This window comes from Silene latifolia, chromosome 8 (assembly GCF_048544455.1).
Source record: "Silene latifolia isolate original U9 population chromosome 8, ASM4854445v1, whole genome shotgun sequence".
NCBI lineage: Eukaryota > Viridiplantae > Streptophyta > Magnoliopsida > Caryophyllales > Caryophyllaceae > Silene > Silene latifolia.
The window spans coordinates 108,924,825-108,996,913 of record NC_133533.1 but is presented as its reverse complement, the minus strand read 5'-3'; the positions used below and the strand labels follow the sequence as shown (position 1 = coordinate 108,996,913).

The 72,089-nt window shown below is 33.8% G+C and overlaps 4 protein-coding genes across 4 annotated transcripts; all 4 read left to right on the top strand.

Annotated features, from left to right (window-relative positions):
* Positions 1-8,551: 8,551 nt before the first annotated feature.
* Positions 8,552-10,727, top strand: LOC141595848 (protein DETOXIFICATION 51-like). The gene has a single exon (XM_074415801.1). It carries the CDS (start codon positions 8,930-8,932, stop codon positions 10,643-10,645), a length of 1,716 nt encoding a protein of 571 aa, XP_074271902.1. The 5' UTR covers positions 8,552-8,929; the 3' UTR covers positions 10,646-10,727.
* Positions 10,728-49,650: 38,923 nt separating this feature from the next.
* LOC141595711 (uncharacterized) lies at positions 49,651-51,066 on the top strand. The gene has a single exon (XM_074415677.1). It carries the CDS (start codon positions 49,651-49,653, stop codon positions 51,064-51,066), a length of 1,416 nt encoding a protein of 471 aa, XP_074271778.1.
* Positions 51,067-60,563: 9,497 nt separating this feature from the next.
* LOC141595710 (uncharacterized) lies at positions 60,564-63,312 on the top strand. The gene is made up of 3 exons (XM_074415676.1): positions 60,564-60,759; positions 60,954-63,020; positions 63,112-63,312. Exons 1-3 carry the CDS (start codon positions 60,751-60,753, stop codon positions 63,310-63,312), a joined length of 2,277 nt encoding a protein of 758 aa, XP_074271777.1. The 5' UTR covers positions 60,564-60,750.
* On the top strand, positions 63,112-64,825 carry LOC141595845 (uncharacterized). The gene is made up of 3 exons (XM_074415800.1): positions 63,112-64,258; positions 64,349-64,402; positions 64,503-64,825. The coding sequence occupies exons 1-3, from the start codon at positions 63,767-63,769 to the stop codon at positions 64,572-64,574; spliced, it is 618 nt and encodes a 205-aa protein (XP_074271901.1). The 5' UTR covers positions 63,112-63,766; the 3' UTR covers positions 64,575-64,825.
* The last annotated feature ends 7,264 nt before the right edge of the window (positions 64,826-72,089 follow it).

Sequence of the window (72,089 nt, the reverse complement as noted above, 5' to 3'; positions counted from 1 at the left end):
ATTTGACGATATCAAATTTTATCAAAGAAGACCCGACCCATACAATTTGCATGATGTTAACACTGGTATTGTATAATTAAACCGAGAAAATACATAGAACATATTAATAAATCAAATGAAACTATTGTACATTATATCTATTCTTGATTTTTTAAGAGAAATTTCAACATTTTCGTATAAAAATTTCTTTTTATCTATGATGGTGATCTATCAATGATGTTTACTTATCAATAAAAAAGTTTGAAGTAAAACAATATGAAAATTTTAAATTAAAGGGATTTAATTGGCACTTACAGTCATATACCTAACCAGTTCCATACGTAGTTAATAAATTTATTAAAGAGTTCCCATTATATAATTTATCCATAAATGAGTGTGTCATATTGTAAAATGACGAGAAGTTCACTACTTTATAAACCAATAAACAACTCTTCTATCACCAAATGCTTTTACTCTATAATTTTTTCTTGGACGTAATTATCAAGTAAACACTCATTCCTTTATGGGTGTAACTTAATCTATTTCAACATTATTTTATAGTTTGTGTTGTTTTCAAATTAGTTGCTAATTTTTTTTCAAATAAGACATCCTCATATAATGTATATAACGACTTTATAATACGAGTGCTAGTAATACATTATACACCATACAATAATGTTGACCTCTATGCTCAAACAAAGAGTTATTTGGCCTTTGATTATATTATACTACTAATTAAGTATATTAACATTAATTAAGTACTCGTACCTCCCATAACCAATAAACTAAAAAATAAAGTCACTTTTTAAATTACTTCCAAGAACAATTAGTGTATTCCACCTCATCACTAATCACCTAGTTAATACGGAGTATGTGTGTATGAAATTCCTAAAGGTACTTCTTGTAACATTAACACCTGTCCTACTTCTCCACCAATCAGATTTATTGTTCTTGATGACTAGATCCTCGACATATGTCGTACGTATGAATCAGATGAATCTGTCATATTCTCTTGTACTTTCATAGAAATCTCTCTTTTAGTTTTTTTTTTATTTAATTTTTGAGAATTTAAATACATGTAATAATTGTAAAAAAAAAGGGATTATGAGAAAAGCAAATTTAACAAACATAACCCAACCTTTATTATGTCTTCCAGAAATAACTCAATCTTTTAACTTAAACAATAATAATCCAACCTTTGTATTTTTGTCACAAAAATATCTCAAAATCTCACCTAAACTAATTTCTACCTAATATTGAGAAATGATATTTTGTAAAAAAAATTCATAAATCTTTATATAAAGTTTACTTTGCGATATCATACTTAAAAAAAATCATAACCAAAAAAATTTGAAAAATTATAATTTCCTTAGTTATAAATGGAAAATTAATTAATAAAACAAATATATAAGTTTTTGAAAAAAAAAAGTTTGGAAAAGTTTGCAAGTTTCAAACTTTTTTAATGTTAGCGAAAATATGTAAAGTTGACAGCCATGTTTGTGATTTCTCAATGAATAAAAAGTTTGGTGAAGATGAAAGTTTGGATCTTTTTAACTTTCTACTTGATTATTTGATTTTATGTAGTGTTAATAAACTTTATATAAAGATTTATGAAACTATTTTACAAAATATCATTTCTCAATATTAAGTAGAAATTAGTTTAGGTGAGATTTTGGGATATTTTTGTGACAAAAATACAATGGTTGAATTATTATTATTTAAGTCAAAAGGTTGGTTATTTCTGGAAGACATATCAAAGGTTGAGTTGTTTTTGTTAAATTGTATGTAGGCAGGAACTCATCCTCCATATAAAAGGAAACCTTAAATTTCTCAAGAATGAGTTCTTTAAATAAATTAATCACATAATCTCATTTATCGTCAACTTTAGCAATTTCTTCACTCCATAAAACATCAAAAGAATCATGTATAATCATGTATACGTACTTGTACTTTGTATATAAGTTGAGTCTTCATAAATTTGTTGATTTATACGAGGGTCACACACTCACACTTGTTGAAGTGTGATCAATTTGCAAATGTTGCCGCCTACTTACCTAAAGACCGAATTCCATTTATAATACATTAATATGCAAATGATTATGACAAAAAAATTATGAGTATTTCACTTTTCACATCCTAATTCTTTTAATCTTTTCAGTTTAATTTCAGCTCATTTTACTTCACCTTAACTCCATCATGTTCAACTCAGTTCAGCTAAGCTCTGCTCAAATTAACACTTTGTTGAATTGCATTTGGTTCACCACAGCTCCATTCAATTAAGTTAGTTAAATTCAGCTCACTTCAATTTAACTCAACTTTTTTTTAGCAGAAAAGAACATAGTCTTATCATTAAATGCAGGGAAATACTATCATAACCTTCTCTAATACACGATTACAATAACATTTATTTTACTTGCTTATTTGACATACGCATAAAAAAGACAAGTATTATTATAAGTTGAGATGACAAGATCGGAAAAAGTTAAAAGGACGGTAACATTCTTCTTAAAAAAATTACTCTCCCAAACGGTTCTCCTTTTTTTTTTTGTGTGTGTTCATTGAACAGTTCATATTTTAAATTAAATATTTACAAGTGCATAATTAATCATTTAATTTGTGGTTAAAATGAGGTTTTGATAAAGTTTAATCCACCATGTGAAGAAGTCAGAGATGGATCTTCCTGATATTGTTCGAGCCAAAGCAAATCACAATGGCTGGAATTGAACTATTGAAGTACATCAACGGTATATGCCTCCTTTAACAAAATGTTACTTGTACATTTTTGTTGTACAATTTTTCGTACGAGATCAATTTACTATGTAAAACCAAACATAATTTTTCTAACTTACGACTAACCATAGAGAAAGTGTTGATTGTAATTTTGAGTGATTATTTATAACTTTATTTGGTTCAAGTGATATGAAAAGGTCCAAATCGATTTTTCTAACATATGTTTATATATAAATAATGTGAAATAGCCAATTCAGAGATCTTTGCTTGACATCATTTAATTTGCACTGGTTTGGTTTAAACTGCTCGTAATTTGTTTAGTTGACACTTGAAACATCTATACTCCTATATACAGAGTAATTGTAAATGGAGTAAATTATTACAAAAACAACTCTTTATAAATCACAATATTGAGAGACTAGTTTTGGAACCCGTGCACTGTACGGGTGGTAACGTAAAGTATTATTAAAAATAGAAACTTACGTATATATTGGAATGAGTAAATTACTAAATTTTAGAAAGTGTTACTTTGTCTACCCTATTAAACTTTTGAAATACTCGACTTTTTCTCTCGATAACTTGTGAGACGTGAAATCTGAAAAATGGAAATATAATTATTGTAGATTTTATAACTTAAGTATTCTACTCATTGTTGTAACCTTGCTTTTTATTTATCATATTACCCTTATTGTTTCTTCTCTACTCAATTCTCTAAATTCTCTCTCATTTTCCCTCTCCTCCACCATCGTCTGGAAGCAGTGTTCGCCAACTGATCGACTACCTCAAGACCCACAAACAGACCCCCCACCGCAGTGTAATCGCGCCTAACACCTCGTGCCACGACATCCCTCTCAAGTCTTAATCCCCCCCAACCCGGCCCCCACCTAACCAACCCGCAACAATTCATATCCTACCCCCTCCTGCCTCCACCATCCCCTACATCCTCCACCATGCCTCCAGCAGAACCAACTTCCCGACCCAAACCCATCCATGATCCTTAACTCTTTTAGTAACCTTATGCGACTTCTCACTCCATCATTACCCACCCATCACGACCTCTCCCCTATCATGACCTCTTACCAGCAGTCCACCCATTCATTCGCTTTTTAAGTTGTCATTGAGTCATGTTACGACTTACCTCTCAACATTGTAAATCATTATATCATGCAACACAGTTAATTTGAGATGATTTAAAATGGGAGATTTGAGATAATTTTTTTTGCTAACACCTTAGCTTATTTACTCATTACCTTTCAATGTCATAATGTTTTGCATTAGTTGTTAGATAATTTTTATAAAGTCGCTCGAACTTATAAAAATTGAAAATAATACTAAGTATCTAAATTGAATTTTTAATAATTTTATATTATCTATAAATCATGATCTGAGATATATAATGTAATAATTACTTGAGAAATTTTAGCAAATTATATTTATTTCTATTTTTTTTTTTTTTTTTTTTGTAAAACCCAATATCAGAATAAAGTAAGATTATTTCAAGGTAATGAAATATTGTCTTTCGCTTCTTTCGTTAAACGACGCACTTTGATTTAGTGAAAGAATTAAAATTTATGATTAGTAGCAAACTTACTCGTTATAGTTGTTTATGAGATACGGTTTTGACAATGACTTATTGGCTTGAAAGATTGGTTTAAAAAAAAACAGAGAGAGAATCTTGATTTAAAGCTTAATTGTGTTAATATTGTAATTTATAATATGAATTGACCTGATTAAATATAATACGATCCTATTGTTTATTGTTGCACACGGTCTATTATCACGAAATAACTTGAAAGTAGGTTATCCGAAGATGACCCGGACTCGACTATAATTCTTGCAAACCTAAGATGACTTAACTCGAACTAATCCGATCAGAATCCGACAGGGTGACCCATTTGCTAAGTCTAAACCCAGTGACCTATTTGTATAACAGATGTAAAGACATTGTAAGTTGATAGTTGGGTTTCATTTCATCTATTTCACATATTTTATAGTGGTGATATACTGAAGGTCATTTTCTATTTGTGAGAGGTAACCCACGTGCGAATGGATCTCAGGTTTTCATCAAATACAATGACAAAATTAAGATGAACAACATCTCGCAGTAGTAAGTACATAAACATAGTGCTGACCTCATTAAGTATATGATCAATGTTCCAATAGTTAACCTGGACAATTGGCATAACCTATACATGAGGCAAAGGCGAAAACATGATGGTGCGGCGAGATAATGGTGGTCGAAGGTGGGTGGCGTTTGAAAGTAACCATATGATCGTAGTGGACAATTTCACACACATATTATATGTGTTCAAAGTAACAGAAGATTAGAAAAGGTAACAATTACTTGATACACTGCGGGGATACCAAGTCCTAATAGTCTAATACCAAGTCCTAATAATCTAAATATCTAATACTCTTGATGATATTAATTATTAAAGCTAAAAAAATGGATATTAGTGGCTAAAAATGGCAGAAGACAACATGCATTTTTTTTTCTTCCGAAAATAGCTGTTAATTCACTTATACTTCGTATTTGCTAAGCTCCTTCTCTACAAAAATCATACAGCAGTAAATTTGGGAATGATTGTATGCTAGTATCTTTTTAAAATCAAGAATCAAGGCTTAAATTTTGGTTTGTTCAATTTTATGCACTTTCTAACATCTTACTTTAGGATTTTAACTATCATTTTTTAAAATTTGAAAATTTAGTGGCCAAATAAGATGACAAATTGACAATTATTAGTTATTAGTTACTAATTTTGAATTATGATGATTAAAATAATTATGATTAAATTAAATGATTTTGAATTTATTAAAAGTTTAGGATAATATGATTTAAAGTGAGATTTTTTTTTTTGAAACTCACTAGAGGATTCTTAAAAGTATTCAAAAATATCAGCATAAGTATATTATAACTTTAATTAGTTAGATTTAAAACTTAATTAGTCAAATTTAAGTTATTAATCAGCATGTTATATATTCTTTAAAAGATACTCAAAAATTACCCTAAAATCGTAATTGAACAAATTCCTAAGATGTAGGTTGAATAAACTAGGGAAATAAGTTGTAAACGAAATTTTAAGATGGTATAAGCGGTAAACGAAATTTTAGGATGATTTTTAATCGAGTTAGGAAACATCATATATTATTGTCGTTATTAAACTTTGAGATTTCGTATTATATGGCTAATTGACGACTTGAGTAATTAGTTTGTATAAATGGATAGCAATTATATATTTGTATAAATGGTAATCAATATTAAATATATCATACCTAGTTGATTGAGTATATCCCGAATATCTAGGCTTCAGTTTAGGAAGCCGTATCATATTTGTTAGAAATCCAGCAAATGACACATGGCGTATGAAAAGTTGTTGACATGTGGCGATTAAATAGGCTGCTGGTTGTTGCTTTAGTATAATATATGATATGATATGATATGATATGATATGATATCAACTACTCCATAGATTAGTTGATAAAGTCATAAAAAATGGTGTTTATGACCTGAGTTTAAACGCCGTTTGACATCAAAACCGCTCATATATTACTCTAAATACTCTATTAAAAAAAACAAAAAATCAAATCAGAAGACTAAAACTTAGAAATTTCCGTCTAAATTATATTGTAAGAGGTAATTTGCACGAATGAGATCACCGCAAGATTTTGGCAGACGGATTTATTTATGTAAAAAACTTATTAGTGAACCATATGCTCTCTAGGAAATTGTTCCGCAAATTAATATTTTGTTCCCCTTTTACAAATATACGTAATAAAAAAGTTCAAATGGTTTTATTATTCTTTTGTGTTATGAGGTAGCACGTGGTAACACTACAATCTTATTGTGAAAAAATTGAGAAATTCCTCATCTACTCCCAAGTCCCAAATGCCTCTTCAATCTTCTTCCAAGTGACCCTAACCAAATTATTTACGTGGTAATATATAATGGGTAAAAGTTAGGATATTGTAATTTCCCATAAAACATCAGCTAATTCCTTTTTTTTTGGATTTTTTATCCTATGTCAAGTGGGCATAGCCGTATAGGTGATGTTATGCATAATGAATTAATCACTGAAATCAAAGAATATTTAAATATAATGAAATTCTAACGTTGACTAGCTTATTATATAAAAACATCACTATAATTACGGAGTAAATATTTACATTAGGCTAATAATTCTCTAACATTCTCTTTATTAGACAACCCAAAAAATACATGTGCTTGACTCGTCTACAAATTTTTTTAAAAAAATCATAATTTTTTAGATGAAATAGATAGTCTAATGAAAGAAAATGAATGCTCCGTCATGTATTTATGATTAGAGATTCTTTTGAATCGATCTTTATACTTTCCCTAGCATTTTAGCTTCCTACTCGAATTTGGACCTATCATTGAAGTGCGTGGTTCCGTAAATAATTTTGTTAGAGTTGGCGGGCGGGCTGTTGTATGAGTAAGTTTAGCCTAACTCTGCCCGCCTCTTGATTGAGCTGATTAGGGTTAGGACTTCAAAGCCTAACCCGATCCATGACCCACCCCACCCTGGGTGACCCGAAGTCTTGCTCGACCGCGGTCCAACTTGTCTTTGCCCCCAAGGACTTTTTATTTTTTGTCCTTTTTAATTTTCCCCCCCTTGTCTTTTCTTCTATAAATACCTACCATTATCAACAATGATCCTCACACAATATCTCTCTACTCTCTAATCTCTACTACGTTTTCAAATCTTGATTCTAATTACATACTAATAATTACACTATTATTTATTTAAGTTTTAGTTTACATTTCATATTAATATATTAATACAATAATTCTCTATAAAAAAATGATGAACATGTGTACCCTACAAGAAATGAAAGCAATGTTCAATAGTGCCAACGGTAAATTGCTAATTTATTTTTAACGAAAAATTCACATGGTATTTTCTGAGGTTTGACATTTTACACGAAATATTCAATTTTTTGATCAAGAAAACTTTAAGAGGCCGTATCTCATGTTTACGAGTTCAAAAAGTGACAATTTTTTTTTCAAATCGATCATCTCTCCGAGAATTACGATTTACCAAAAAATTGTCGTATTTGGATCCCGTGGATAGGAGTTTTTGTTTGTCAAAGTTTTTTTGATCGAACAAACTTTGAGTGACCATATCTCTTAGTCACGAGTTCCAAACTCGACAACTTTTTTTTCTTCAAGCCGCGGTAATAAAAAAGATGATCAATTTGAAAAAAAAAGTCCCTTTTTGAAATCGTAAAGGCGAGTTATGACCTCTTAAAGTTTTCCTGATAAAAAAACTGGGTATCTTATGCACAATATCAAACCTCAAGGGTAACGCGTAAACTTTTCTTTTTTAAATTGCATTTTTTTTACTAAGCCATCTTCCTTATATAAGTGAAGGTATTATATTTTCTGTGGTCCAAAATTATCATATTTTTATCCCCTCACAAAAAATACCAAATATACACAAATGAAAAAGATGGGGATTATAAAACTCTTATGTAGGAAACAGCTAGTCTCACTTGTAACAGACACTATCCGTCATAAGTGAGTGACGAGTCACTTTCCTCTTACACGAATGCAAGTGGGAGGCAAGTGGGGCGCTCCATTTTCACCCCACTTACCCTCCCACTTGCATTTGTGTAAGAGGGAAGTGCCCCGTCACTCACTTGTGACGAATAGTGTCCGTTTTTGTGTATAGGAAAACATTAACACAACGCAAAGCATTAATAGTCCACCCATGTCAAATTTATAAGACTAGTTTTGAAGTATAGTTCAAAAAGAGAGAATTAAAAAGTACCCACAAACATTTCTTTGATTATTATATAACTTGGTTCAACCTTTGCTATCCCTATTAATACCCCCATCAACGTCCATTATGTCACCCTCATCACATCAACTCTTAGTTGACACACACAACAAAGATAGGAAACAGAATCAATTTGAGTGCTCTCTAAGAGAGTATCTCCCTCCCCACTCTCTCCAAACCCATCTCAAAAAAATAAAAAAAAAAAAAATAAATAAAATAAAAAAAATCCATCTTCCTCTTCTACATACTTATCTTTTTTCATCAAAACAAAATACACTTAAATTATCACGGAGCGATCCGAGTAAGGACGAGTAGCAACAACTAGAAATCGAAAAGAGTATAAAACGATAGAAAAATTTCGTATTTACTCAGTTAGATTTTTAAAATTGTCGTTTCTGTATCTGATATTACTTCTGAAAAAAATGTGTAATCCAAGCTTAAGTGATAATTCCCTTACTATTAGCACCACAAAACCCATAACCTCAATTCCTATACCAGCCAAACCACCCCATAATAATATTTACTTAGACCTTTTATCATTAAAAAATAATATTCCGGAAAATGAAATCATGCAAAAAAACAATGAAGGGTATGAACCCATTTCCAATAATAATAATAACAACCCATTATCAATATTATCAAACCCATCAATTTCCGACGTAGTAAGAGAAACCGGTTCACTCTTTTCCTTAGCAATTCCCATACTATTAACAAATTTAATATTGTACTCCCGGTCCATGTTATCCATGGTTTTCCTAGGCCGGATCGGTGACGTCGAATTAGCGGCCGGATCGCTTGCTATCGCCTTTGCCAACATTACCGGTTACTCGGTTTTTTCCGGTCTAGCTTTGGGTATGGAGCCTTTATGTGCTCAAGCATTTGGTGCACAAAGATATAAACTCTTGTCATTAACTCTACAAAGATGTGTCATATTTTTGTTACTTTGTTCTTTACCAATTTCCTTCCTTTGGTTTCATATGTCCTCTATATTGGGGTACCTTCACCAAGACCCCAAAATTGCCAAGTTAGCACATACTTTTATCCTTTTCTCTTTTCCTGATCTTTTAACCAACTCCTTTTACCATCCTATCAAAGTTTACCTTCGTGCTCAAGGTATTACTCGCCCTGTCACGGTGGCATCCCTAGCTGGAGCGGTCCTCCACGTGCCAATCATGGTATTTCTAGTTGGACCGCTCCAGCTAGGGATCGTTGGGGTAGCTGTTGCTACCTCAGCGTCCAACCTTGTGTCACTAGCAGTACTAGTGACACAAGTTTGGCTCGGTGGACTTCACGTCAAAACGTGGAACCCACCGAACAGGGAATGCCTGACTGGCTGGGAGCCGCTAGTCAGACTTGCGGCTCCAAGTTGCGTCTCGGTGTGCCTTGAGTGGTGGTGGTACGAGATCATGATCGTACTATGTGGACTCCTTGTGGACCCTAGAGCCACGGTGGCTTCAATGGGTGTACTAATCCAAACAACTGGATTAATATACAACTTCCCAGCATCACTAAGCAACGCTGTTTCAACCCGCGTCGGAAACGAACTCGGTGCGGGCCGGGCCCAACGGGCCAAACTCTCAGGCATAGTTGGTATAATGTGGGCCTCAATTATGGGCCTGGTTGCAATGTTCTTTGCTTTCGGAGCCCGACATGTATGGGCACGGATGTTCACCCATGATTCGGAGATTCTAGCCTTAACCGCAGCTGCCCTCCCAATATTAGGTCTCTGCGAGCTCGGAAACTGCCCGCAAACCGTTGCATGCGGGGTGGTCCGCGGGACAGCCCGGCCGGCAACCGCAGCAAACGTGAACTTGGGTGCATTTTATGGAGTGGGTATGCCAGTGGCAGTTGGGCTGGCATTTTACCTTGGAATCGGGTTTTGTGGGCTTTGGATTGGGCTTCTATCAGCCCAAATATGCTGTGCTGGATTGTTGTTATATGTGGTAGGGACTACAGATTGGGCCCATCAAGCAAAAAGGGCCCAGTTGTTGGCCCACAGTGGTGGGCCCAATTATTTATCAACAGAAACAAGTAGTGTTGACACAAGCTTGCTATTGCATGATGAAAAAGATGATAAAATTAGTCAGAATGATGATGAAAAGGAGACATTGATCTGCATCTTGGTTTCTTCATCTTAGAATGTATTATATTTTAATCGGTTATTATAATTATGTAACTCTAATTTTTTTAATTAAAAGCATGTAACTCTAATTTTTTTTTTTTTTAAAATTTTGTGTTAGTAGATATTCTAATCACAACTTCATGGACCTAGTGTTTTTTTTTTGGTTGATTAAGTGTGAGTGTGAATGATAACAATGGAGTATTTAATTTTGAAATAGGGTTTTAACAACGCGTTTATAGCTTACAATATTTATGCATAATTTGATGCCTACATATAAAGTGATACAGTGTTATTGGATGATACTATTTCAGTATCACCTTTTACATACATGTCAGGAAAATGACAGCATTCCATTTTCCACTACACTTACAGTAATAAGTCAGTAATACTAGTCATCTACTAATAATGTCGTTTTTGTTGTTGTTGTTGTTGTTGTTATTCATACAACGTTATACATCAATTAATAGGTGTATGTGGGTCGGATATAAACCAAATACATGATAGTGCTTATCAACTCAATACTCTTGTATTGATATACTCTTGTATTGATATTTCATATTACTTATTACGTAGTACATACATAACAACAAGTATTGTACGAAACAATTTCAAATACTCGAATATATCATTCAAAGAGTTTATGTATGTTGGGTTCCTTATGTTGATGATAACATGCCCATTTGATTTGTGTTATCTTAGTTTACCTTTTCAGGATTAATGATGTAATCAAGCTTGGATTAAGAAGTGTTGAAGTTGTTATTAATCCCATTGTAATTAGTCGTGTGTCATCTAATGTACAAGTGAGAAAGTTAAGTATATTAGAGTAATAGAAACAGTCCAGACGACTGTTGCTTTTACACGCAAACAGCTGTTTGGATTATGCCACAACTCAAGAAACTTGAAGTCCCTTTTATCTCTCAAAAGCTTTCTCGTGATTATCATTTTACAAAGATAAAAATCAGATTTTTATTAAGGAGGTAGTATCCAATAAAGAGTGGTTTGAATTATTCAAAATGTTTCCTCTTTATGCAAATTCAATCCTTTGGTTTTTAAGAAAACAAAAGTTGCTTTTTGCCATATTTGTGTTAACTTGTCATCATGTGACTTGTCTCACATCCTTTGTTTTCTGATTTTGCATGAGCATTTAAGGTTATCTTTCAAACCTTCTTTCTCTATTCTTACCTTTGCAAAAGACTCCTTTTTGGTGCAAGTGTTGGGTGGTTGCAAATGGTCTTCACATGTGAGGTCTTTGACCCTTCAAAACCCTAGCAACCCCTTCACTCACCTCCTCTATAAATACCGAGTCCCTCCTTCATTAAATCCTCAAGACTTTTTCGAATTAATTCTTCCAACTTTGCAAATTATTTTTAAAGCTTAAAAATCGTGTTTGTTTGCAAAATCCTTTAAAAGTCTTCAAGTGTCTTTCGGTTTCTACGATCGTAGCTCTATTGTTGCTTTTCTATACTAAACTCTCTTGCTTAAAAGTGTTGATCTTGTAAAAGTTGTCCACCTCTATTCTTTGTTAAGAATGTGTTAGTGGAAACTTGATCCTTTACATTTTAAGTGTGTTAGTAGAGTTTAGGACGGAGTAGTCTTTAACTCTTGACAATAGGAGTAGGTTGTGAGTTGGCAATCGGAGTAGATTGCGAGTTAGCTTGTCATAGAACGGAGTAGTTCTTGTACTAGCTTTGCAACCGGAGTAGGTTGGCGTCTTTTATTACAAGGGTCTTTTAGTTGTCGGAGTAGATCACTAAAGGAAAGTAATAAAAAGGTAGATTGGACGTAGGCACTTGAGTATTTGCCGAACCAATTCAAAAATCTCGTGTTCATTGTTCTTATTTTATTTCCATTTGCTTTTTACTTTGTTTGTTTGTTTTGTTTCGCTTAAACTTAGAAAGTAACAGATTCATCATCTTGTCGTATTTGGTTTGTGTAATACTCCACAAACCGAGACAAATAGATACGATCGAGAACGATTGTTGCTTTCATACTTCAAACAAACATTCATCGTGATACTTGTTCAATCTTTCAATATTATTCAAAGTATCCTCTAATCTCTTTTGTTCACTTAACTTACTTTAATCCAATAAAGTTGAAGTTAAAATTTTAAAAAGAGTACCTAATTCACCCCCTCCCCCTCTTAGGTACTTGAATCCATAAACTCAACAATTGGTATCAGAGCCTCGTGCTCTTGATCGAGGCTAACCGCCTTAGAGTTTGATTCGTGGGTAATGGATTCCGAGAAACACTCCAAGATTCCGGTCTTTACCGGTTCGAATTTTGGATGGTGGAAACTCAAAATGGAACATTACATCAAAAGTATCGATTATCAATGTTGGAACATCATCCAAAATGGACCTCTTGCCATTGAGGAAACCGATATTCTTAACGGTTTCACCAAGACAAAAGAGGAAAGAAATTACAATGAGAACGACTTCAAGCTTGCCGAAAAGAATTCCAAAGCAATGTCGATTCTTCAACGTTGTGTTGGTGAGGGGGAAGTTAGTCGAATCTCCGGGTGTCCTACGGCAAAATCTATTTGGGATTCCCTTGTACTTGCATATGAAGGGACGTCCCAAGTAAGAAAACACCGTATTGACCTTCTCATGCAACAATATGAGATGTTTAGAATGTCAAAGGACGAGTCTTTAAATAGTTTTTCTTCTCGCTTTTCTTGTATTATTAATGAGCTTCAAAGTCTAGGAAGGAATTTCGAGTCCGAGGACATCATTCGAAAAATCCTTCGTAGTCTAACCCCTAAATGGCAACCTAAAGTCACCGCCATAGAGGAAGCTAAAGACTTGTCAACCCTATCTCTTCATGAACTAATGGGATCACTAATGGCTCACGAGTTTAATCTCGATAAGCATTCTAGTGAGTCATCAAAGGGAAAGAGTCTCGCCCTCACATCTTCTCCAAGTGATGAAGAAGATGAGGAGGAAGACGAGTTTGCTATGTTCACAAGGAACTTAGCCGGGTTGGTCAATGGACAAGGTAACAAAAAGTTCACTAATAATTACTCGAAAAAACGCTTTCCTAAGAGACGACCTACTTCCACCATGGGATGCTTTAAATGTGGTGATAAAACTCATCAAATTAAAGAATGTCCCAAGTGGGAAGAAATCAAATCTAAGGAAAGAAGAGAAAAGGTTAAAAAGGACTACAAACATAGAGTCATGAGTGCTATATGGGGAATGTCCGACTCCGAGGAAGATGAGGAACTCATCGAGGAGGAACTTGAGGCTAAAATGTGTCTTGCAAATCATGGTAAAGAAAAAGTCTCAAAAACCTCAAAACTTGAACACTTAAGATGCCTCATGGCTAACCCCGACGATTCCGACTCCGATTCCGACAACGAGGTAAATCATCTAAAGGCCAAGGCTAGAACTTACTCCAAAGAGAAAGTATGTAAGCTTCTTGACCAACTTCTTGATAAGTGTCGGTCTCAAACTAATAAGCTTGATATAATGCAAAATGAGTTTGAGGAAATTGCTCAAGAGAACTTTAATCTGAAAAACGAACTAAAAGCAACAGACTGCGTTACTGTCACTTCTGAGGCATATAATGAAGTCAAAAGAGTCAACAAGTTAAACAAACATTTGACTAAAGAACTAGAGCATCTTAGGTTGACCCCCACGGACGTCTCTGACCTTGAAAATGTCAACACAACTTTGATGATGCAAGTTTCCCAACTAACCAAGGAACGTGATGACATTTTGAAGGACAAAGATGCTCTTGAAAATGAGATCTATGACCTTGTAGTTGAAGTTGTAGACTTAAGAGAAACAGTCTCTAAGACTGTTGCTTCTGAACCCGACTTAGACAAGTTTAAAAGAAAAAGTGAATGGTTGGAAAATGAAAATGAGTGTCTTAAAAGTGAGGTTGCTTGTCTCAAAAATGAAATAGAAGATCTCCATGATAGGCTTACTTTTTTTCAAAAAGGTATGCCCGAATGTAGCACTTCTAGGTCCTCTCCTCACCATAGATCCGATGAAGTCGTTGATCTAAGCAAGAGACTTGACGAGATGACATCTAAATATGAAGAGTCCAAAGAAAGAATCATTTATCTCGTGTCTAAACTCAACAATCACACCCATGACTTCATTGTTGAGAAAAGATTGTCCATAGAAAGTACTAATAATGATGAACTTAAAAGAGAAAAGGAAAAGAATTTGCATCTTCTCTCTCGTGTCAATGACTTGACCAATGAGCTTGTCAATGCTAAGAACATCACTGAAAAATGGGAAGGAAGTCAAACCGTGTTAAACTTCCTCACGAATCAAACCGAGATATGTGAGAAATCTGCTGGTTTAGGGTTCAAATGGAACAGTCAGACTGACTGTTGCATCCAGAAGCCTAAAAACGATTTTAGAGGAAGGAAGTATGTAGGTCTTCCCGAATACATCATTTGCAATTATTGTGGTGACAATGGTCATGTTTTTAATGGTTGTACAAAACGTTTTAATGACATTGATAAGAACACCAAAGCATTAAAAGAAATGGACATTAAGAAAGACACCACAAGTTATGTTGATCACAAAAAGGGACCCAAATTCATTTGGGTTCCTAAACTCAAAAACTAATCTTGTGTAGGGCTTGGTGAGAGGCGGCCGCAATTGGTACTTGGATAGTGGATGCTCTCGTCACATGACGGGTGATAGAAGCCAATTCCTCTCACTTAAAGCGTATGATGGTGGCACGGTAAGGTTTGGTGACAACAAGAAAGGTGAAGTAATTGGTATTGGAAAAGTTGGTAAGTCATCCTTACTTTGTGTCGACAATGTGCGGCTTGTCAAAGGTTTGAAACATAATCTCCTTAGTATTTCTCAACTTTGTGATAAGGGTAATGTTGTTGAATTTCGTGCCAATATGTGTCGAATTTTTGATGCCACTACTAATGAACTAATTCTCGAAGGAAGACGTGTCAAAGATGTTTACTTAACTAATTTGAACTCTCTATCCGGTCACACCATGTCTTGCATGAGTGTAATGAACAATGATCCTTGGTTATGGCATAAAAGGTTTGGTCATGTTAGTACAAAAACTCTTAATACCCTTAAAAGACTTGATTTAGTTGAAGGCATTCCTAATATAAAATTTGACATTGATAAAGTATGTGATGAATGTGCTAGAGGTAAACATGTTAAAAGTTCCTTCAAATCCAAAAGAATTATGAGTACATCTCAACCTTTGCAACTTTTACATATCGACTTGTGTGGACCAATGAGAACTAGAAGTAGAGGTGGTAGTCGTTATGTGTGTGTTATTGTTGATGATTACTCTAGGTTTGTTTGGGCACTCTTCTTGAGCTCTAAGGATGGGACATTTGATGAGTTTCTAATTTGGTTAAAAAAAATTCAAAATAAACTTGGTTTAAAACTTGTTTCAATGAGAACCGATCATGGAACCGAATTCGAAAACTCATCATTTGGTGCTTATTGTGATGACAATGGTGTAGACCATAACTTCTCGGCTCCTAGAACCCCACAACAAAATGGTGTGGTTGAAAGGATGAATAGAACCCTTGAAGGAATGGCTAGAACAATGTTATTAACTAGTAAGTTGCCTAAGAACTTTTGGGCCGAAGCGGTAAATACCGCTTGCTACATTTATAATCGTGTCATGATAAGGAGTATTTTAAATAAAACTCCCTATGAATCATTGCGTGGAAGAAAACCCAACATTTCATATTTTAGATGTTTTGGAAGCAAATGTTTTGTTCACAACAATGGTAAAAACAACTTGGGTAAGTTCGATCCACGTAGTGATGAAGGAGTATTTATTGGATACTCCGATCATAGCAAGGCCTATAAAGTTTACAATAAACGAACCTTGTTAATTGAAGAAAGCATCCATGTCATTTTTGATGAATCTAGTGTGTTTGGTCAGGTACAAAACATGGATGATGATGATGAGGAAGAAGATGATGAGTTTGAGATTGGTCTTGTTCGAAAAGACTTCGTGTTCACGGATGAAGAAGCTCCCAGCACTGAATTACAACAGACACAGAGACTGTCACCTTCAAAGGAGATCAACAATTCAGGGGGAACACGTAGCACCTCTGATTCTTCTCTGGAAGCAACAGACCCAACGACTGTTGCTTCTACTTCCAGAACTGAAGAAAACCAAAACAGTGAGGATGAAGAACCTTCCAGGCCAATAGAAAAACATCGTGGATCGATCTTTGTTGAGGGGGAACAAGAAACCATTGTTCCAAAGAAGTGGAAACATCAAAGCTCTCATCCACTCTCTAATCTCACAAGTGATCTTAACTCGGGAATTCGAACAAGATCATCCGTCAACCATCTCGCTCACCTCAATGAGTATTGTGCCCATAATGCTTTCCTATCTCAAATTGAGCCTTCAAATGTAACAGTCGCCTTGACTGATGCAGATTGGGTACTTACCATGCAAGATGAGCTCAATCAATTCAAAAGAAATGAGGTATGGCACTTAGTCCCTAGACCGCCTAATCGTACCGTCATCGGTACTAGGTGGGTCTTTCGCAACAAGCTTGATGACTCGGGAGAAATCGTAAGGAACAAGGCTAGACTAGTGGTGCAAGGTTATAACCAACAAGAGGGTATTGATTACGATGAAACCTATGCACCGGTAGCTAGACTTGAGGCCATACGATTGCTCATAGCTTTTGCGGCTCACAAAGGCATTAAACTCTTCCAAATGGATGTCAAAACCGCTTTCTTAAATGGATATTTGGAAGAAGATGTCTTTGTAGAGCAACCACCGGGTTTTGAGAACAATGATTTGCCTAACCATGTTTTCAAATTAGACAAAGCTCTTTATGGTTTAAAACAAGCACCAAGATGTTGGTATGATAGATTGTCAAAATTTCTTATTGAAAATGGTTTTAAAAGAGGCTCCGTTGACAAAACATTGTTCTTGAAGCAACAGTCCAGTGAACTGTTGGTTGTACAAGTATATGTTGATGACATTATATTTGGTGCAACAAATGAACTCCTTTACTTATATTTTTCGGAACTAATGAAATCGGAGTTTGAAATGAGCATGATGGGTGAGCTAGGATTCTTCCTTGGGCTCCAAATTAAGCAATCAAAGGATGGAATCATGATCCATCAACAAAAGTATATCAAAGAAATGCTTAAGAAATTTGGGATGACTAATGGTAAGCCTCATGATACACCTATGGTAGCCGGGTCCAAATTGGACAAGGATGAACTCGGTAAGAATGTTAGTGATAAGGTGTATAGAGGTATGATAGGCTCACTTCTTTACTTGACCGCAAGTCGTCCCGACATTCTCTTTAGCGTATGTTTATGTGCTAGGTTCCAAGCAAATCCGAAAGAATCACATTTCAAAGCCGTTAAACGAATTCTTCGGTATTTGATTGGAACACAAAATCTCTACCTATGGTACCCATTACATTGTCCTTTTGATCTTATAGGCTTTTCGGACGCGGATTATGCGGGGTGCACGGTAGATAGAAAGAGTACCTCCGGAATTGCAACGTTCTTGGGTCCTTGTTTGACTTCTTGGGCCTCAAAGAAACAAAACACGGTAGCTCTTTCTACGGCCGAAAGTGAGTACGTTAGTGCGGCACATTGTTGTTCTCAACTCCTTTGGGTAAAACAACAACTCTTGGATTTTGGTATTATTTTTGACTCCATTCCTTTAATGTGTGATAATACGAGTGCAATTAATATTTCCAAAAATCCTATTCAACACTCTAAAACCAAACATATTGATATTCGTCACCATTTTATTCGTGATCATGTGGAAAAAGGACATATTAAACTTATCTTTTGCAAGACCGAAAATCAAATTGCCGATATTTTTACTAAGCCACTTGCAAGAGAACATTTTGAGAAATTTAGACTAGAAATTGGGTTAATTAATAGCTCGTGATTTTTAGTGTGAGTTTTACAAAATTCCTTAATTGATTAAATTAAAATTGGATATATGTTATTAAGTGTTCTAAGTGCATTGACATCATGTTTAGACCAAAAATTGACACCGTATTTGTGAGTCGGTAATCACTCAACCTCATATCTAAATTTACGTTTATTATATGCTACCTTGCGTTTTTATGTCGAGTGATTGAATTTGTCTAGATGGGCCAACTACCTCACTTACCTCATTAAATGGGCCATTAACTACCCCAACATACGCTCCACTCCTACCCGTCCAAACTCCTACCCAAAATCCACTAACCCTTCATCTCCCAAATCCACAACTCCCTCATATCACCTACCCTAACCCACCATGGTAAAAACATCATTTAACACACCCATACCCACCAAACCCACAAAAATTACCTCCCCTGTCACATCAAAACCGCCTACATCACCAACTCCAACCATGCCTCCAGTCAAAACATCTTACGCCTTTCCTCCACAAACCTCAAACACGACATCAACAAACCCAGATCCACCTAGCCCTCAACCATCACCAAAACCCACTGACCCTCCATCATCCGACGACATACCCATCTCCACAATGGTAGGACGACGCACTCGTGGTGGTCGGAAGAAAAGCTCCACTGTTCCGAGCTCCTCCTCTGAACCGGTTACTGTTTTGGTTGAAGATGTTGAAGATGAAACCGAATTTGACTTGAATGAAAATCCGTCGAAATCCGGGGCGAGTCGACTCGACTCGTGAAAAAGAACAACAAAAGAAAAGAAAAAGCCTCCTCCTCTCAATTACCCCCAATATCAGAAACTCTCGAGCAAAGTAATGTTGATAACCCGATTATTGATACCCCAATTGAAAATCCCAGTGAACCTCCTCACAAAAAATCGAAACCATTGAAGAAAAAGCTTGTATATCTTGCTCCCTCCGACCCGGTATCCCTAACCTCGAAGTGGGATCTAGCCATTGTTTGGGCTCACCTTGAGAGTATCGACCTCCCTACTTCCATTTACAAAAATTGTGAAAGGTTGATGAACATCAAAGCTATTCACTCTCCTCGGGTGTATACTCAAACATGGTTCGAGCGCTTTGCTTTTCACTCTGTCCGTGATATGGTTTTAGCTCAAGGTTGGGAGAAGCTGTTGGAAATGCGTGAGCCGGTATTTGTGAGCGAAGAAATATCTGATTCTTTGCAAAATGTTAGGGTTGATAAATCTGGTGAATTTGTTACTGACTAAGGTGAACGGTAAGCCTCTAAACTCGACTCAATCGATTTCGCTCGCTCTTAATATTCTGTCGGAGGATACGACAAACTTCCCTCCGAAACTTGGGTAGCTTTACCTTATGCCTCACCCCTAAATATCGCCCAAACCGTTTGTCCCAAAACCGTTTCTCCTGGACCCGTGAGCAACACCCAAATCCCACCTCCTCTTCGAATTATTTTCAATATGCTTTGTAGGTCAATTTACCCTTCGGGTGATAGAGGAAAACTCACCATTGCCTTGCAATATTTAATCTATCACATTGCTACCCATAAGAAGGTGAACCTAGTTGGGCTAATGTTTAAACGTTTTCATCTTATCTCGACCAAGCTTCGTCGACCTTCTTCTAGCTTGATTCATTTACCCTATGGAATGTGGTTATCGGTCGTGCTCAAGGCACACGGGGTTTTAGTGAATACTAGCTTGGGTTCATTGGATATGTGTGATGTTATGAGTGATGGGCAAATGGGGAAGATGCTTATCAAGGTTGAGAATGATGAGTTAATTTCTGTGAAAATTAAGACGGACCCGGAAGTTGGGTCATCTAGTCAAGGGAATACGGGTAGTATGCGGGAAGTGCTTAATGCCGTGGCTGAGTTGGGTGCGTGGATTAGGGAAGATGCTCGTCAAAAAGACTTGGCAATCTCGTCCCTTGCTTCTACTTTGGACCTCATCCGTGGTGAGGTGGATATTATTTCCACCCTTGTGTCAACAAAAGAGGTTGGTGAAGATGCTAATGTGGATGATGATCCGTTGGGTAGTGGCTCGGATGTTGAACAAGCCTCCTCTCCTTAGCCTTTCCATCTCCTCTCGGCCTATTTACCCTTACCCGTACCCCCTTATTTTGTTCCACCTTGGTTGTGCCCTCTAAGACTTATTTTCTTTGCTCGTTATTTTGAACATTTGGTGGTGTACTTTAAACTTTGTTTAGCTATGTTGAACTTTGGTTAGCTTATGCTTAATCCTTGTTTATGTTGACCTTGTTACCTTGTCACACTTCCATGTGTCTTTTTGTGTTTTCCTATGAAATATCTGCACTCTAATGCTTGTGACATCCCTATCCTTTTGATGATGTCAAGAGGGGGAAAAGGTAAACTCATGCTTTAAATCTCTTTGATTATTGATTAAACTAATGGCTTGCCTAACCTTCTTAGCTTGATTCTTGTTTGGGGCAATGTAAAATTGTCATGATAGTTTGATTCTAGCTTTTGCCCTTGGTAAGGTAATATTGTCCCTTCTCCATCATTTGATCTTGCTTGCTTCAAATCTTGAATTAAGGTGTCTACATTGCTTATACATTCGTTTGGGGCTTGTCATCATCAAAGGGGGAATTTGTTGGGTTCCTTATGTTGATGATAACATGCCCATTTGATTTGTGTTATCTTAGTTTACCTTTTCAGGATTAATGATGTAATCAAGCTTGGATTAAGAAGTGTTGAAGTTGTTATTAATCCCATTGTAATTAGTCGTGTGTCATCTAATGTACAAGTGAGAAAGTTAAGTATATTAGAGTAATAGAAACAGTCCAGACGACTGTTGCTTTTACACGCAAACAGCTGTTTGGATTATGCCACAACTCAAGAAACTTGAAGTCCCTTTTATCTCTCAAAAGCTTTCTCGTGATTATCATTTTACAAAGATAAAAATCAGATTTTTATTAAGGAGGTAGTATCCAATAAAGAGTGGTTTGAATTATTCAAAATGTTTCCTCTTTATGCAAATTCAATCCTTTGGTTTTTAAGAAAACAAAAGTTGCTTTTTGCCATATTTGTGTTAACTTGTCATCATGTGACTTGTCTCACATCCTTTGTTTTCTGATTTTGCATGAGCATTTAAGGTTATCTTTCAAACCTTCTTTCTCTATTCTTACCTTTGCAAAAGACTCCTTTTTGGTGCAAGTGTTGGGTGGTTGCAAATGGTCTTCACATGTGAGGTCTTTGACCCTTCAAAACCCTAGCAACCCCTTCACTCACCTCCTCTATAAATACCGAGTCCCTCCTTCATTAAATCCTCAAGACTTTTCTGAATTAATTCTTCCAACTTTGCAAATTATTTTTAAAGCTTAAAAATCGTGTTTGTTTGCAAAATCCTTTAAAAGTCTTCAAGTGTCTTTCAGTTTCTACAGTCGTGGCTACTGTTGCTTTTCTATACTAAACTCTCTTGCTTAAAAGTGTTGATCTTGTAAAAGTTGTCCACCTCTATTCTTTGTTAAGAATGTGTTAGTGGAAACTTGATCCTTTACATTTTAAGTGTGTTAGTAGAGTTTAGGACGGAGTAGTCTTTAACTCTTGACAACCGGAGTAGGTTGTGAGTTGGCAATCGGAGTAGATTGCGAGTTAGCTTGTCATAGAACGGAGTAGTTCTTGTACTAGCTTTGCAACCGGAGTAGGTTGGCGTCTTTTATTACAAGGGTCTTTTAGTTGTCGGAGTAGATCACTAAAGGAAAGTAATAAAAAGGTAGATTGGACGTAGGCACTTGAGTATTTGCCGAACCAATTCAAAAATCTCGTGTTCATTGTTCTTATTTTATTTCCGCTGCTTTTTACTTTGTTTGTTTGTTTTGTTTCGCTTAAACTTAGAAAATGTGATTCATCATATTGTCGTATTTGGTTTGCGATAATACTCCACAAACCGAGACAAATAGATAGATCGAAACGATTGTTGCTTTCATACTTCAGCAAACATTCATCGTGATACTTGTTCAATCTTTCAATATTATTCAAAGTATCCTCTAATCTCTTTTGTTCACTTAACTTACTTTAATCCAATAAAGTTGAAGTTAAAATTTTAAAAAGAGTACCTAATTCACCCCCTCCCCCTCTTAGGTACTTGAATCCATAAACTCAACAATGTATAATGTATATGTATTAATAATTCAATTATATTAGTCTTATACGAGTATACTCCGTATCTATTAGACAGTATTTAGATTGGATTAAAAGATCGAAATAAGAAGATTTTACATAAGAATTTAGACTTCAGAACTATTTTATCTAGCAACTAGTCTTGCTATAGACGGATATATCCGTCTATAGCTAAAGACGGGTCAAATAGCTTGAAAGTGGTCATATTTTTTGCCCCCACAACCCTACTTGTTGCTTGTTCTATTAAGAATATGATATTGTATTTGACCCGTCTTTAATTATAGACTCCGTCTATAATGAGATTTTGTGTTTATCTAGTAGGGCATATGAATGATTGAATAATGTCAACATGTGGAGTACGTTTGGGTAGATAACACAAGTAAAAGTGAAAGCAACGTAAGAGTACAGCTAGTAGTTTTCTGTAAGATAGCAAGTGGTAATTAATGAGTATGAATTTGATACCACACAAAGAGTGTGTGACTGACTGTGTGAGTGTTTGTGTGCATGGAATGTCTCAGATATTCTGACATGTTTCAATTGAAATAGGCTAAACAAACAAATCACATTTGTCATCCATGTCTCGAGTAATATAGTGCATGTTTTATTTCACCATGAATGAACCTATGTTACTACAATAATTCACTTAGTTGCTGTATTTTCTATTCGATACGTATTTTATCGATTATAATACGATATTTTGATATTTTATTTTAGACTAAAATATTGAAAATTTCGCACAAAATAACCGAATCCGATACTCGTATACGTATTTTGTCAGATACGAATAGACGAGTCTAAGTACCATACGTATGTACTAGTAAATATATCAATAACAAGTTTTTTTATGAAATTATCCGTTTTAAACTTAAATGAGTCAAATAATATTATATTATGCTAATAAGAACAAAACATTTATTATTTTCTAGGCAACTGATCAGGTAATTTACAAGTATATGTACCAAAGTTGGCCCGTGTGAGTGGTAAGGACTCTCATCTCTTAAACAAGTGGTTAGGGATTCGATTCCCGACTCTTACAAATGAAAAGGCCAAACTTGGTAGGTCAACCAATTAAATTGCCTTCAGTATCCCAAAGAAGATTGTCCCAGCTACCGATAAGGGATACTATGATCAACTAAAAAAATCATGTATTTAACCCGTTTAAGTGTGAAAAGAATAGTGATTGTCAATTTAGGATATTTCAATTCATGTATACGACGTAAGTATTGTTATCCTTATCCAGACTAACAGATTGATTTATGTGGTAGTGCATTTCCCTATCCATAGCCAAATAATTTGAATATTTGATGTCTTATACTTCTACGTGGCTCTAAGAATCATCATTCATACCTTTTTCCTTTTCTCAAATCAGTAAATTTACAATCGTTATATTTGGTGCGTAATTGGTAAAACCTCGAACATATATAACAGTATAATGAAAGCTCTATATAAGCGATATATACACTATTTAGATGGCTTTTTAGAGGTCTAAAGTCGATAAATCTACATTCGTTATACTTGTTTCGTATTAGGTAAAACCTCAAATATACATAACGGTATAATGAAAACTCTACAAGCAATATATACTGATATACACTATTATTAGGCGGTTTTTTAGAGCTTGTAGAGTTTTCATTATATCTATAATAGAAGATTATGTTGATATATAAGACCATCTCAACCAAAATCTTAAAGTGATGGTTGAGGTACAATCAATATTTAATATCCTAATATAACCCTCATTTGAATGCTTGTTGGACTTGAAAAGTTGTTACTTCTGAGTTATCGAGGACTCCCAGGATTTGAACTTGTGCCAATTAATCAAAACCCTAAGATGATGGTAGAGATCCAATCAATATATAAGACCATCTCAACCAAAATCTTAAAGTGATCTCTGTTAGTTATTTATATTGAATTATCTTCTTGCGAGTAGGTTATTATCTACGAGTATGCAATTTGATTCAAATAACCCGTTTGTTAGGTCGATGTACGTAAGAAGCCAGCTCATGAGTCATGAAAATAGTGAATTGTCGGACCACTTGGGATTTATAGTACGTTTGTAGAGTAGCCAAGTAACATGCAGAAATCTGTGGCTGCATTCATGCTTCTTTTTGCAATGTTGAGTTGTATGTTTAATTTATAGAACAAAAGTACGAGCAGAGTGCAGTTTATACATGCAACCTGGTCCAGGTGAACAAACAAGTTTCCGGTTTTTAGGAAACCGGACCACCTTTTTTCTTATTTCCTCTTTTGGTTCGGCATTTTGCTTTGTGTGCCATTTGTACCATGCATGTACTTACATTTGTGTCATTCATCAAATGCATGTAACTTCTATTTGTATTCAATGTTGGTTCGTGCATTTTTTACCTTGTTACTAACTTTATACTTCCTCATTCATCAATTATTTACATTTTTCTTTTTCGATATATTCAAGAGATTCATTACGTTTCTTTTTTGGGTCTATAATATATATGTAATATAATGTATGGTTAACATAACATAAGTATTCTTAAAAGTCACATGCATGTGAGATCCTAAGAATCTGCACCAAAAGTAAAGGTAAAGAATCTGATTAATGAGAAGAAGTATAACCTATTTTGATACATTTCTAAGAATACGTTGAATTTTGAATACTATAGTGAAATAACTTGAATAGAAGAAATACTTTCTATTTTCTAATAAAACAAATATACTGAGTATGAATTTAGTATCTCGTTTATAAAGTAAAAAGTATTTCCAAAATTTGAGTTGAGTAAAATTACAACAAATTTATTAATTACTTTTACATCTCAATCATTGTTTTACTTTTGATTAAAAAAGGTAAATATATACTCTCCTTATTCTAAATAACTCACCCTATTTCTTTTTTCGTCTATTCACAATACTCTCCCTATTTCCTTATTTGTCAAACTTTTATACTTATTTTAATCACCCCACCCCATAACAATACCCCACAATACTATTACTTTATCTTATTTTAATCACTTTACCCCACAACAATCCTTATTTTAATCACCTTACCCCACAACAATACTTATTTTAATCACACAATACCTTCCCTCTCTCCAATCTCCTACCCCACTCCAATACTTTATCATATAATACTCCTCTCCCTTAATTCTCGTGCCCTCCATAAAAGGGGAGGGTTATGTAGAATAGAAGGGAGTATATAATTAGGAGGAAGAGAGTGGTGAATAAAGTCCTTGCTATTCCGATTTGTCTATCTAAAAAACGTGACGTTATCTACTGGAAACATACCAGTAGTGACATTTTTTCGATGAAAAGTTAGTATGGGATTGCTTTTACTAAGTTTATGGAGCATAATGGGAGTGAAAAGGATCGGAGATGAATTAGTAACAAGGGATTCTACCTTGGATCGATGGGGAGGGTAGGATCGAATATGTAGAATCGGATCATAGAATCGCAAGATTCTACAAACTCACTAAATATATTTTTTTTATTTGATAAAAACATATAATTGAAACTTAAAATACTTATTTATTAATATTTATTCATAAAATATTGGTAAGTAATGATTTTAGTGTCATCGTATGAACATGTTTCTACAACTTACACGAAATTAGAGTTTACGGTGTCATTATATAAAAATATATATTAATTTTTTTATTATGGAATCGGATCGTAGGATCGTAAAATCGTAGGATCGTATTATGATACCATTTCTAGAAATTTTCAAATTAACGGGATGGTAAGATTCTACAACTATGATGGAATCGTAGGATCCAGAATCGGTCAAGCATTTTTGAATCGTAAAATCGTAGAATCGTTGGATCGAATCGCGATTCTGACAACAATGGTTCTAATTATTGAAATCGTCAATATACATTTTTGTGGTTCACTTTACACCAGCTAACTCAGACTGATGAATTAAGTCAAATATCCGATAACCCTATAAACCGACCGGTCCGGTTTAACACTATCTCCAGCAAATTTGTTTGTCAAGAACAATAATGATCCGGCATCAAGTTGTGGAGTGGAAAAATGAAATAGACAAGAAGCATAAGTAATACACAACCTGGCTATAAAACTATCTAGTAGATACATACAAGTGTATTAATAATTGCTAGTCATGAAGGATGTTAACCAAACTAGAGACATCTCATGTACGTACTAACAGCTAGCTATTCTAAGTAAATTACATCTCTTTATGAATTATGCCTACAATTATTGTCACATTCCTATGGTATGGACTTGTTAATATGCTACTATATATTTTGTGTATCCGGAAATTGTGCTTTTTAAATGATGAGAAATGCAGTCTGGCAGACGGTATATATATGAGCATAATCACCACGACGTAAATCAGCCCTGAATCTTTATGGCCGAGAAGAGCTTAGCTGAACTAAACTGGATGAAACTAAAGTAAGAGTTAATTTGAAGAGTGAGCTGAAGAACTGAATGTAGCTGAGCTGAACAAATTACACAAAAAAGAACAGGGTCAATGATTTTGTTAGCGATGGTTTATGAAATATAACACATTGTGTATAATATTAATGTGATATAATATACTCCATGAAACAATAATGATAGTTTGTTTCCTAATAGTTTTTCTAAGATTTATATAGACTCGAACTATTATACATGTGCAAAAAACAAAAGCGATTGTTAAAAAAAAAAAAAAAAGCAAATAATTGTTATCTCAAAGGTTCGCAGGTTCAAATTCCTCAAAAAACAATTTTGTGAGAGTTTTTTATGAGTTAACTAGTTTAGCTCCCGTGCAATGTACGCACGGTATATATAGAGTTTTACTTCATTGTAGACATTTGCTAATCTGTGGTTCATATCATTTAGGTTTACGAATCAAGCTAATTAGAGATAGTTTGAATTTGAGGTTAAATTCAAAACTTTTTTTCATACGAACTCCAACTAGTGAATCAAAATATTCGGGTCTGGTCTCTGAACCGAACCAAACTTTTCTTTTTCGATCTCATTCAAACCCTCTTAGATGATATTACAAGATTGCCAGGACCACAACAACCTACCAAAGTGCCTAATGAAATAAAACACCCTCATATCTTGCATAGGTGTGCCCCCAAATAATTAGAGCACCTTAGCTTAGCTACTATAAAATGAAAACAACCGTGTGGCCAACTTTTTTGAGGAAATCACTCTCCAATCATAAACTTTTTAGGTATAGAATCCCTTAGAGAAAGCCCTTCATTGTCCCCCCTACTTGAATCAAAAGGGATTTTCATACATTCTCGATTGATTTGATTAATACTCTTGATGATGTGTGGTTTCAAGTGCAATTATCACAATCAATTAAACTAACCAAAGATGTAAGAAAGTACAATTAAAAGATTCATACAAGTACATTGAAAAGATGTGAAGATGTCATGAAACTCATGATTTCAACCATGCAAAGTTTAACCTTGACAAGTTCATCGAGCCAATCATCATCTAAGAGATCACTAACCCTACTCGATTTTCGCGCTAAACATCTTATAATATAGACAGTTAGTCCCCTTTTAGACAGATGTATCAAACGGGTCAAATAACATCTCACTAATTAAGCACATAAGACAAATTTGTTGCATTGTCCTATGCATTCTCATTTTGTCTTATTCATTCATACTACTTGACCTGTCTTAATCTAAAACAAGAGTATATCTGTCTTAATTAAGAAGTTGTATAAAAGGGGAGACATTAATAACATTTGCACGACGATTATGCTTAATTAATCTTGTACTATGTACTAATATTGCACTAAACAATGTATTAAGGTATCAATAATAGTAGCCATGCATGCCCTAAGCTATAAGAGTAGCCATTAATTATGACTTATGAGGCTTTGGAAACGGCAAAACAAGCTAATTACTTATGATAATTGTACTTAAGGAGTTTGTTAAGGACCATACTAATACCTATAGGAAGACATTAGGGGTCACTATTAACCTAGTCTTTAATTTGTCATTCTATTAAGTTTGGAATTAACAAGCAAAAAGAACATCCACCACATAAAGATTGTATACACCTTGTTCAACACCATCATTCTTCTCACATGGTTTAATTACATATGGCTAGTTACACTATGCTTTTGAGCTTACTAACTAAGTACTTTGGTTGATAATAAGTTTATGTCGACATAAGATTATTTTGTCTACCATAGTACAACTTCAACCTAAGCACAATTGTACTATGTACTTCGATATCTTAAAGAGCTATTGCAAATGACAAGGTAAGAGCGATTTTAGAATATGCTTTGAATCGGTTAAGTTCCCTTTCAAATGATCTAAAAAGGGGTTTGTTTGGGTTTGTTTTCTGAGCCTAATTCCATATATGTTTTAAAGAGTACTATATAAATTTTTTAGGTCATAACCTAGCTGTATTCTGTAATCTGTACTCCTGAACATCGGTAAAAAAATTTGTCTCCTCTGTAGGTGGACATAGCTAATACATAATTAATGAACTGCCTTAAATCTGGTATTATTCAATTGCGTTTTTTATTATCTTTCTTACGCCCGGGGTTTGATTTAAGCAACTTAGTGAGTTAATTTACTATATTTCATATTATTCAAAATTAAAGAACAATAAACCTCTTGTAGTCTTGTTCCGGAATTTTGGCTCCCTTTGATAAATAACTTATTGTCAAAGTTTCTGCATATTCAAGACTTTTAACATATTTGACTCACCAATCTACTAATTTAAGTGTTGATCAATGACATATTGAAATAATAGATTGAGCGTTATTCTACTATTTTACAATATGTTGTTTCCCCGACATATTCAATTTAATAGATTGTAAAAAAATGAATTTGTCACTCATTCACACATAGATTGAACAATCTATTCACCTAAATTGCACTAATTACCAAACACTTCTACTAAATCTCTAATTGAAGTCTTAGTCAAGTCTGTCATTTTAATCTATTATTATAATCTGTTTGATCAATCTATTTTTATTAATAATAATCTGCTGAGTAACAAACGAATCTTTTATCAACCATAAAAGATAGTGAGTACAAGTGATGATATGGTTCGAATTTTCAACCTTTTAGTCATGAGATAAGCACACACATTCACCCATTCACCTAGGCCATAGCCTCACCTTTGTTTTGTCGACTACAAGTTTCCAAATTATTTTGTCTCCTTATCTAATGCTTGAACATCATGATCATCCAAGCCACAAACATATAAGCTAGCTAGCAACAATGCAACATCATGGCAGTCAGTGCAGCAAGAGGGGATATTTTCACAACCTATAAATAAATTAAAAGCATTTTTGGCTTTTTTATATATAGAGAATTTTTCAGGATATGCTATAGAAGTCATAGGCCAATAGCTCTTGTCCTCCTTATAAGAAGCATGATGCTTATCCTATATAGTTTCTAAACATGTGTTAAAGCATGGGATATATTAACAAATGTAGGAGGAATAATAAATGATTTATATTATGATGGGTTGTTTTATCAACTGGTTTCTCTTAAGACTCTATAATCGTTTTAATTCCAAAATGGCTTAAACATGACCTCATATAACTGGATGGGACAAGACTTTGTCATTCCCTAAATACATTCTGTTTATATCTTATCTATCTCGTTTTATCATCTAAGATGGACATCTGTCTTAAATAAGAATTTGTGTAATTTTATAATTTTATAATTTGATGAAATTATTGTTTTATAGTAGTAATTAAGTAAGTTTATTTCTCCATGGGCATGACATGTCTCCTCAAGAAGGGACTAGCAAGTTAGGCTTGCATTTTGTACCCCATCAATTACTACTTCCTCTTAGGAGGACACGTGGTCCCATGCATAGTGGAGGTAGTGAAAGTGTATGTCTCCTATTACCACACTATCCTTGGTGATTGAAGCCTATAGATGGATTGATAAACAACATACTCCCTCCAATTTTAGATAACCATTTCAATTTAAGGGTGACACGAAAATTAAGAAAACCTAAATTAAATAAACTAAAGTATTGTGGTTGGGTGAGTTGATTAAAATAAATATTGTTGTGGGGTGAGGTGATTAAAATAAGTATTGTTGTGGGGTGAGGCGAGGTATTGTTGTGGGTTGAGGTGATTAAAATAAGTATAAAAGTTTACCAAATAAGGAAATTGGGACATTATTGTGAATAAATGAATAAGAAATGGGGGACGCTTATTTAAAATAGAAGGGAGTATTTTCTAACACTGTTCAAAAGGTTTTCAATAATTTTTATTAAGTTATTAATTGAATTTTAACTATCATTTTAAGTTTTCGATTAAGATGATTTTTCAATTCGTTCATTTTTGAAATTAAAGTTTATGGTTTATACTCGAGATTTGATAAATTTTAATGCAGCTGGATAACAAAAATTAAGCCTTTATGTAAGGGTTATTAATTGTCACTTAAATTTGATTTCAAGTGTCTCATTCAATAGTGAATGTGAGATGAAGAAAACTAAAATAAGTTTTTATTTATTTATTTATTTATTTATTTTATCAGAAGTATCAACTACCAAGTTAATGAATAGACCCCTTCTAAGTTTATTTTTTTTTATTCGCAAGAGTTAGTAATCGAACCTTTGATCATTTATTTGAAAGATGAAAGCTTTTATCACTTACACAAACCAACTTTGGTGGAGTCTAGGCCAACAAGTGAATATACATCCCCCTCCTCCTATATATTAAGAGAATAAAATTATCCAAAGTTTTTCCTCCAAAAGGTATCAAGCTAAATAAGGAAATAAAAATACTTCTTTCTTTAAATTATTATCATTTCATCAAAATATAACCTTTTAATCAAATAATAGTATTTTCTTTAAAATCTAAATTATAATATTTTAATTAAAATAAAATAAATTCACTATAATTTTATAAACAGTAAATTTCTAAGTTTTTGTTATGTATTATTATATATGAGAGAATGACTTGACTTATTTTGTATAAAACAAAACATTAAACTGATATACTTAGCTTTATCACAAAAAAAATCATTAACATAATTTGAGAAAAATTATTATTTGTAATTATTAGTTTTATGTTAAAGAAAAAAATCATTAAACATATTTTATAACTTTACTAAATTCTCTTGATTAGTTCATAGTTCATTTTTTTCTCAAATCAAAATACGATGAGGTGTATGACAAATATGACAAATTAATAATGCATCAATTTAAAATATTTAGAAAATAACTAAAAACAAAACTTATATATATATATATATATATATATATATATATATATATATATATATATATATATATATATATATATATATATATATATATATATATATATATATATATATATACGCAAATGTGCTTGGATTTACACTATTAAATATCAATAGTATAATTGCTAAATTCTCTAATATCCCTTTCTAAAAACCGCGCATTTGTGCGGGGTCTATACTAGTATATCTATTATCAGATTAGATGTATATGAGTTCTAGCTTTTAGAAGTGTAAGTTTACTTTTATGGAGTGAGATAATGGATACATTTTATATTCATTGTCTCCTTTTAATTAGGGGTCAAATGATACTAAAATAGCTTTTCTAAATATTATAGTTTCTACATATATATAGAGTTTGTTTGGAGAATGGAGATGTACACTTTTAGGAGGGAAATGAATTGGCGCAAAACTGATAATCGAACCCCTTTATTTTGTTTAATTGGGAAATTCACCCTCTTAAGTTTAAAATGTAATGAATAGGCCCTTTAAATTATGAAAAGGTGAAATTAAGCTCTTTCACAAAATCTCACGAGAAATTCATTATCTCGTAAGTAGAATATTTTGTAAAGAAAAAGAAATTAACAATTTTGTAAGTAGAATATTTTGAAATGCTAAAAAAAATAAATAGTTTTGACTATTTTTGAACTACTTATTATGTTTTTCATATCTTTTTTTATTTTTTAATTTTTTTTGTCATGAAAGTCTATTAATAAGAATTTTCATTTTATCTCAACTATCTAATAAAAATATTTTACAATTGTCAGAATTTTAAAAAAAAAATTGTTAAAAAGATGAAAATATTTTTCTTAATAAAAAAGAAAAATATTTTGATTTTCATATAATATTTTGATTTTTTTTTAATTTATGTTAACTTTTTTAAAATTTGATTAATTTTTTAAAACTTTTATTTTGTATTTTCTTCCTAAAATCATAGCCAAATTTATTTTGGTAATATGATAAATTGAATTTCTCGTGAGTTTTGGTAATGAAGTTTAATTTTACTTATTGTGTAACTTATGGGTAGGGGTGTTCAAAAACTGGTCCGGACCGGCAAATTAGACCGACCCGGTTTTCGGGTCCCAATAAATACGATACTGGTCTCCGCCGGTCCATACTAAAAAAAAAGATTCAATTTACCCCTTAAAGTAGAACCGGTCCGCTTCAAACCCGGGAAAACTGGACCTACAGGGTTCCGGTCCGATTTGGGTCCCCTCCTAACCGGTCCGATGTCCGGTCTTGGGATAAATGGCCATTCGGTCCGCGGGTTCATTTGATTCGCTCCGGTTTAGGACAGGTGAACACCCTTATTTATGGGGCCTAAATCCTAATCACTCCATTTTAAACTTAATGGATTGAAATATTTCTTAATGAACACCCCTTTGACCTTAATCTCACAATTGAAGTAACAGAGTTCTTATCAATGAGCTATTTCTTAGTGGAGGGGCTGTTGAACAAGGCGAGAAAGTGTTCTCTCTAAACCCGGCCCAACACTCACTTATGGGGACACCACACCACAATTATAACTCGTACAGTGGCAATTGAGATTCAGTTGTGAGCAGTCAGTCCATATCACTTTTGGGCTTCCGGTTTAGCTTTAACGTTAGTTCGTGAATTTAGATTATCCACAATAATTAAAGGGCGCCACTCGTAAATATTGTCGACACATTATTTTGAATCGTCGACAAATTTAATGAACTCTCCAAATTACCCCTCCCTTCCCAAACATTTTAATTTAACTATCGACAAATCGAAACTAACAACTAATATTGAATAACAAACAATTAAAGAAACTTTGATTAGATCCACGAATAAAAAAACGTTAAACTAATCGGTTTTTCTAAAATCAAAACAACTAATTACATAGTGAAAAAACGTTTAACTAATCGACGTAAAACGAATCGATTTTTTAAAAATCAATACGACGAATTACTAATCGTGACAATGTAACTAATCGACGTAAACCAAAACGATTAAAAAAAAACCAAAAAAAAAAAAAAAACTCGGATGTGTAGTTCTTACGTCAAACCTAGGTTTAGACATGAAATTCCTATGTCTCAACCTAGGTAGAAAAATGAGACTCACATGTCTCAACTTAGTTGTAGTCATGAGACTCCCATGTCTCAAGTCAACCTAGGTTCAGACATGGGAGTTCAACGTCTCAACCTAGGTTGGGATATGGGAGTTCAATGTCCAAACTTAGGTTTAGATGTGTGAACTTCACATCCAAGCTTTTTTTTTTTTTTAAATCACAATCGATTCATTTTATAAATATTAGTTACATAGTCAAGATTAGTAACTCGTCGTTTTGATTTCTAAAAAATCGGTTTGTTTTACGTCGATCAGTTTAGAGTTGTTTCATTTAGTAATTCGTTGTTTTGACTTTAGAAAAATCGATTCTCTTTACATCGATGAGTTTAAAATTTTTCGATTCGTGAATCAAATCAAAGGTTTTTCAATAGTTTGTTATTCGATATTAGTTATTAGTTTTGATTTGTCGGTTAAATTGTTTATCGATAGTTGAATTGAAATGTATGGGATGGGAGGAGTGATTTGGGAAGATCATTAAATATTATCGACCATTTAAAGTAATATGTCGACGACGAATTGCGATCGAGTCAAAGGACTCTTTTTCTTAAGAATGTAAGATGTTAGCTCAAATTTACAAGAGAAGCCCAATGCATCGGAGAAGTACTACTACTAACTGGGCTCGAAGGTTGGGCCACACACAGGTCCCAGTCTTGGATCATTTCTTTCAAATTAACCATCTCTTTTACCACTTCACATCTTGAGCTCAATAAAAATGTTATAGTAACTAGTTTTAAACTCGTGCAAAATTGCACGGGTATGTATTAGATCGATATGAATATTTTTTTTGATGAATATTTAAATTTGCATTTCTATTATAATAATTGGGCAATAGGTGACATTCCGTGATGTACATGATTAATGTGTAAAAGATAATGTTAACATTAACAATCTGAATTAACAAATATTAACATGAACAATTAGCAATTAACAATTCAATCTCGTAGTTAAATGTAATTCCTTCTCGTAATTATGTAATTTTATTATTTTTTTTATTTTTTAAAATTATGTAATTCATTTATTTGTAATTAGTTTCATTTATTCCGATTTGTAATTCATTCTGCTTATATACCATTAATTTCATTTATTCGGAATGTATAAAATTATTTCATAGTATTATTCATAGTATTTGTTCTAAGACGGAATTTATCGCATGTTTGTATAACCGGAATTCTGAAAAAATAAATACATTGCACACTAACGTGTCCTACCATAACATGAATTTCCAAAAAAAAAAAAAACTGAATTAATGACGTGGCACGCCCTGGATTGAGTATTGTCTTCTGAATTAATAAAGATAAGATTGACTATCCTCTTCGTTCGTGTTGTTTATTTATCTTTGATTAATATATGATCAAATAGTATACAAAAATTAGTAAATAACTAGTTTAGATTCCGCACAATGAATGCAGTATTTATAATATTTTTATTTTTGTATTACTTAATCATGCTACATTAACATCTCATTAATTTTTTATATTTTACGTTATTATATTTTGATATGAGCAAAAATAATTAAACTGTAAAATTATTCAATAAAATTGAGTAAATTGAACTATAAAATAGTAGTGATATCTTATTAATTGTTCATTTTTCTCGTTATTGTATTTTGTTTCGAGAAAAAAAAATTAAAACTGAAAATTAATCTAAGAGAATTGAGTAATGAGATGAAATATTTTTTTTTAAAAAAATATTTTTATACCACAAAGCTAATAGTTTATAGTTTTATATATTTATACTTTAATTAAAATATTATTTCAGTTTAGTGTTTAGTGAAAATTATATAATTTGATGAAAAGATTAATTTTAATGAAAAAAATTATATAATGAAATACATTATAATTATTAATTTCCTTATTTAGTTAATACAATTAAATTATTAATAACTTTCTTATTTAAAAAGATGATTTTTGGAGGAAAAATTTGTTAGTTCACTTATTCTTTTAGTAGATAGGGGATTAGAATTGATTTATTTTTTCCCAAAAAATGGTATAAATTTCTTCTACAAAAATATTGTGGCTATATGATGAGATTAGGGATCATTAGGTGCATATATCGTATTAGATTTCTCATCTCATATCTCGTACACTTCTTACTTTGGCACATCAAGGTACAAAATAAAGAACTATACTATTAGAATATGTCAATATTCTTGTAAATATTATTGTGATATTATGTCGATATTCTCTCCTAGTTTATAGCATGTAGTTATGGTAACAATAGTCTCTAGAATATTGTATGCATTGTATATATGTACCCTTTGACTGATGAATAATACACAGGCATTCAATCTCTTATATATACAAAGACTTATTACAATTCGAGAACTTATCTTATTGCGTTTCTCCTAAATTTGAGTATAAGACTGTCCTTTTTTTTTTTTTTTTTTTTTTTTTTTTTTTTTTTTTTTTTTTTTTTGGTGAAAAGACTGTCCTTTTGTTGCTAGTTCGAAAAAAAATAAATAAATAAACTACTACGAAAATGGATTCATTATGTTACGAAGCAAAACTCGTCATTTATGTGTAAAAATAAAGCGTTATTCGTCTCTGGTCCCTCTATGTTTCTCCGTTACAAAGACTTCATCATTTTCTTCAATTTCAACCTATTGACTTATATTTTCTTTTTGACAATTCATGTCCGAAATTACCGGGTTTTGGGTTTTTGGAAAAGGTGGGGCCAACCCTTTGTGAAGTAAAACTTGTCCTACCCGCAAAATAGAGGAGAAACTAGAAAGTAATAAGAAATTAATAAATCGAATCAACTCAAATTTATAAATCTATTAAAAATTACTTTATATAATATACGGAGTATTATTTATCATAACTCCCTTTTACTATGCTTGTTAGTATCTTACCATCATATTTATCCAATTCATGGAATTCATTGATTTAATTTATAGTTACATTTGATAGATTACAAAATAGAAATCATTTTTTAACTTGTTAGAAAAATACAAAGAGAATTATTATAGGAGTACATACTAATTTGAAGGGCTTTTGGTGGGCCGAGTATATGGATAAAAATCATAGACAAACCCATCATAGTTTAGTGGCCCTTATCTAGCCAGATAACGATTTTAACCGATTCTATTCAATAATGTGCTCATTTGTCGGGAATTTATTGGCCCTTCTTGTTCTTATGTTTTCGCTACTAATGCATTGTTCTTTTCAACTTAATTTGAGCTCATTTTAATTGAGTTTAGCTTCATCCAGTTCAGCTCATCTCTTTATAAATTAACTTTTATTTTAGCTCCATTCAGTTCAGTTCAATTCAGTTCCATTCAATTTAGTTTAGCTCAAATTAATCCAGTTTAGTTCATTTCAGCCGAAAAAACAGGGCCAAAAATGCACAGCCAATTAAGTTTTGTCCAATAAATTCACTCCCAAAGTCTTGTCTAACATATTGATAATCTTCTAAGGAAGCACAAATGATCACAAATTTGGACTCATTCAAATATGTGAATATTAGACATGGTGTGGCCAAGTTAATATATTCAAGAGCACAAAATCTCCCTTATGACGGAAGGTATCCGTCGCAAACTTGCGACGGATAGGTATCGTCTCACAAAAAATCCATAAGGGTGAGAGACAAAGCACATGGGGTGGGTGCCCACCTTGTCCCCTCTATCCATTTCCACTCACATAATACCCGTCGCAATATCCGACCCGTCGCAAGGGAGACCTACTGATTCAAGAGATGTTGGCCATTTTAACAAGTACTTTAGTATTTTGGCTGGAAAAGTTGTCAATTAGAATTGTGTGCTACAAAAGAAACAAAGCAATAGTAAATTTGGCTCAAAAATTCTCAATTACTAATTGTCAATTAGTAAAGTAACAATTGTAGCACGATATTTTTTAGATTTAATTTATAAAGAGGCGATCTCAATAAAATTATTTGCATAAATTAATTGTATTTTTAATTTAATATTATAATATACTAATATAATATTAGTAAGAGGTAGAAAAGAATTATTACCATCAAAAGACACTTTAAGTTAAGTTATTTTTGCCTTAAACTACTAATGTTATTATACTTTACTATTAAGAATAATTTATGACATTAATAATACATTTAAGTTAGATGTAAAAAACCAAGTGGTGTTAGTCCAGTGGTAGCTGGGTTAAACCTTGAAGCTTGCAGAAATGCAGGAGTTGAGAGGTCCCAGGTTCGACTACCAGCTGGGGTGATGATCACTTGGCCACTGCAGCCCCCGAAGGGGGTGGCTTACATGGTCCATGTGGTGGTGCGGGAATGCATGGGCCCGGGGGGACTCAACCCCCTCGTCATCAAAAAAAAAAAAAAAAAAAAAATCTAATTAAAACGCGTATTAGCCTTGTAAAGAAAACCGGTAAAAACAATATCTGTATATATGTATTTATGGTAGAGATTGAGAAGGTAAGGAGTTTCGAATCTATCTATAAAATATAATTAAAAGGCTACTCTAAAATGACAAATAAATGCCACCTAGACAAAGCCATGTAGGATCCAAAAAGCCACCTAGATTAAAATTTAATGTGACGTAGCATATTTAAATGTAATGTTGCATATTTTTAATGTGACATGACGAATTAATGTGACATGGATTATCAATTTATTATTACATGACATTAATTTAAATCATTTATCTATAAATTAATTTAATTCACTTATATCTATAATATTAAAGGATATTATTATTCTTAAATTAATTTAGTATATTAAATATATTGTCTTCCAAAATTTATATACACCTTACAAATTTACATCAAATTTCTTAATTTATAATTAATATTGACATTTTAATTGAAATTTTTGTAATAAAATATGTTAATAAATTTCATAATTTATAATTAAAATTAAATTTTTAATTGAAATTTTTGTAATAAAACATGTTAAGGAATTAATTAAACCTCTTCATATTACTAAACACTCACCATTATTAACATTTTCCTATTGAATTCATTATTTTTAAAATTTTTGTAATAAAACATGTTAATAAGTTAATTAAACCTCTTCATATTACTAAACACCCACAATTATTAACATTTTCCTATTTATTTTTTTAATTAAACATGGTAATAAATTGATTAAAACTCTTCATAATACTTAACACAAACCAAATTAATTAAAAGTTTTTCCTATTTAATTAATATTTGTAATATAATATGTTAATAATTTTATTAAAACTCCTTATCCATACTCCTTAAAAAATCAGAAGTTGGGTTACTGTTCTCGGAACAGTGTTTTAAGCGTTTTTTCCCTTCTTTGCCCTCTTGTCCTTCTTTATTTACTTTTTTTATCTATTATTCCTGTCCTTCTTTATTTAATTTTTTTATCTATTATTTTCAACTCATTGACAAGTGGCTGCGGCTACACATGGCATATAACTTCTCTTTTCTTTTTCCTTTTCACTACTTTTTCTGCTGTTGGTTTGGGTTTGCATGTAAATCTTGTTTGTGTGCTTGCTACGCTTCTTATCTGCTATCATCCTCTTGTTGTTGGGAAAATACACAGGTAAGTCGTCTGTCAAATGTAACTATTCTTTCTACTGCTCTGTTTCTGATTGCATGCAATTTTTAAAATTGTGGTTTCTTTTTTCTTTTCTTTTGTCTGTTCTTTTTTGGTTGTTTTGTTTGGATGTGTATTGGAATCTTGATTGTGTGTTTTCTACGTTTCAAATCTGCTATTATCTTTTTAATTTTAGATTTTTCCCTTTTTTTTTGTGGGTTTTTAATCTGCTGTTATGTTGCTGTTTTTTGGGGTAAATGCAGAGTTTAGTCGTCTGTTTCTTGCAGGGCTATGGTCTTGTCGTATCTTTACACTGTGGCTTGCAGTTTGCATGTATATCTTTTCTTTCATTTAGGGTTTTGTAGACACGTGGTTGCTTTATTGCTTAGTTAGGTGTTTGGGGCTATCGGTCATTTGCGAGGTGTGTTATCCAAAGATAGGATATGGTTGTTGTTGTTCTCTATTTGCGTGTTGCAGTTTCCAACATTAGACTTTGGTTTGGCAGCGTTTCAGATTTTAGCTTACTAAGTAATTGAACTATTGAATAGCGAGAATTCAGTTTGCTTCAACATTAGACTTTGGTTTGGCAGCGTTTGAGATTTTAGCTTAATAAATAATTGAACTATGGAATAACCAAAGATCCATTGTGTTACTTAATTTGTTTTCATTATATTAAGAATATGGTATAAATCTACCAACTGTTTGCCTGTGGATTTTGTGTCAATATATATTTAAGTATGGATATATTTGTAGAAATTTGTGTAATGTACAATGGCCTGCATGATGTTGTAAATTTTGAATAGGCAACAGACGTCATTAACATTTAGTTTTTGGGTTTGTTTCCGGATTGAACATACTTATGACAGGTTTAAATTTTTTAGTGTAATTAAGTAAGAACTTCGTTTAAGTTGTAAATAGCATGGAATCTTATTGTCAAATAAAATATATGAAAAGCTGGCGTTAGTAGTGGTTTAGGATACGTTTGGTTGATTATTAAACTTTGAGGAGTCAATATTCGTTGACGGGATTAGTGGTTTTTGGGTTTGTTTCCGGATTGAACATACTTATGACAGGTTTAAATTTTTTAGTGTAATTAAGTAAGAACTTCGTTTAAGTTGTAAATAGCATGGAATCTTATTGTCAAATAAAATATATGAAAAGCTGGCGTTAGTAGTGGTTTAGGATACGTTTGGTTGATTATTAAACTTTGAGGAGTCAATATTCGTTGACGGGATTAGTGTATTCAGATTTGAAATTACCAAATTGTCTTTAAAAAAAAAAGGAAAATTACAACTTACTGTGTTTTATACTGTTCGTTCCATTTGCCTATAAATATGTACACATTGTTTGTTGCTTGTTATATGATCACCCATCTTTCATTGTGTGTTCAGAAAAAAAAAAAAAATACTTACAGCTAAATTAAGTTGTTTTTTGTCTTTGCATTTTAAAAGGATATATAAAGTCAGCTTCCCTAACCATGCCGGTATATGAATTTGCTAAACCTTACACATGTGTGTTTGCAAATATGCCTTCACATGAGCAGGGGGAAAGACAGTGTGCAAAAGTTTCAGTAGGCTTAAATCCGTTTTGGTGGAAATGGGATACCCTGTAACTAGAGTGAAGCCTGTGTGGGTGCAGGGGAGTTTAGGAAGGTTTGTATTAGTTGAGTTTGGATCGCAACCTATGGACTGCCATTTTGCTTTTAAGCTTGCACATATGTTTGCACTTCAGGGGTGTTCTCGTGAGGATTGGCTTTTGCAAGATGTTAGTGATGGTAAAAAGCCTTACGCTTGGGTTGGTATTAGCGATGATGACTATTATTTTAACAAACCTACTGACTGGGTCCAAGTTCCATATGTTTTAAGATATGAGGCTCAGATGGCTGCTAATGCGGAAGTTCGTGATGTGTGTGCTGCAATAACAGCAGAGATTCGTTCCGTCTACCCTTGAGTTCTTTTTCGTAGAAAGGAACTTTGTGCCATCTTTATCATGTTGTTGTTATGTGAACTGTTTCAGTAATTTCTGTTGTATGTGTAGATTCAGCTCATATCTAGCTTTGTTTTGCGGAGTGGTTCTTGTTTTAGATGTATATTTACCCTTGTTATTCCAGTGTTATGTGCTCCTGTCTGTTTTAAATGAAATGTGTTTGCAACCATCTGGGTATTAGTTTCCAAAAAAAAAAAATGTTTGTGATATTACGAATGACAATCTGTTCCTTGTGTAAAACAGTGTACATAAGTATTTTAACATTGTCCTCGAGTGATATAAGCTAAAGAGACCATGGAAAAAGGAAGGATTGATGCTATGTTACACTTGTTATGTCTGATTACTGTTTTAAAATTTTCTGATTAAACAGGAAGAAAATACTAAGTCAGATAAACATGTTTGGAGTGAACACTTATTTAGCAAGTTGTGAAGTAGGCACCTATCTTAACAAATACTTCGCCATCATTGTTTGACAGTACAAGGAAGCTCCATTTTATGCTAGGAGATCAAGCAGATGTGGGTGACTGTGCTTACAACTACTTCCCAAGCATTGATAGACAACACGAACACGTTCTATTTTAGGTTAGGAAATCAAGTAACCATTGATACTTTGCATGTATTGTTGGAGATGATCAGTTATGTATCTCGCAGGTAATTGTTCCTCTAGATTTCTTTAAGTTCATACAGTGCCATATGATTTCAAATTTAAAACTCATGTGCCTGCATAGTGTCACCATAATGGAATTATCTGAATCTTTTTTGAAACACACATTTCCAAATCATTTCAAATTTATTAGCAAATTCAGCAAGGTTTAAGTACTCAGTACTACAAACGCTTCTTAATGAAACAAGGATTAATTACAGACCTAAATTTTAAATGAAAACTACCTTATCTCTCGATTGCAGCTGTCAACTGAAGATGAAGATGATGGCAGCGCCTTATCTATATCCCTCTCCATCTCATACGCAAAATGTTGATCCTTTAGGTAATTTGAGTACATATTTATCAACTCAAATTTAGACCGCTCACTTGCTGGGAGGTTAAATAAAGTTCGACCCCCGTAGCACAGATCCCACAATGCATTTGATGTCATAACACTTTCAAGTTTAAATAGAAACTCTACCACTTCTTGTCTCAATGCTTCCAGGTTACCTTTTTTAGAATGAAGTTCAGTGCATGTTACACTGCAAAAGCATATCATAGCCTGAGTTAAGAAGATTATTTGGAGTATTTCCAGAGAGGATTTGAAGGAGCATGGTACAGATTGGAGCTTGGTTAAGCTTCTCCCATATAATGCTTTCTGTTAGGACTAATCTTAGTCGGACAAATAGTTCTTGAATTTCTTTTACAATATTATCAATTTCATTTTGCATCGCCTTAATTTGATGAATATTGTTTGACATAAGGTCTATTAGTTAGTTTTCAAAAGGAAAGAGTAGAGAAATGAAAGGATATGGAAAGTGATTGGGAGGCTTGAGTGTTCTCTGCTATTTATATTCATGTTTTGCTCTGTATATGTCAGATGCTTGATATCTAAGTTATTTAATGTTAAGATAGGGCTCTTTTTAGATTTAGGGATAAGACTACAGATGAGGTTGGATAAGGTAAGAATAACAATAGATAAGGTTTTGACTCACAATTAGTTTTAAATTTAAAATTTAGTCTAAGAAAGCAATGTTCTATCACCAAAAATGAATGAAGAATTTACATAAGTTTATTTATTTAATTTGTTAGCGGTTGGTTTGGTTAAAAAATAGCTTTTAAATTTAGTTTTAACAATATTAGTTAGTTCTTGATTTGTGTTTAAGTGAATATGTGTTATACTGTTGGCCACCGACATATCTAATTAACAAATACATTCTGTTTTATTACGTTCATGGGTAGCATGTGTACAACTTTTGGAAGGCCTTTAAATCAGTAGTACACATAGTTGCTGGTACATTGTTTCAGCATATTTGGGTACAAGCGTTAATGAACATGGATTTAGTTACCACAATTGTAAGTTGCAGCTGTCATCAGATGAAGATGAAGGGTCGATTTCTTGTCGCCGCTGTTCCCTTTGCCTTTCGTCAATTCCTCTTTCCACATGGTCAGTGTAGATACCTAGCATTGTGATCTCATCTTGTTCTTCTTGCGGACGCACGATAATTTGTCCTCTTGGAAAACATAGGTCAACAACAGCTGTCCAATTCAAAAGTGTTTGCAGCCTTTGGAAAAGGATGATAACTTCATGATTTAGGTCATTGAGTTCTTGTCGTTTCTTGTTTACTGCCTCTGCATTCACCAAAAAATGTAAAACAGCACAAAATTAGGAGATCCAAAGTTTTAACAGCTTTTTAATGTGTTCTCACACAAATAGGAAACACTCCTCTATATGGTATGGGAATTAATTTAAGTATTTGATCTTTACCACATTTGTTGCAGATGGTTGGTTCAGTTTTAATATTTGCAAAAGCTGCTCTTAGGCATGGACAAATTTTTAGGATAATGTTGTTAGCAGAAGCTTTTGAGTTTGTTGCAATTATTCTGTATTTACTGTTATAATTTCTCACTAATATTAGGAAAGTGCATAACAATGTGGGCCGTATAGATTAGGTTTCTGATGTTTGTTTGCTGTAAGTTACTGCTTCGGTTGGAATGGTAAGATCGTATATAATTAGACTGCAAATTAACCTTACCGTTGGAAACATGCAGGTTGGTGATTGCTGGTGAAATTTGGCTTCTGTCACCAATAATAAGGTGGCCGAGTCTTCCTAATGTGGGATTCTCGTTATTCATTAAATTCCAAATTGTACGGGCGTCCATAATTATATTTAAGCGCCTAAACAGTTTAGGTGCTTCATATACTATTGTATCAATTTTGGTCTAGATATGCCTGATTATGAAGGTGTTTGTTGCCATGTTTCAGGGCAAACCCAGAAATTGAAAATATTAGAGAAGAGATTGAAGACTGAGTGGGAAGCTGCATGAAGTAGTTTATTTCACTTCTGTAAAAGTTCTGCAGCTTATTTATAGGACAATAAACTAAGTTTGTTTAATTCATGTACTGGAAATTGAAATACACTATCGTGTCATTGTATCCGCATAGAGTGGGGCCAATTCAAATTACAAACAGTGGTGTAATGGTTGGCAAACTTTGTTGTTTTTTGTCCCAAACTTAAATTTTATGACATTGTAAAATATCTAGACATATTGTTGGCATTGTTGATATTGCATTTATCTTGAAATTTATTAGTAGAATCGAATATGTTCAGTTAAATTGGAATGGAAATGTTTACAAAAGAAAATATGTTCAGAATAGCAAATTCTCGGAAATATTGTGAGCGCTGATGTCTTTGGTGTGTATATATGTAGTTATAGACGCTGTAGTTGATGGTAATACATTACTTTGTAATACTTTCTAATCGCATGCACATAAAAGACTTTATAACTTGTAGAAAACATTGTCATATTTTTGAATTGAACGTTAACAGTGGTTATTGTTCTACAACTTTAGAGTCCAAGTACTCTGATACATGCGAACACGAATACTGCTACGCAACTTATGCCATTTATGGGCGTTGATAACATCATCATCAGAGCAAATTACTGAGCGTCTTATTGAATGGCCAATGTTAAGATTTGAATTTAAAGGTGAGTTTGGCAAAATTTACTTAAATCAAATGCATGGTCTCTGTGGTAGGCATTAGTCAGTTGAGAAGATGATCTCATGAACAGTATACATCATTACACCTAATAAACATCCACTAACTTTTGTCTGCAGTATCTTCATATATGTGTATATATAACTTCTCTCAACTTCTGAAATTTGTAGCAAGGTAAATTGAGAAAAAAAAAAAAAAGGTTATTTAATTGATGCTAAAAATTAATCTGTTCTGCTAACATCTGGAGTATTTAGCAATTGCCATTTCAAAGGTATAGCTACTTAAAATTTCTGAAATCTACATGTGGTTTTTTTTGTCCAAATGTGCATGCATGTTTGTCTGAAAGGCAAGTTGTTTGATGTATTTATGTCAGGAGAAAGTTTTGTTTCCTTTGATCCTGTTCATCTTTTTTTAAAAGCTAATATAGTTCAGATTATGTATTGTAAATCGACATGCATGTATTTTGATGACTGCAACATTTACATGCATTTGTTATTTAAACATTTTGAGATGAAATGATTAACCTTTAGATTATTTCTTACAAATGATATCTGGAATTGGGTGTGGTGTTGTTTAACTATGTAACTTGTTATGTTGTTATTGTAGATTTTTTTGGGATAAAAGTAGTGTAAACAAAATAAGATAATTTGTGTTTGTAATAATTATACGAGTTTTACTTAACCAACAATAATTCCCTAATTTATTTCTCGACTGTCAATATTTATAGGTTTAAATCGTCATTTCAAAAGTGTCCAATTAGCGTGTTTAAAAATAATTAGTAATTTTGAAATGCAGTTTATGGTGAGCAATTCTGCAGTTGAGGATTTACACATGACTACTGCTAAGCATAAATTGGAACCACCTATACGAGATAGTGATCCTTTCCAATCTTTACTCTTGCAAATTACCAAATATCTTCACTTTCCTGATCCTAAATATAAGGTGGTAGATGTTAGGACAAACAATGTCTTTGTGATGGTTTATACAGACACGGTCCTGAAGCTTATACTTTTATAGGTGGCCCGTCGAAAGTTTAGAAAACTCTTGCCAAAATGTGCACGAATCATTGTTTTCGATTGTATGGATAGGTTTAATGTCTGGGTTGAAGATATTTCCATTTCAAAAAGGCGAGAAATAGAGCGCTGTGCTTCACTTTATAGGTTAAAGCGACAAGAAATACGTAATTTTATCAGGGGATTTGTTGGCGTTCCACTACTTGAAAAGCTAGGTAGAGGTGCACCTATTGGTACTGAGCCAGTGATTGTAGATTTCACAGCTATATTGCGGTTGATTATAAGGAAATGTGAAATTAACAGTTCTGAACTTCAAACTATTGCACATGGCCATTCTAAATACACTGCTTGGATTACTATTAATTATGCCAAACCTAATTATGGCAGTAAGACGTTTTACAGTATTTGTTGTGATCATATTGAAGATGCAGAAAATAGTTTGGCCAAAACTGTTATTGAGCACCTTATTCCTATCTATAATGTGGAAATTATTGATGCAAATTATAATAAGAAACTTACTGCATATGCAATGCTTTTGTGTGCACTTGAAATGGAGAGTTATTTAGCTTCAAAAGAACGTTTTCTGAAGTTGGAGGTTCTGACTGCGGTACCTAGATTGTTACCTCTGAAGCATAGGTCCAAATCTGCAATTTATCAGCTTGAAATTCCCAAAATGATTTCGACGCCTGTACCTCCCCTAAAAAGGCCTATCAAAAAATCGTCAATGCTTTCCTCTCTTAAGAAGAAGATGCAGAATGGGAAAAGGAAAGGTTTCAAGTTCCCTGAAGAACTGCGCACAGTAGTAAAACGAAGCACACATAGCTTTACTCCTTATTAGGATATCCATATCGTTGTTGTATCATACTCTTATTAGCTTATATCACTTAGGATTTGGCTAGCATTCCAGAATAGTGTTGTTAGGCTATAAAATTTTAAAAAGGCATGTTTAATATAACGTTTTCTTTTCGATTAGCTTTAGATTGTCAAAACCTTAGAAAGAGGGGTCATTTTGATTGTCTTTGGAAACTCTTAATTTGCCCTTGTAATGAAAAGTTCGATTAAAAGTTCCAAATATAAATCTATTTCAATATTTATAGCCTATATATTGTACACCGTTTTACATCTTGTTTTATACATTTTGTTCAAGTATATAAATTTCTGATATAATTTACAATGATAAATTTAAATTATCATATACAACTTGCTTTACATCGTTGTTCGGTAGTATTTATCTCTATTTCAACGCTTCAGAGATGTTTCGACTTGGTATACACTTTTATTTATGCCTACCTATAAACATTGTTGCTTATGGTAACTCGTTCTACTCTGTATTACTTTGACCAGGTTTGCCAACAGCATTTCATACCAATCTTAAAGACAACGTATATACAAGCAATGAGTTTCTTTAAATGGGTTAGTTTTTATAGTCAAAGAAATCTAGAAACGTAGACTAATATTATTATGTTTCTGTTTTCTGAACTATTAATACAGTTGAATTTAATATTTAGTAAACTGATGACACTATGTGCCGTAACATGTACACTCTGCAGATCCTTTTCCTTATTATCCACAAACAGTGGGCATGGGTAGGCCTAAACGTATGCGTCATGCACTTTCACAGGCAGAAGGATCAACAGCTGTGTAAGTTTCATTATTTGATTGTCTGTGTTTTGTATAGTTTTGGATATAATGTATTGGTATTTATTTGCATACAGAGGGATGGGTCGTGTTATCGCTAGCCAACCTAAAAAGCCTCGGACACGACATCCTATTGCACAAATACAAAGTAAGTGTGCATGGATTTATCAAACCTTTAAATTGTTTTTCTTCTGATTATCTACCAGCCAACATGTAATTTATTGTTTGTTTCTGAAAGGAGTACCAGCTGCTACAATAGGCGAACCTTTACCTTGCGTGCCCTTCCGACTACCTTCTTTACAACAATGCCAAAAATGTCTGGCAATCAAGATTGGCTATGAGACTAAAAACTTTTGTTGTGGAGATGGTGTTATAGAAATACCTCAGAGTGAATATCCTCCTGAACTCGCACGATTATATACTGCCAACACGGAGGATGCATTGCACTTTCGAAAATATGCTAGGATCTACAATAATCTTTTTGCGTTCAGTTCAATAGGTGGTGAGTTTGATGTCAAAACTCAAAAAGGCATTTATGTTTTCAAATTACATGGGCAGCTTTATCATCATGTGCCAAATTTATTACCTGTTGATGGCAAACCACGATATTTACAACTTTATTTTTATGATGGCCAACATGAGGCTGAAAACCGGGGTAATTGCCTTTCAGAATTGAGGCAAGATATTATAGATATTCTTATGCGTATAACGGAAACAAATCCATATGCACGGTTCTTTCGATCACTGAAAGATATAACCGTAGACGAAAACACCCAAATTGTCATTAACAAAAACCCACGTACAGATGCAAATGTTTATAATGCACCTTCATCAGATGAAGTTGCTGTGATTTGGTCTGAAAGTTCATCATCAAGTCTATCTGAAGGTCCACATATATCAGTAACTGGTAAAATGGATGGCAGTCACAGGATTATGCACTATTATGGTTGCTATGATCCATTACAGTATCCGCTTTTGTTCCCATCTGGCCAGTGTGGATGGAGACAAGGTCTAAAGAAGAAAAAAAAAGACACCTTAAGGACGGTACCCAGCATGCAAAGACAACCACTGGCAGCATCTGTAGATAACGTAGAAGCTTTGTTAGAGGCAGAGGAAAACTGTAAGTTTTGCAACGTCTTTTGCAATATTACTTTAAAATACTTTCTGCATTTAATGTTCTAGGTTTAAAATAGTTACTAATCACTAACGGATTGACAGATGCTCCAACGTCAAAGGATGAAGACGAAAGACAAATCTCATGCCGAGAATATTATTGCTACAAGCTGCAAAATAGACCTGGTAATATGCTGTTAAAGGCTGGTCGTTGTCTACAGCAATATATTGTTGATATGTATGTGAAAGTGGAGAATACCAGATTAGATTATTTCAGAAAAAATCAGGAAACAATTCGAGCGGAACTATACCAAGGCATCTTGGATACAGTTGATGCTGGAGAAAGTTGTGCAGCTAATGTTGGTCGACGAGTTATCTTGCCACCAACGTACATAGGAGGCCCTCGTGATCTTAAAAAAAGATACCTAAATGCAATGACTCTTGTTCATGAGTACGGGAAACCTGATCTCTTTGTAACAATGACATGTAATGTTAACTGGCCTGAAATAAAAGAACAACTTGGTCCTGGAGAAGAAGCACAAAATCGACCAGATATAGTAGTAAGAGTTTTCCATGGCAAGTTGTTATCCTTGAAGAAGCAAATAATGGAAAAGCATATATTTGGAGAAGTGGCAGCTTTCATTTACGTAGTTGAATTCCAGAAAAGGGGCCTCCCTCATGCACATATGCTCATTATTTCGAAACCTGGTTCCAAGATTATAACCCCTTGATTTTGATAGATTTGTATCTCGAAATACCACGACAAGAAAATCCAGCATTACGTGCACTGGTGTTGAAGCACATGATGCACGGACCATGTGGTCAGTTCAATCGTGAATATCAATGCATGAAACACAAAAGCAGTATGGGTCGGTGTAAGTACAACTATCCTAAAACATTTACAGCTGAGACAACTACCAATTCAGATGGATATCCAGAATATAGAAGACGTGATGATGGCCAAGCTGCTGTTGTTCGTAAACAAACGTTGGACAACAGATGGGTTATTCCTTATAACCCATTCTTATTATCACTTTTCGATTGCCATTTAAATGTCGAAGTGTGTTCAACTATTCAAGCTGTTAAATATCTCTACAAATATGTCTACAAAGGCCATGACCGGATCTCTTTCAATGTTATCAAAGGTGCAGATCCAAAACCTGTTGATGAAATCGAGCAATATCAATCTGGTAGATGGGTTTCACCATGTGAGGCAATGTGGCGTCTCTATGGCTTTGAACTATTTGAAACACAGCCACCTGTTATGGTGTTGCCAGTCCATTTGCAAAATATGCAGACAATGCGCCTGCACCCGGACGAAAATTTAGAGGCGGTAGTTGCAAATGAGAAACGTGCCCGCACGCCTCTTACTGAGTTTTTTGTGGAGAATTCAAAGGAAGGAACTGAGCCACTATTATATGCTGACTTCACCAAAAAATATCGGTGGGACAAAGGACAGAAGCGCTGGTTTAAAAGAAAAACAAAACTTTTAGTTATTGGTCGCGTAGTGTTTGCTTCACCTTCAGAAGGGGAGCGATATTTCTTGCGTATTCTTCTTCTTCATGTTCGAGGACCAAAGTCTTTTAAAGATCTACTAACTATTAACGGGTATACATGTGCTACTTTCCAAGAAGCTGCCCTCAAAAGACACTTAATTGAAGAAGATAACACAGTTGACTTGTGTTTAAATGAAGCATGTGAAGTTCAAATGCCATCTGCACTGAGACACCTTTTTGCAATTGTCCTAATCTTTAGCCAACCAAAAGATCCAGCAGAATTGTGGACAAAATATTACTGTCATTTGTCTGAAGATTTTAATCGCAAATTCCCCAATGACCCCAACAAAGTAAGTCGGCTTACAGCTTCGTCAGTTGAAATATCTTTGGAAGCTATGGGGAAATCATTGAAGGCATTCAACCTAGAACACTTAATGGAATCTGAAGACGATGAAATTCGCAGGACAAAAGATATTGTCGATGCACTTGATGCACCCATCCCGCAAGAGTGTGCTGATTGTAGAACAATGCTTAACTTTGAGCGTATAAAAGCATTTGATACTATAATTTCTCATGTAAAAGAAAATAAACCAGGCGCTTTTTTTATAGATGGGCCAGGAGGAACAGGCAAAACTTTTCTTTACAATGCATTATATGCAGAAGTACGCCTAATGAACAAAATAGTACTACCTACAGCTACTTCCGGCATAGCTGCTGCAAATATACCTTCTGGAAGAACAACGCACTCTAGGTTTAAAATTCTGTTGATATTAATGGATCTTTAACATGTGATGTACCAAAACAGAGTAGCCTGGCCGCATTAATAAGAGAAACAAGTCTAATTATATGGGATGAAGCTTCAATGGCCAAAAAGGAAAACGTTGAAGCGCTTGATTTGCTACTTCGAGATTTGTGCAATCCTGAAATTGTCTTTGGTGGTAAGATTATTGTTTTTGGTGGGGACTTTCGTCAAGTTCTGCCAGTAATTCCTCATAAACCCCAAAGAGAAGCTGTTGAGGCAAGCTTAGTAAATTCTGTATTTTGGGCCAAGTTTATCAAATTTCGATTAACTGAAAACATGCGAGCACGAGAAGATCTTCTTTATTCTTCCTTCCTACTATCCCTAGGCAACGGAGAATTACAGTCTGAGGAAAATGAATTAGTAAAGCTTCCTCAACAGATTGTTCGACAGCGTATACATGGTGGACCGGATCCTATAAATGATATTGCATCTGTTGCTTTCCCAGAGCTGGATCATGCTGAATTTAATTCAGATATTTTTACAAGCCGTGCTATTCTTACACCAATGAACGATGATGTCGACGCAATAAATTCAGTTCTGATCAATAAATTTCTGGAAAAGTGTAACATACGAAGTTATACGACTCATTACTTGATGACAAATGTAATATCTATCCATTGAATTTGTTAACAAACTCTGTCCAGGAGGCATGAGCCCACATGAACTTGTTCTAAAGGAGAATTGTCCAGTGATACTGTTACGCAATATACTACCGTCATATGGTCTGTGTAATGGTACTCGGCTCCTCTGCAAACGCTTCACCCCTAATTTGATTGAATGCGTTATAACAACTGGTCATCACAAAGGAGAACATGTTTTTATTCCACGAATTAAGATGCGACCATCATCTTCTGCAAATTATCCATTCCAATTCCAAAGGAATCAGTTTCCACTGAAACTAAGCTTTGCAATGACTATTAACAAGTCACAAGGACAAACTCTAAGCCAAGTGGCTGTCTACCTCCCAAAGCCATGTTTCTCGCATGGACAGTTATACGTTGCATTGTCTCGTGCAAGGACATCGAAGCAGGTCACTGTTATGTCAACAAACAGACAAGATCTGACAACAGATTTCCGTGTTAAAAATGTAGTATCATTCACAGTACTACGTCTAGCAAATATCATCAGTTAGGTAAACAACAATGGTAGAAATAGTGATATGAATGTTGCATATATTTAAATGTAAAAATATAATGTCCTTACTTCTTAAATATTTTAGTGTCACTCTGTTTGAGGGATTGTTGTCTTATTATTAAGAAGCAATTAAATGTTCTTATCTATTTACGACACTACTTTTTCCTTCATTTATAATGACCATTTTCCTAAATTGCAGAATGCACAACAACTGTATGAAATAACACAACATGGAAACATGGAACACTTCTACTATGTCAAAACAGCAAAACAGACATGGTTGAACAACTTTATTCAATATCAATTCTATATTTAGGAAGAACTATTTATTACTCAGTGCAAACAGCCAAAACAATCACTGATGTTTTTAAATGAGACCTAAGTTACCTTTTAACTCTCCAAATGATCTTGAAACAAACTAATGTCTGCAAGCAAATAGATGGATAATAAGCAAGTTTGCATAGCAGCCAAGCCAGGTTTAACATGGCCTTTGTAGTAGTATAGCCAACAAAAAAAGCAGCGCAATGGCTTCAGAATGTGCCATAGAGGCTGTTGTGCCTCGAACAACTCCAACGTAAATATAAGCTTCATATTCCAGTTTACCGAGTGCCCAAACCTTACAGTTCGTATTTCCTTATCATAGAGAAATAATTAAAACAAGAAGAAAATGTGCTACTGAGACAATATGGCTAAATTTTAATCGCATACCCAAAAATCATACTTTCGCTAAAAAACATAATCGCATACACATTTACGTTATATGATATTTGACATATTATTGGTCAAAGTTATAAACGACGTTAGACTCTTGAGAAGCAATGGGAAAGATGTTCATTAAGAAGGAAAGGGAGTATACATGATAAATTTTTTAGCATAACTCATAATGGTATATTCTACCATTATGGAGCTTTGCCACACGATGTTCAAATGTTAATTCCACTTAAATTTGTCAAACTGTCTTCATACAACCTAAAGTTCTGTTTTGCTATCACTACGTTGCAGATTTAAATCACACCCGAGCTTTAAAAGAGCAGGCTAATCATTAAAAATTAGATGATTTCAATCACACTAGGTTCATTTTAGTATTAAAACAGGCTGTAAATGAAATAAAACCAACAATATCTCAGTAAGATGATGTCAATGACGATCGCATGAGAATTGCAGCGCCATCAACTCTAGCACTAAAGACTGCAATTCTTAAGCAATACAGTCTCAATCGACGTCAATCGAACTTGATTTAAGGAAATCAGAACAACTAAATCCCATCAACTTAAAACCGTCCAAAAGAATGTTTAAAACATTTTATTATACCTTCCAGATTTTACAACAAATGCTGCAACCAAGAAAATAATTGTTAATCTGTGAGTACAAAAACACAGATAGACCTGAAAATATTGGTCATTGTAAAACTCATTACGAGAAGTAGATATATGGAATCCAAACTTCTTAATTTGTGTCCATTTTAAAGATCGGATCCAACAATGTTAGTGTGTTAACTGTTAGACTATAAGTGTAAGACTTTGTCTATTTAACCTTGTCAAGAAAACAAAAAAGGATACACATGAAGAACTAAAGGGGATCCAACAATACACCAAAAAACGAAGACATAGGAGCAGGCTATTTAACCTTACAAATCATTCATCATGTTGTATTAATATTCTTGGACTTGCAGAAAGGAAAATCTAACTGGATATTTCCATCATACACCTTCAATTCCCTCTGAATGTTTTCTATCCCAACTTGCTATCCAAACAATGGAAATACTTATATGCTCTACCAATATACAAAGTAAAAAAAAAAAAATTTTAAAAAAAAAAATCAATATAAGACAACACTTGTCAATATTACTAATGTGGACAACTTTAAAAAAATATTGGCAATGACATCACTAATCACTACAAACAGTTCTTCTACCCTTTTACATGCAAATGTTATTTGCATATCTATTTTTTATTAAAAAAAAAAAAAAAAAAATTTGCAAACCCAAACAAGTTTTAGCTTCCTCTATATATGACTATAGAAGAAAGACAATGCTATATACAACCAAACACAACTTCATTATTAGCTAAAACTTTCTTTAAACGCAGGAAAAATAAAGGGATTAAAACTTTCTAACAATAAAAAACAACTATAAGCTTCAGCTCCAAAGGTATGTGCGATCATCTTAATTTGACATTACTATTGCATAGATTCAATAACAAATGTATTCTACTATTTTACAAACATGTTTACTGTATGTATGCCATCCATTAATACTCATACATTGTCGTAATCAAAATTGCATGCATAGATTTCAATCAAAAATGTGGTGATTAAGAATTACTCATCGTCTTTGATCAAATAATTACTTAAAGTTATGTGTTAGATTATTTTGAAAAGTACACAATTACTTGATTAATTCCTGAACATTGATGTTTTAGAGGTGAAATTCTCATCACTTGTTTTTAACATTTGATTGCGCTTAACTCTCAGTGAATGATGGCTCTAATGATCTAAATTCTCAGTAATTTAGCTTAGTTTTTATTGCATGCATATGATTCCCTCTAAAATTCTTTAAACTATAAGTATGCACAAACTCTAAATCTCTAAACAGTTCACTGCAACTGCCAAACAATGAATTGCATGGAAATAATGCTGAGTTATTTACAGTTACCAAAACCAAACCATACCACCGTGATATTACTATTAACTTATGGAAATATTTATGCCAAATAATTGGTCATCCACTATTGATTGCTTTATGTTAATTACTTTAATTGGTAAGCTTCAATTTCATCTGCATTTGCCTTTAAATCAGCAGTAATGTTGTCTGCTTCTGTATGAAGTTAATTTTACTGCATGCAATCATCATAGAAAAAAAAAGCTATTTTAAACATAATTCAGATACAATTATTTTGCCTACAATTAACATAACGCATTATCCTTTAATTTCATATAACTAATTAAGACTATCCTCTGCTTAATGTAATTGCATATATTTCAGCTTATTTCTAACATAACATCTCATATTCTGTTGTGCTCACACTGCTTTTTTCTTTGTTTCCCCTCTGTTGGGCTTGAACATTTGGTCATACCTTGAAGTAGCATAGCCCCAAATTTGTCTATCATAAAATGATGTTAGTTGTGAGGGACATTTATAGATTGTTGGAGTTCATATATAAGCTGCTGTTCGGTTTTTGTGAATGTTACCTTCACACTTTCCAAAAGGTACCAATGGCATGTGAAGTAGAGAAAGAGTAGACAACTTTGGTTGTTATACATTGCAATATTATTAGGTTCTTAGAAACAATATCAGCATAAGAAACAGTAGTACTGCAGGTAACATATATTACGATATCAGCCTACTATTCCGACTGTGTTTAAATATTGAAAACTTTAAACCGTTTCTTGCTATTGCAGAATGTTACCCAATAAAGTGTACCTTAGCCAACTTACTACCTCGAGCAGAAACTACAAAGTCAGAGTGCGCGTAATTGAAAAAGGTCGACCTAAATGTTCTCCGAAAAGGGCACTCTCTACCAAAACCTGCTCCTTCAAGATGAACAGGCATAGTTTCTTATTATCTGTCCTTACTTCTTTTCTACGTATTGGATCTAATTTCGAACTACTACATTAACTTCTATTCTAACGAATACTCTATTACATTTAGGGTACACGCATACGTGGAACCCTCTTTGGTGATCAAGTTGAAGGCTTTAAAGAAGTTTTAATGTATAATGGAGAATATGAGATAGCCAATGCACCTATCAAACCTTGTGAAGAACAATGGAAAGTATCTACATCTGACTTGGATTACCAAATGCATTTCGGAAAACCAACCATTGTAGAACGCGTTAAGACTGACGAAGGTCCTATTCTTCCACAAAGATCTAGGAGCATTGCATGATTCCAAAAACAATTTGATCCAAATGATAAATATGGTAAGGATATTTGTTTCACTTATATGTATTTGTTAAGTCGATAATAAATTAAAGTTTTACACCGTAACTCAATAGTATAAATGTTCAGATATTGCCGCAATAGTTCTGTTTGTTGAAGATAAACCAAGGAGAATCGTCAAAGAACAAGGCCATGTAATTTGTGTTCGTGAAATAACTGTTATTGATCATAGGTACTTCTTTCAACAACCTTAACCTAATCTTTTGGAAGAAGAGACCCTAACATCTACATAAAATTTCTAAAATATTTTGCTAATTTACATTTGTGTTCATTGCAAAAAAAAAAAGTATTGAGCAACCATTAATCATTTCGGCGTGGAACGACTTGGCTGAAGATGAATGTGATTTGCTAATGAAAAAGACTGAACAACTTCCTGTTGTTGGCTTCACTGCACTTAAAGTGTCGCCTCACAAAGGTCTTTTCTGCTATGATATGTAACTAATTTTTGTACCAATGCAATTACATAAACTAATTGAAATGAAAATTATCAGGTTTCTCAATGACAACTACCATGTCAACGACTATTGAACACGCACCTGTCGGAGAAAAACCTCGTTCTCTTGAAGATTGGTAAGCTATTCAACGAACATTCATTTATGCTATACATTTGTCACATCAATTAAACATCCATTGAAGACAAACATGGCTTTTATCTCATACGAATCTGAAAAGCAATCTTTTACAAGCTCTTAACACTTTTTTTTTGGGTGGCATTTTTGGGCGGCGAACCACAACATTAAACTCTGTGAAATACAAGCACGCGTTTTAACTCTTAAAGGCTTATTTGCTGTACATCAGACATCAACTATTGCAGCTCTGCGGATGAAAAAGGTATATGCGCCAAATTACAAAGGTCCACTACTATTTTCAAAGTCCAATAACCAACTGATAACCAACTAAGTATTTCCATTTAAAATAACAAAAACGATAATATTTCAAAGTAAAACAACACTACAAGATGAAAGGTATACATTACAAGTCACAATTCCTAACCCAAATTGGATAAAATAAACGCATATCTAGGTCATTCCAACCTGCAGAGGCGGACAAATACAAGTGCAGAAATTCTTTTACCTGTTCCTACTGTTCAAAATCAGGAAGCACATCTATCCCCAGGTATTTATTAAATAACAAATATAATTTCAGCTCTCAATTTAATTGTTGTCACATAATAATTACAATTGCTAGCTTAAAATAATCTCAAAAATCACACAATACAGATAACGTTCAATCGAAGTCTCGACGGAATGGAACACTCCCTATAACAGTATTCACTGCAGATGCTGAGAAAATATTGCACGCAATTGCAGAGGACATATTCAGGATGAAACATTCGGTATGATTTTGTTTCTAATTATCAGACATAACACATCATATCTACCATTATATTTACGTGCTATTAACGTAGAGAACCTTGTGATTACATAAGAACAACATATTGCACGAAATACAGATGCAATGTTTGATAATTACAGCTACTGCAGAAACAAATTAAATCAACATGTATATGTAATAAATGCTAATATAACCACAATACATTTGTAGGAGGACCTGCCAAGATTTGAAGCCATGAAAAGCAAACTTCAGACTACGCCTTTCTCAATTGAAGTAGGGCCAAACACTACACTTTCCATGAACAATGTATTGCAGTGGGTGCTTAAAAAGATCGTTGAAACCGCAAAGCACCACCTCCAAACTCACCTACCGCAGAAAAACAGATGATCTGATCAAATAACTCCACCTGACACAATTCCACCTGTAATCAACGATGCTGAGAAAGAAACACAAGTGCTCCTCTTGGCAGAAGATGCAAACACTAATCCAACAGAAAGAACAAATGGTAACCATCAGAAATCAAAGGAACTGCCATCTACTGCAACCTCACAACTGCAAGTATCAGACATAATTTCTGTGAAAATTGAAAGGGCAGCCAAAAAGGTCACACAAGCAAAACATGCAACATATCCACAAAAAGATTAGTCAATATCTCAAAAGGCCGGCAGCTCAGCAAATTAGTTTGGAAAAAGAAAGATAAAACTACAATTTGCAACTCTACAAAGCAATCCTGAATTAGTAATTAAATATTAGCTTCATGTAATGTAAGACAATCCAAATATTTTGGGATCATCTAGACTTGCAAGAAAGTGGATGTTCCATTCAAAAGCTCTAAGCTCTTGAATAGATTATCTGACAACAGGCTATGCCATAAAAGCAAAGTCTTTCTTTCAAAAGCTACAAGCTTTTGCTTTTGTATGTACAATATGCACTGTTGTTCTTTAAAATATATAAAAGATGCAGTATTTGTCATAAGAATTGCATCACAAATTTCTAATGTGCACTTTAATTTATAGATACTACTGCATTTTAGAGCTTCATTACTCTTAACATCTAAGCAAATCTCTTTTACTTAGATTTCCAAATAACTATATCAAAAAAACAACAGAGAACAACACTAAACACCTATAAATGAATAACAATTAACAATTAAAGAATGAATAGATTATTGAATGGGCAAAATTGTCGACAACCATGTATTAGCAACCGGAAAACTTTCGAGTATCTTGAGTAGTACCTCCTCAACCTCACCTCCATAATGCGATACTCATGATCATTACAATAATGGAGGCAGTAAACATTAATCGCTACTTAAAGTGACGCTTAGTTCAATGCCTTATGTCTGTTTATTAAATCGACGCTAAATCAGCAGACCTCCATAGAGATCATTACTACTTTAGGCAAACTCCATTAGAACCCGAACAAAATATACAGAGGTGATGTACTATGAAACTGAATATCTATATTATAAATACATCAAATGGAATACACCAATACTTATTTCTTTAAAAAAAAAAAAAAAAAAAAAAGCAACTGTTACATGCAGTAACTATTACCATAACTTAAAACTTTTCTTACAAAACCAGCTTAGAGTTCTACTTACTCACCTATAAAAGAATGTAAAAAGCATAGTCTAAATCACACATAACCACATCTCACAATAACAACCAAAAAAAAAAGAAAACAAGAATCCAGCAACATATAGCTAAACAAATTAAGAGGTAATTTTTACTTTGACTTTGCAATTTGATCTTTACTCTTGATACAATCACTTAAATTTGTATGAAATGATGCCTGTTTATCCTTTATTAATTTCTGGCCTTTATAATTTAAATTTAACAATATCCATATTGAATTTCTCTGTTTTCATGCATGTTTACCTTTACTCATTGACTGTTAAACCAAAAAATAGATTTATGATCAGCATGCAGCTCCTTTTTGTCCTTAAATTACATGCATATACTACTAAGTTAAGGTTTTCTATTCAAATGTTTCTGAAGATTGTTCATATCCATGTAATATAACTTAATACCTGCTTCCTGGTCGAAAGTTCAACTTACTTTACTACTCAACTTCAACAACCTGTTTCAATAAGCAGACATAATACATATTGTGCATCTACTTGTACTAACATTTCTTAATGCTTTGCTTTCTCTACTGTTTTTCCTGCATAATACTTTCACAGTCTGACTACTATTAAATGCCCAACATGTTGATTGATGCTCAATTCGACCTTCTTTGATTTAGATCACACAAAACATCCTTGCAATCTTCATGCATGTGTTACAAACTTACAGTATTACAATTTCTTTAGGTGCATGTGCTGAAATAAAACCAGCTGCATTTAAATAGTTGCAGATATAATGTTGTCAGCTATTTAATCATCTTAACAAGGTGTTTTAATTTACATGCATGTATTACTCACGATAGCACATCAGGTTGTATACTTGGCCCACATATCAACACGGTTCTTTTTCAAGGCATTTTGTCGCCAGTCATGCGCATCACGGGAACCTTCTTTGGAGGTCACCCATTCTAAAAACCAAGAATGCTTAACTGTAGAGATCTTTCGCATTGATAACCAAAAAGAAAGTGCATTTTGTTGTTCTCTTCTTTTATTTACTCTAAGGATTTGTTATCCTCTTTTGTCTTCTAAATACTATAGTTCATATTTTCAAGCTACATAGTTAGCCTCTACATGTTCATATATTTATCTCAAAACCTCATGCAGTGACCAAAAATTGGATAAATGCACTTTTACTTTTAACAGTATTAACTAATGTCTTCCTTATTGAATTATCGATAAAGTTATCCTGATATCGCAACTTACAGGATGACAGAACCTCAAATGTATTTGGATGACCTTACCACATCAAGTAAAAAATTGGATTAATTGATAACAATACTCTCAACTATGGGCGAACCGCTAAAAATACTCTGATCTCTTGTTTATCCATGAATAAGCCCAACAATAAGACACCTTCACTTATAATAAAATAAGTTAACCGGTGACCTGATTAGAAGGTAATATTCTTTCTTAAACCTAAAAATCTATCTTTCTCAGTCATTTTCAAAACAAACCCCTTTCTTTTTCCTTCTTCATCTTCCTTCCATTGACGCCTGATCTTCCTTCATCTTCAACAAACACATTTTTTTTTATTTTCCTCCCTTGATGAACCACGCTTTTCTTTATCATCTCTTCTTATATTCGTCTTCTATTGTTGGTGAAGACTATTGTTGATTCAGTTTCTCCTTCACAATGGCTCAGGTAAATCTCCTTTTCTTTCTTCTTCTTTATGGTAATTATATTCGAATAATCATAATAATTGAGTTGTTGATGTCTAATTTTTCAATGTGGCAATTAAATTTGTGTTTTTTATTTTGCCCCTTTTTTATTAGGGTTTTTCGCATTTGTAAACTTGAATTAATTTCTGTATTTAATTGATTCCATATTCATGATAGGGTAATTTTTTAGCTGATGTGACATTGAAATTTTGGCATGGAGGCTGTTTTAAGATGGATGGAAACTCTTTGGTTTATCAGGGTAGAAATTTTAGGACAGTGTCTCTTGATCCTGATGAGATGGGTTGGTTTACTTTGATTGAGGAAGCTGAAAAATGTGGGTTTAAGAGGGGTGTAGATGCTGTATTCTTCATGATTCCAAATGAGGGGTTAAGGAGAGCATTTGATGATAGGGATGCACAGTTTATGTGTACTTTGGCTGAGCTCCATAGAGTGGTAGAGTGCTACATTATACTTGATAAAGACGTAGCACAATTAATGCAGTGGATAGAGGTTATTGATAATGCTGTTGTTGTTAATAAGCCAAGTAAATTAGTACCTAGGAGAAAAGGAGATGTGAAAAAAGCATCTGTTGAGAAAGATGCTGCTGTTCAAAAGGAGGGACCACCTGAGTCATCCTCTTCATTTATAACTCAAAAAGAGGCACCTTTATCTAGTCATAAAAGCACATCCTTATCAGCTGAAAAAAATCCCAAAAAAACACTTAAATCTCCCAAAAAATGCTCAAGGCCAAAGTCACCTGCTATTAGAACCTCACCCAGAATTGCTTCCAAACAAAATATTCTTGAAAAATCATCTGAGAAAACAGCTCCAACTGTTGAACATTTACAACCTCAAAATACTGAAGAAATAGTCCCTCAGATTCCCCAAAAATTGAGTGACCATCCTAGCTCATCTTTTCACTTCAATGACATTACACTAGCAGATCTATATGATGAATATGAAGAAAGAGCTGATAAGGCATGCTTAAACTGTAATGAGGGGTTAAGTGATTTGAGTGAGGGTGAAGAAACTGATCCAGGTTATGAACCTGAAGAGGATGCAGGAGAAAGTGATGATGAGGATGATAAATCTGAAGAAGATGAAGTACTACTTGAAGATGATTTGAATGACATTGACTTTCATGATGATGAGTTGCATGAAGCAAGAGTGAAACTGCTAGCTTGGAATGCAAATGCATTGAAAATTGCAAATCAAGTACAACTTGAAGCTGCATCTGGTAAGCTCACTGCACAAGAATCTTTGACTGTACCTAATTCTTCAAATAAAGTTGAGGTACACCTGAGTGACTATGATGAGAGTGGAGATGAAGAAGACACTCCTGGGGAGAGTGATGAAGAGAGTATCCCTGGAAAAAGAAAGTCTGCTAGTATCCCAGTAGTGAATGAGAGAACTGACTACCTAAAGCTTAAATGGTGTGTAGGAATTAGATTCCCTAACACAGATCTGTTCAGGGAAGCAGTGATTAGGTATGCAGTAGCTCAGGGGAGGGATCTTACTTTTGATATAAGTGACAAAGCAAGGGGCAAAAAACTTAGGGTTAGATGTAAAAAAGGGTGTCCTTTCAAACTATATGGTAGTTGGGACAACAAACTAGCAGCTTTTCTTGTGAAGACAGTTGATCCTCATCACACTTGTCAAAGGACAATGGAGAGTAACAGACAACTGAAATCAACCTGGTTAGCCAAACAATTCCTTGATGTATTTAAAGCTAAACCACATTGGCCAGCCAAAGACATCATAGATACTGTTAGGAGAGCATATAAGGTTATAATTAAGAAAGACATTGCTTACAAAGTTAAGTATCATGCTCACAAACTGCTTCATGGGTCAATGAAAGAACATTACAGTAAGTTGGGGAGTTATATAGCAGCTCTTGAACAAGGCAACCCAACTAGTGTCTTCACTTTGTATACCAACCCAAATATAAGCACAAATCCTGCAGTTTTTCAAAGGTTATTTGTTTGTTTTGATGCTCTGAAGCAAGGGTGGCTGCTTGGTTGTAGAAAGATACTGTGTGTTGATGCTTGCTTTTTGAAGACTTTTTTAGGAGGTCAATTAATAGCTGTTATTGGGAGAGATGGTAATGAACAAATGTTTCCTTTAGCTTGGGCAGTTGTTGAGGGTGAGAATAATGAGAGTTATGAGTGGTTTTTTCAACAACTAAAAAGCAGCTTGGGAGAAGCAGATGGACAGGGTTGGACCTTCATTTCAGATCAACATCAGGTTTGTTATCATCTTCTACTTTATAATTTGTTATCATCCTCTATTTATTTGCAATGCTGGACCATAATTGTTATGTTTGTTTAAATATCAGAGTATCTTGACAATGATTGCTAAGGAATTTCCTAGGGCAGAACATAGGCATTGTGCTAGGCATATTTTTGCTAATTGGCACAAAACCTATAAGGGTGATGAAATGAAGCTCTTATTCTGGAATTGTGCCAAGGCATACAATGAGGCTGACTTTGATGATGCTTTACAAGCTATTAGGGAGGTTGACCATAAGGTTCTTTGAAGCTTTCATAGCTTGTAGGCCAAATCTATTTTGTAGGGCATTCATCCAAACACACACAAAGAATGATGTAATAGTTAACAATATGGCAGAAACATTTAATGCCTACATCATTGAGGCTAGATCAAAACATATAATTTACATGCTTGAGGAGATTAGGTCAGCCTTAATGGTCAGATTATTGGAAAAAAAGACAGCAATGGAGTCAAGTACCAATATTGTTTGTCCAAATGTGCAAGAAAGACTAGAATTGGAGAAGGACAAAGCTGCACAATGTAAAGTGGCAGTTTCTACTCCTACAGTATTTCAAGTGGCCCATGGTATAGATGTCTTGACTGTGGATTTGGAGGCAAGGACTTGTACATGTAGAAAATGGGATTGATGGTATCCCTTGTTTTCATGTCTGTTCTTTGCAATCTTTGATATAAGTGCTCATGCAGAGGATTATGTTGATGATATGTATAAAAGAGAAGCATACCTGAGAAGTTACAATTTGCCTATAAGTCCTTGTCCAGGGCAGAGGCATTGGCCAAAGGTACAGTTGCCATTGAATCCTCCCCCCATAAAAATAGGACCTGGTAGGCCTAGAAAGAAAAGAAGAAGGGACCCCCATGAAAACCCTAAAAAACCAGGTAAACTGTCTAAGCATGGTATAGAGATGTCTTGCTCTGTTTGCAAGTCAACATCTCATAATAAGAGAAGGTGCCCTGACAAAGACAGAGAAATAGCACCCCCTCCAAAGAGGCCAATGGGAAGACCCAGGAAATCTCCTGCACCAGATGCAAGTCAGGCATCACAGACTGCCTCTGAGGTTCACCATGCAGCAACAGCACAGCCAACAAGGCTTGGAAGGGGAGGAAGAGTCATTAGGACTGGAAGAGGTGGTGCTAGAGGGAGAGGAAGGACTGGTGCCAGGGGTGGTGTTAGAGGAGGTGGAAGAGGTGGTAGGGTAAGTATCTTTTTGAATCTTTCAATGATAATTTGCCTCTGAGGTTCACCATACATACTTAATTAACAGTTTACAATGTTATCATTATAGGCTCCACAAGGATTTGGGGTGCTCATTGATGAATCAGGAAATGCTTATACCAATGTAAGCTTGTCAATCTTATATCCTATCTTTATTGTACTTAAACTGAACTTGAATTGATAAATAGAGAACTGATATTCTTTCAATGATATATTATTGACAGGTTGTGGGCAGTAACACAGGTCCAAGGAGCATTATGGTTGGACAAAGTACACAGCAATCAGTGAACCAGTAGATCAGATGAAGCTCAGTTGTTTAGATATCTAAGTAGCATTTTGTAGTTGTTATGGTTGTTATGTACTTCTTGGATATTAGAGAAGTTGTTATGCAGTTCAGTTATGTGCTTTTGGAGACAATAAAACATGTCGTAGGAATGTTCTGAGCATGCTATGTTTTGAGTATCTTTTGGAATGTAACACAGATCTTTAAGGATGCAATGTAATGAGACAAGTTGTTTCAAATGAAATAGAATTGCATTTCTTCAAACCATTGTTTTCATACATTATTGCTCAAATACAATCAAGCTCTAAACATCCAACTAAAGGCAAATATTACCCAAGAAATTATTAATCCAAACATTACAAATTTTTCCCCTTTTGAATGTTTATCTACTTCACCCCTCAACACAGTCACTTCTGATCTGAGCTTGTCATTCTTCAATTTCAGTTTCTTCAACTTTTCATCATAATTCTTCAATAAATCCGCCAGTTCAGATGGGAGTGTATTTGAACCAATTTCCACATGCTTTTCCTCCTCCAATTGAAAAAATCGACAACCATTATGCTACCAAATAACATCAACCAAAAAACCCATCAAAACAATAGTCTTTTACAAATCTGACTATCTACAATAAAACCCATCAAAATAATTTCAGATTGAATGATTGAACTTACCGGCCATAGAGGACACCCGTAGAACTTCTTTCCAACATGTGAACCCTTCGTCGCCGTCCGTCTAATTGCACTGAGGTTATGGTAGCAATAAACATCACTTTTACTTATAGAACGTGATGAAGAAGATGACCCCTGCATTTGTAGTACAATTTGAAGGTAAATTTGGTAATGGAGGAGGGGGAGAGAGAGAGAAAAAAAAAATTTCAAATTACCATCACTGATAAGGGAAGCAGGAGGAAGACGATGAAGTTATAAAGGGAAAAAGGAGTGGGCCCCACCACATTACCTGTTAGAACAGGTTAAAAAAAGAACAATTTTATTATAAGTGAAGGTGTCTTATTGTTGGGCTTATTCATGGATAAACAAGAGATCAGAGTATTTTTAGCGGTTCGCCCATAGTTGAGAGTATTGTTATCAATTAATCCTAAAAAATTTAGTGTTGCAGTAAAAGTCATTGAGAAAACACGACCGAAATATTGGCCAAGGAATGGAATTGAATACCAAAATCTGCTGCTTGAAGATGAAAAGGTATTAGCAACTTACCCATTTTATTGTATTAGCAATCATCTTACAATTTTCAGAGTGTTTAAGACACCCTTATGAACAAATGTTGATTAATATTTGCAGGGTAATAAGATGCGTGGAATACTTTTTGGTGAACAGATAAGACTATACAAAGACGTCTTGATCTACAATGGCCGCTATGAAATTTCAAATGCACTAATCAAAACCTGTTACAAAGACCAAACACCAACTCCAGCTAATCGCAGAAACCTAATGGTTTTCAATCGTCTTACAGACATTCAACCCTTAGACATCGGACCAGGACCAGTTCATCCAAATTATCAATACATATGCCAGATACCAAAAGTGTCTTCTAGAAGAGACAGATATGGTAAAGCCTTAACTTCTCTTATGCACTATAATTTAAAATAATCTGTAATAATCTTAACAAGCAAGTTTTGCATTTACACTTGAATTAACACATATGTATGCAGATGTCGTTGGAATCCTGCTCTTTGTAGAAGAACAGCCTCACAAAGTCACTACACAAAATGGCAAAGAATACACAATTCGAGAACTTGTCATTTCAGACAACAGGTAATATATATCAACTACAACAATTACGAAATTACAATAGCCATTATAACAAATCACATTAAACCGCCTTTTCCATATATTTAAATCAACAAAGACCGACCTTCCACTCCTTATCAGCATGCGGGATGACTTAGCTTCTATCGCATGCGATATGCTCATTCCAAAAGCTCGAGAATTAAAAATAGTAGGTTTCACAGCATTGAAAATTACAACCTACAAAGGTAATACTATACTATAAACTTAATATATTGAAAAACATACAAGTATTAATCTACTAATAAACTCATTATAATGCACAGGATTCTCTATGGCCACCACAATATCTACAACAGTAATCCAATCACCCACTGGAGAGAAACCAGCTATTCTTGCCAACTGGTAAGGCTTCAGAAACATTTACCTTACAACATCTTCGCTTTACACGGAAAAAAAACATTTTAAAAAATTGACACTACTGCAGGCGCAATCTAAGCTGGGATAAGCTGACAGAAATGCAAGAACGCATTCAAGATGCACGCCGATCATTTCCAAATAAACATAGGACAACCATTGCAGCATTGCTTAACCAAAAGGTACTGAATCGACAAACTGATTCACTGTCTACATTTAAACAAAAAAAAAAAAATAACAGTCCTACTATCACTTACTCACGCAGCCATATAACACAACCCAACTAGAAAAGCATATTCTCAAGGTCACAATACCAAAACCAACCTTCGACAAGCTTACTGCATATTTAGGATGCTCTGAATGCGGAAAAGAAACAATTACAAAAGGAGGAGATATTTATTACTGCACAAGCTGTTTAACAGACAACATTACTTCAATGCCCAGGTAATCATATGCTTTCTTACAAACTATTTGACCAATAAACTATCACACAACAATATTAACTGACATATATTACTAAAACCGTCCAATGCAGGGTCACTCTCAATTGTGAAATTTCTGATGGAACTGGTAATCTAGCAATCACAGCGTCCACAGCTATTGCCGAAAAATTTTTACAGATGCAAGCCGCTGACATCTTCAGAATAATACACACGGTAAATTTCCCATATAAAATTGAACACATTTCGACTACTAAAATGTATGTTACAACAGTTAGGAAATAATTATGACCAACCATTCTTATAACAAACACTCTTTCAAATCTTTAACATTTAATAGAGTAACATTGTGTATAATTTTTGCAGAAAGATTACGCGGCTTTTGAACCAATCCAAAAAAAAAATACAAACATCCCAATTTACAATGGTGGTGACGCAAAACACATCTCCAACAACCAACAATGAAGAACAATGGAAACTAGAAGCTGTGAAGAACCACTCTGGCAACAAACACACAGAAACGGCTGCTGAAAACTCTTCCACTGCAGCAAACAAGAACCAGGAAAAAATACAAATAGACAACAGCGAACAAGACAAATCTCATTCAGCCATTCTGACCACCGCGAAAAGAAGCTCAAGCACACAGCAGCTAAGTCCAGTAAGATTTGAAAAAGTCAGGAAAACAGATCCACAAGTGACTAATCCATCAGAAGACAACACTCCAACAAATGAAGACGCAACCACTTCTACAACCCCCTAGACAATCCTGAAAATGCAGAAAAGAAAAGTAGCCAAAATAAATTGGCATTAGAATTTAGTAACCTTTTGGGAACACTGAACTTCACTAAGATCATTGTTCTGTTCAAAAGCAATATGAACTTGCTTTTGATCTACTAACTATCTAAATCTTTTGGCTCACAAATTCAATCTTGTCTCTAATGTGAACATTTGTATTACTCAGACTAATATGTAAACCTTTTGCCTTATTGTAAATATTACGATGTTAGCACTTGCCTATAAACCAAAACTTATGTCTACCATAATTGATCGACCACAAACATTGCACAAATTGGGGCACCGCGCCCGGTAGGGCGCGGTGCAACAACTAGTATTACTTAACACCCATAATCTTCATTAACATTTTGTCCTATTTAATTCATCTCTTGAAGTCCTCGGCAATCAATTATCTAATTTAATAATACCACAAAATAAATTAAAAATTAAATTAAAATATGGGAATTTATGGTTCTGTAATGACTATAAAACCTACAATACCTATAATAGTTTCTATTCACTTTATTTATTTAAAATATGCCCATTTGTCATGAGTTTCTAAGTTGTGGATTGTATTTTATGGTTTAATTTATTTATTTGATTATATTGAGTATTATTGTCGAGTATTATTGTTGTTGTTGTTGTTGTTGTTGTTGTTGTTGTTGTTGTTGTTGTTGTTGTTGTTGTTGTTGTTGTTGTTGTTGTTGTTGTTGTTGTTGTTGTTGTTAGGGGTGTAAATGAGCCGATCTGAGCTCGAGCTCAGATGGGCTCGGGCTCGGCTCGAAATTTTTAGCTCGAGCTCAGGCTCGGCTCGAAGCTCGTCGAGCTAAAAAAATTGAAGCTCGAGCTCGGCTCGGAAAAAGCTCGAGATCGGCTCGAGTTCGAATCGAGCTCGTTTTGTCTTTATATTATTTTCACTTTCTAACTTTTTTTAATCTAACTAAATAAAAATATTTTTAAATAATAAATAAGATTATAAAATTCTAAAAATTATTATAATATAATATAATTATACATGACTAAATAACATATCATTTATAATAAAATTAATATTTAAAATATAAATATTGTACAAAAAAACTATAAACGAGCTTCCGAGCCGAGCCTTGCTGAGCTCGGGCTCGGCTCGTATTTAGCCAAGCTCGGCTCGAGCTCGAGCTCGAGCTCGTTTTGACCGAGCTCAAGCCGAGCTTTGACCGAGCCGATTCCGAGGGCTTGTCAAGCCGGCTCGGATCATTTACAACCCTAGTTGTTGTTGTTGTTGTTGTTGTTGTTGTTGTTGTTGTTGTTGTTGTTGTTGTTGTTGTTGTTGTTGTTGTTGTTGTTGTTGTTGTTGTTGTTGTTGTTGTGTCCCATAAAGTATATTTTAATTTGTTATGTTGTTGGTTTTATGAATCGTTTGCTTTATATTTGAATTCATGTTTTCCAGTTGGTTTAATTTAAGTGACTTACATGTGACAATGTTTTGATTCGTTTTTCAAGTTTTTGCCAGGTTGATGTTTTATCTTTTGGTCAATTTATTTTTTATATAACTTTAAATCACCATGAAACATATGTGAATGCAGATAAGGCAAACCATCACGCGGGTAATATGAAGAAGGAAGAAATACAAAAGACACGAAACTGAGGTAAAATTAAAGGTAAAAAAACGTAAGGTAGAAACTGATAAGTAATGGATGATTGTTGATCTCAAAATAGAAGTCTTATAATACTTCTTTTAATTTGTTATTAAACGTATATTGTGGTGTAATTTTACTATTATACTTTCCCGATCAACCTATTTAAATTTGTATTTTTGTATTTGTTGGGTTCCCTTGATTGCTGATAACATGCCCATTTGATGTGTGTTATTTTAGTTTACCTTTTCAGGATTTATGGTTAAATCAAGCTTGGATTAAGAAGTGTTGAGTTGTTGATCATCCCATTGTATTGAGTCTTAAGTGTCATCTATTGTACAAGTTAGAAAGTAAAGTATTTTAGAGTAATAGAAACAGTCAAGACGACTGTTACTTTCACAAGTAACAGCTGCCTGGACTATTGCCTCAATTCGTAACACTTGAATTCTTTCTTATCTTTCAAAAGCCTTTTTCGTGTCTCTTATTCTTGAAAGATAACCTTCAGATTTTTATTAGGATTGGGCTCTCTAGAAAAGGTGGTTTGAATAATTATCATTTTCAAAATGTTTCCTCTTTGTGCAAATTTGACCCTTTGGTCTTTCATAAAACAAGAAATGCTTTTTGCCATATTTGTGTAAACTTGTCATCATGTGACTTGTTTTTCCTTCTTTGTTTTCTGAATTTGCATGAGCTCTTATGGATAATTTTCAAACACTCTTTCTCTCTTTTGCCTTTGAATAAGAACCTTCTTTGGTGTAAGTTTGGGAAGTTGTTGAGACTCACCACATGTGAGGTCTTTGACCCTCAAAACCCTAGCAACTCCCTTACCCATCCTCTCTATAAAAGGCGTGCCATTTCCTCTCAAAAATCCCAAGACTTTTTCTGAGATTTATCTTAAGTTTGCAAATCGTTTTTCAAAGCTTAAAAAACCGAGTGTTTATTTTTGCAAAACTTTTAAGAGTCTTCAAGTTGTTACAATCATGGCTACTGTTACTTTAACATACTAAACTCTCTTACTTATGAATTGTTGATCTTGTAAAAGTTGTCCACCTCAATTCTTTGTTAAGAATAAGTTAGTGAAACTTGATCCTTATAACATTCTAAGTGTGTGAGTAGAGTTTAGGACGGAGTAGTCTTCAACTCCTTGGCAACCGGAGTAGGTTGCGTGTTGGCTTGTTCTAAGAACGGAGTAGTTCTTGGACTTGTATCACAACCGGAGTAGGTTGTTGTCTTTTATTGTACGGGTCTTTTAGTAGTCGGAGTAGATCACTAAAAGAAATCAATAAAAAGTAGATTGGACGTAGGCACTTGAGTATTTGCCGAACCAATTCAAAATCTCGTGTTTGATCTTTTATTTTATTCCGTTGCTCTTTTATTTTGTTTGTTTTGCTTTGCTTAACTTTCGAAGTAACAGTTCATCATACTGTCACATTTGGCCTGCAGTCTGTACTTCATAAACTGAGACAAATAGCTACAGTCCGAACAATTGTTACTTTCATACTTCAGCAAACACTCATTATATCACTCGTTTAATCTTGCTATATTACTCGAAGTTTTCTCCCATCTCTTTCTCTCTTACAACTCTCTTTAATTCAATAAAGTAGAAGTTTAAATTTTTAAATAGTACCTAATTCACCCCCTCTCCCTCTTAGGTACTCGAATCCATAAACTCAACAGTGTTCACGAGTATAATCATCTCTAACGTATATTTTTCTTTTTCATTTATATGAACTATTATCAAGGCATGTAATAAAAGGAAGCAAAAGTGAACCTTCGGGAAAATATTAAATAGTATGATTTCTAATTTCTACTTCGTATGTTTTTAAGTTTATTTGTTTTTTTTGGCAAAACAGGAATAATACATAAAACTTACTCTCATAATTTCCTTAAAAAAAACCTACTCTCATAATTAATGGTAAATAAATAAGTACAAATAATTGAATGAAAAATCTTTAAAATTTCACAATTTACTTTTTGAACCATCATGACCATAATTAATCATTTTAATTATGTCATTTCCTCTTCCAATTTAAGTTTTCTCCAACTCCCATCTTTTGATTGTTTTTCTATAAAATTTACTTTACTTTTTTAAGTGGTTTATGCTTTTTTAGCCATTATTGTAACGCCCCGTAATTTTGGACCGTTATTATTTTGCGAAAGTAATTTATTAATCAAGTTGAATTTAATATTAATGTATTTGAAGTAAAAATAATTCAAAGAAATATAATTTTATTATATTTTGAAGTAAAGTATTTATTTTGATAGTTTCGAAATGTTTAAAAATAGTTTAAACCGTGTAAAAACTTTTTATTTCGAAGAACGGGCATATCGGGAAAAAAAATTACAACTCTTTTGAAAATTGGGTAAACGATTTTGGAAATGGGTCGTATGAGTATTCAATTTTCTTGTAATCTCGTGTTTAAGAACTTTGGTCTTGTCGGAATTTGCAATTGACAAGCGGTTCTAATTATTATCGAAACGAGCCAAAACCGACTCGTAAAATCCCGACTTAAACCCGCTCCCTTCCTTTCCTCCT

What these genes read in the sequence shown, in the direction of transcription:
- LOC141595848 (XM_074415801.1), top strand. Translation starts at nt 8,930, where the DNA reads ATGTGTAATCCAAGCTTAAGTGATAATTCCCTTACTATTAGCACCACA.
- LOC141595711 (XM_074415677.1), top strand. Translation starts at nt 49,651, where the DNA reads ATGGGTCGGTGTAAGTACAACTATCCTAAAACATTTACAGCTGAGACA.
- LOC141595710 (XM_074415676.1), top strand. An exon ending in TCATTTCAGATCAACATCAG is followed by an intron (nt 63,021 to 63,111) that starts GTTTGTTATCAT and finishes TTTAAATATCAG; the next exon opens with AGTATCTTGACAATGATTGC.
- LOC141595845 (XM_074415800.1), top strand. Translation starts at nt 63,767, where the DNA reads ATGTATAAAAGAGAAGCATACCTGAGAAGTTACAATTTGCCTATAAGT. An exon ending in GAGGTGGAAGAGGTGGTAGG is followed by an intron (nt 64,259 to 64,348) that starts GTAAGTATCTTT and finishes TTATCATTATAG; the next exon opens with GCTCCACAAGGATTTGGGGT. An exon ending in CAGGAAATGCTTATACCAAT is followed by an intron (nt 64,403 to 64,502) that starts GTAAGCTTGTCA and finishes TATTATTGACAG; the next exon opens with GTTGTGGGCAGTAACACAGG.